This window comes from Scyliorhinus torazame, chromosome 4 (assembly GCF_047496885.1).
Source record: "Scyliorhinus torazame isolate Kashiwa2021f chromosome 4, sScyTor2.1, whole genome shotgun sequence".
NCBI classification, from domain to species: Eukaryota; Metazoa; Chordata; class Chondrichthyes; order Carcharhiniformes; family Scyliorhinidae; genus Scyliorhinus; species Scyliorhinus torazame.
This window is the reverse complement of record NC_092710.1, coordinates 35,609,608-35,680,927: the sequence shown is the minus strand read 5'-3', so window position 1 is coordinate 35,680,927 and position 71,320 is coordinate 35,609,608. Positions and strand designations below refer to the sequence as shown.

Here is a 71,320-nt window from a genome sequence, read left to right as displayed (position 1 = left end):
AGTATGGGTTCGAGTCCCAGTGGAACCTAAGTTAATTTTAGAGCCCAGAAAGCTCAGTCGGTGCAGCATCAGACTATTAATCTGTTATATATCCTATAGCATCCTCTTTTATTTTATGATTCGTTCATGAGATGTGGGGCCAGCTATTTATTGCCCATCACTGAGGGCATTTCAGATTCAACAACATTGCTGTGGATTAAGGACGGCAGATTTCCTTCCCTTCAATGAGGACTTCAATGAACCAGATGAGTTCTTAGCCTTTTAATTCCAGATTTTTGTAGAATTTAAATTTCACCATTTGCCGTGACGGGATTCGAACCTGAATCGCTAGAGATTTGCCCTGGGTCACAATGTAAACGCCCCTCCCTTTATCTGTGCATCAACTTTCACTCAATTAAACGTCCCAGGGGATTTAAAAAATAAATAAATTTAGAGTACCCAATTCATTTTTTCCAATTAAGGAGCAATTTAGCGTGGCCGATCCACCTACGCTGTACATCTTTTTGGGTTGTGGGGGGCGAAACCCACACAGACACGGGGAGAATATGCAAACTCCACAGGGACAGTGACCCAGAGCCGGGGTCGAACCTGGGAACTCGGCGCTTACCATGGGATTTTAAAAGAAAACAAAGTATGAAAGCAAGGCCTAAATGGAGGCACACCGTCAGATCACAAAGCTTGGTAAAAGGTACAATATTTTCCTAAGTGGCTTACAAGAGGAAAGCGTGGTAGAGGTGGAGCACGGAATTGGAAGTGAGGGCGGGAGTTCCTGAGCTTCCGCACCGTCCATTGGAACAGTGATAAAAACCAGGAATGTTCAATGGTCCAGTATTAGATGGAATGCAGATATTTCAGAGGGTTGTGGGGCATAGAGAGATTCTTGGAAGGTTTGGGGGAGGGGGTGATGTTTGGGGGAGGGGGTAGTGTCTGGTGTTTTTCTTTGGGGGCGGTGATATATGGTCGTGCAGGCATTGGAAAGAAGGTTGCTGACTCAATACAATTAATCGGTTCGGCGTTGCCGATGTTGTGCATCTTTCTGTACCGCGCTACTGGGGTCTGCCAGAGACTGTGGGACACGGAATTTCAGGCAGTCTTAGGCCAGACTCGTCCTCAGAAAACGGCGCTACTATTTCCCAATTTGGGCTTAAATATTGCTGAATGTTGACCCTCCGGGTGGCCGAGGTGCGCGGGAAACAGTGCACGAAAGGCTGTCGAGCCACTTGATGTTCTCTACCTGCCTGTGTGTACGAGTGGATGGGATCATAGAATCCCCACAGTGCAGAAGGAGGACATTCGGCCCTTCGATGTTATACCTGCCCTCTGAAAGTGCACTCTACCGAGGCCCACTTCCCCCACCACGCTTCCGTAACTCCACCTGACCTGCACATCTTTGGACTGTGGGAGGAAACCACTGCACCCGGGGGAAACCCACACAGACAGGGGGAGAATGTGCAGACTCTACTGGCACGCCAGGCCAGAATTGGAGCGGGATCTCTGGCTCTGAGGCAGCAGCGATAACCGCTCTTTCTCTCTCTCCACGCTGTTGTTGTTCACAGACCAGGGAATGGCAGCCTTTACACTCAGACAGAGAGGAATCAACCTGGACATGGCTGAGGATTCAGCTTTCAATCTTTACTTGCACTCCAGAGACTGACATGGCGGCCATTGCTCACATCAGAATCGAGGAGGCTGCAAGGGCCGATGTCCCCCACGTGTGGGACGCAGCGAATGCGAGAGTGGGCTGCAATGTCAGGGTGCCGCCCGCCTGCGAAGGGACAGTATTGCAGCCATATTATTTCCATGGCAAGTCCAGTTCAGTTTCTGGTTAATGCTAACTCCAAATGTGTTGCTCGCACGGGAATCAGCGACGGTAATGCCAATGAATGTAAAGGGGTAATTTTTGGATCCTCTCTTGTTGGAGAATGTCACTGCCTGGCAGTTATGCAGTGCCAACCTTCCTCGCCACTTGTCAGCTCAACCATGAATATTGTCCATCTCTTGATGAGTTTGCGATGGGCTGCGTCAGTACCTGGAGAGTGGCGAACGGCGCTGAACATTGCGCCGTCATCAGCGACCATATAATCATATAATCGTAGAACTTAGTGCAGAAGGAGGTAATTTGGTCCATCGTGTCTTCCCTTGGAAAGAGCACCCTACTTCAGCAACGCCACCGACGCTTTTTGGACACAAGGACAATTTAGCGTGGCCAGTCCACCTAATCTGCACATCTTTAGACTATGGGAGGAAACCGGAGCACCCGGATTAGACCCGGGAAGACACGGGGAGAACGTGCAGACTCCGCACAGTCATCATCACTTCCGACCTCATTAAGGAAGTTCATCGATGAAGCAACGGAAGGTGGTTGGGGCGAGGATACCAACGGGAACAACTCGGAATGATAGTCTGGAGCTGAGGTGATTGGGCTTCAACTATCACAACCATCTGCATCATGATCATGGCTTATTATTCAAATCATTAATCTGCTCCCGTTTTCACCTAGATCCTTTGATTCGTTCAGTTCAAAGAGCTATAACTAACTCCTTCTTGCAAACATAAAAAGTTTAGTACTGAACTGATTTTATAAGTAAATAATTCCACAGACTCACCACTACAAAGAACAAAGAAAAGTACAGCACAGGAACAGGCCCTTCGGCCCTCCAAACTTGCACCGACGATGCTGCCCGTCTAAACTAAAATCTTCTACACTTCCTGGATTCGTATCCCTCTATTCCCATCCTGTTCATTGTATTTGTCACGATGTCCCTTAACTGTCACTGTCGTCCCTGCTTCCACCACCTCCTCCAGCAGCGTGTTCCAGGCGCCCACTACCCTCTGTGTAAAAAACCTGCCTCTTAACCTTGCCCCTCGCACCTTAAACCTATGCCCCCTAGTAATTGACCCCGAGCAATTGTCATGTTTGGGCAGCATGGTAGCATTGTGGATAGCACAATTGCTTCACAGCTACAGGGTCCCATGTTCGATTCCCGGCTTGGGTCACTGTCTGTGCGGAGTCTGCACGTTCTCCCCGTGTGTGCGTGGGTTTCCTCCGGGTGCTCCGGTTTCCTCCCACATTCCAAAGATGTGCAGGTTAGGTGGATTGGTCATACTAAATTGCCCATAGTGTCCAAAATTGCCCTTAGTGTTGGGTATGGTTACTGGGTTATGGGGATAGGGTGGAGGTGTTGACCTTGGATAGGGTGCTCTTTCCAAGAGCCGGTGCAGACTCGATGGGCCGAATGGTCTCCTTCTGCACTGTAAATTCTCTGTAACTATTCCCATCCCATTCATGTATTTGTCAAGATGCCCCTTAAATGTCACTATTGTCCCTGCTTCCACCACCTCCTCCGGCAGCGAGTTCCAGGCCCCCACTACCCTCTGTGTAAAAAACTTGCCTCGTACATCTACTCTAAACCTTGCCCCTCGTACCTTAAACCTATGCCCCCTAGTAATTGTCCCCTCTACCCTGGGAAGAAGTCTCTGACTATCCACCCTGTCTATGTCCTGCATAATTTTGTTGACCTAATGTGCTAGACCGAATCCTGAATAATGCATTAGAAATATTCTGTCAATGTTCTAAGATGAAGGAATTGAATACAGAATCGCTGTCGGTGCGGTGAGTGGCACGTTTTGCCAAGGTGACTTTCGAACGACGGCTATTGGATATTTAGAAAAGGCGGTGTGTGAGTGGACGCGTTTAACGCATTGGGTCCACGCAGAACAAAATGTAGAACGGATGTGAAAGTTGGGAAAGGGGCCGGAGGCAAAGGGGGAATTTGAGATTGGGAAGGATCACCAGAAAAAGAGCAATAGTTGGGAAACTTCGAAGAATTTCAGTCTGTAAACTAACAGTGGACTTTTGGGCAAAATATATTTAAAACTCTGAATGGTCATTTGCTTATTTCAGATCTCACTGGTAATGGTCATGGTGCACGCATATTAAATAGTATTGGAAAGAGGTTTCCATTCAGCACCTTGGCTCTGGGAACGCACAGAGAGGGGAAGCTGGTTATATTTCTGTTCACATGGAAATTCAATTGGCAACTATTGTCCAGAAGCAGCAATGATTCAACTGGGGCTCGAATCCAGGACCTGCTCAGGATAAAGCGGAAGTGAAAACCAGTACACCACGGAACCACATGGTTAACATGGGTTCCTGTTTATATGACTGGAGTGTGTGATTGTATCCATAGCTCCAGAAATGTTGCAAAGCGCCCATTTGGTGGGATTAGCTCAGCTGCCAACACCTACATGTTAGCGTTTCCATTTAAGTCGCGTTTCACTGATTGTTCTGAATGTTTTTCCTTTGAGTCAGGCAATTTGCAGGAAAAGAGGCAAAATGAAGCAGCGTTTAAATGTTATGGGCAAACGGGAGGTTTCGCTTCTGTAAAGATTCCGACATGATCGAAATTTGAATTTCATCCCCGACGGGAGCGCAGGAACTAGTGCGGTCAAACGTCCTTGACAAGGGGCAGGCGAGGGAGGAATGATGCTAGAACAGAGGGGAAATGTGAACGAGATAGAGACCTCTTGGACCTTTGACATGTTTGCGCGGCACTGCGCTGCCCCACTCCGGTCACAAGGGCCGGGTCACAGGAATGGGCGAGGATAGGGGAATGGAGGTGAGGGTGAGGCAGAGGCAGCGGTCAGACAACGGGCATAATTTAAGGTTAAGATCAGCCCCGGGAGAGGCGGAGCACCATACGAGCAGGGATAGCTAGCACAGGAAGAAAGACAGCAAGGCGGGACGCGGTGCACCTCCCGGCAGGGTGAGAGCCCCTCTCTGTTGGGGGAGGGGGGGGCAGTATTGCTCTCTTTGGTTGTTTCTAAATATGGCGGTCAATATGGTCGCCTTCCTTAATTCTAATTACGTTTGCTTTAGAGTCTCCAGGTATCTTTCGATACCGCCACAAGGTTCAAACTCGAATGAGTGTGTAGGGGTGAGTGTGTAGGAGTGAGTGTGAGTGAATATGTAAAAGTGAGTGTGTGTTAGCATGTGTGTGTGACAGTGTGTCAGAGTGACAATGTGTCAGAGTGAGAGTGAGTGTGTTCCCTCACCATTTTTTCAGGTAATTCTCCTCCCCAGTTCCCATTCCTCTCCCTGTCTCCCGCTCAATTAGGACGCCATCCCGGCCCTTAGTTTCAAACTGCTTCCCCCAGCGTGGAGAGGAGAGCATGCCAATAGCACTTTGTAATTAGAGAGGAGGGCGACACATTATGGGTGCGGGAGTCGGCGCGGGCCTCAATCTCTGTATTTGTGCTTCCTCCATCGGTGACTGTTACTGACAGGGAAAGGGGCGTCCGGTTTGATCAACCTCTAATCTGGGAATCAGACGATCCTGAAAGATATGTATGTGTTTCACAACAGATGTTTTTCTTTCATTTAGAATGGTAGCATGTTAATATCGTTCCGTTGTGCATTTTGCTTCTTGTATTTCTTTGCATTATCCCCTCATCTGGACGTCAGCTCAAAGGGCCAATCACACCGACCTTGTTTGCCAGTTTATTAGACGATGTATCTGTTTGGAGGCGAGAGTGAACTAGGTCGACCCATCTCCCAAAACAGCACCACGGAAGCTTGTGGCAATCAAGCTTCAACAATTTGATTGTTCTGCCTATTTCGAAGAGGAATGAAGGCAAGTGTTCCATACGTTTCAGGGCCATTTCGTCCAGAACGTCCCTTCTTCAAGTCGCTTAGTTGCCAAGATTTATTTTGTGAAACCGATAGGCAGCGCTCATCAGCTCTTCGCCCATAAAAGGTTGCCTCCATGGGGCAGACTAATGAAGCGCTTGTTACGACCAGCTCCAGCTCTGCAAACTCATCCAGTTCTACCATCCAGCACGGATAACTTCCTTCATTTGTAAACTCCTCCGCCCAAAGTCCCTGCTTGTTTCTGTGAATTATATCAGCCCTACAGTCTACCCTGAATATTTAACATTCCCCGTCAATAAAGTGCCCTATCTATGCAAAGAACTGCATTCACTACAGCCCTCCTTTGATCTCTAGTCTCCTCCAAAGCCATGCAGAAATCTATCGACACGCCTGCCCTAAAACTTTCACAAACTGTGAAACGTTTTCCACCTCCTACAACCTTGCGATAAGTCTGCGTTCCTCCATTTATGGCCGAGTTCTTTGCCGTCCAAATGATTGCAACCTGGCCTCCGTGGTCTCAGCTGCCTGGTTCCCAATACTTGTTCTTGTTCACAAAACATTTCCACCCTTTCTGTAGCTTTAGGAAACAACTTCCGCTTCCATTTGCCCAAATATTTGGTTACCTAGCTAATACCTGATGTCGATGCCCCTGGTGTTAAATTTCCTTCCACAACTTCTGCTATGAACGAAGTAGGGGGTTTATTTTGATAAGTTGCTATTGTCGATTTGCATCCTTGGAAATATTTCGAGAAAATTCTCCTAACAAGGAGATTTTCTCTCAGGTGCGCAGAGGAGATCAATGACCACAAATGCACGATAAAGATTGGCATTGCTCCGATATATCCTGTCCTCAGATTATTCCTAAAAGAACCCCACTTCAGGAACATAAGAATACCCATTCTCTGCCACATTTCCTCCTTCCCAAATTGCTCTAGCTTGTCCTGTGACCCGTAGCGTTGAACTCTTCAACAGGAAGACACTTAATCGCCAACGTAACTCTGTTGAATCCCCAAGAACTGCATACGATTGAAAAAGTGTGCCGTTCAGTGTATATATCAGCGAATACTTGCTCGTTATACTCAATCTCCCTTCATAAGAACATTTCTCATCCTCGTTGTTCGATTCAAAAATGGCTACCGGCTGTGCTTTCTAACGTTTTGAAACTCTCCTCTGACTATCACTCTGGGTGTGGCTGAAAAATGCTTAGTGAATCTGGAGCCAGAGGGAAAGCTCCACGACCCCTCTCCCCGTGTGGTTAAATATGCAGTAAACAGGGATATAATACTAAAACATAATGGTAATAATAATAATGTTTATTAGTGTCACAAGCCGGCTTACATTAACACTGCAATGAAGATACTATAAAACTCCCCTAGTCGCCACACTGCGGCGGCTGTTCAGCACACTGAGGGAGAATTCAGAGTGTCCAATTCACCTAACAAGTACGTCTTTCTGGACTTGTGGGAGGAAATCGGAGCGCCCGGAGGAAATCCACACAGACAAGGGGAGAACCGACGGACTCCGCACACACAGTGACCCAAGCGGGACCAGAACCTGTGGCCCTGCCGCTGCAAAGCAACAGTGCTAAGTTCTGTGCTACCCTGCCGCCCAAATCAGGAGTACCAACTCCTGCGTACCACGCGCTGCATACCCCAAATCTGTACTCTTGCCCTCAGTTCTGTGGCCTCTATGTTCATCATCCACATCTGGGATGATCCATAACACAAAGGTGCAGTGTTAGCATGCGTTTAAAACCACAATTTCCCGGGAAGCTGAGGTAACGTGCAGCCTGGGGTCAGCAGCGTGCGATAGGCGAGAACTTTTCACTGGACAAAATGCAGGCATTCAGATTAAGGTTCCTATTGCCTTCCGATAAGTGGGCACATTCATTTCAACTGAGTTCATATTGCAAATTGGCATTCAGGATTATGTTGCATTTGAATGTAAGTTGAGGGTGAAGGGTGTGGCTTAATTTAGTGCAATCATTGTTTTTTAAATGAAGAGTAGATTTAGATTAGGATTAGAGCTTGGTTTAGAATAGCAGTTATTTTTACATTTCATGGGACCGTCATGTTTCACGTTAAAACTAAGTCACAGTTTGGGCTTCTGTTCCAAGTGGGGTTAGGGCCAATGATATTATTGGGATTTCAGTTGCCATGCAGTTTTAGGATTATCGTGATAGTTCAACGTCCAGCTATCATTCGCAATACATTTTCAGCCACGGTTCGGATAATTGCAAGGCGTTCACTTCAGCTTTGGTTTTCATTCGGGATGACTATATTGCTGATATTCGTCTTGGAGTTACGGCTTGAGCTCAGGTTTTGCTCCTTGTCCGGTTTGGTAGTTACAGTTTTTGCCGTTTGCGTTAGAGTTGCTGTTAGGGTTCGGTTAGTTTTTTGGAAAAAATGTTAGGTCGAGAAAGAGAGTCTGAGAGAGGCATGTCGACAGCAAGAGAGACAATGCGGGGAGGACAAAGGAAACACTTTCTATTTTAACAATGGACTGAACCTAATGATTCCATCCTGAACACTTCACAGAGAATCACAACAGCAACATTGCAGAACTGGACATAAAGGAGATGTCGTCAAATGCACGGTCTGGCTGAGATATTTTAAGGAATGTCTGAAAGGCGGTCAGAAAGTATCACTGTGGTTTTGGGGGGAATCCTAGACCTTCTGACTCAGTGAGATGGAGGAATAAATCCATGGATGATGCAAAACAAAGAAAATGATGGACGTTTGAAGGTCATTGTGTGGCGCCGCTGAGATCCAATGGCGAGCAGCGTGAAAGAGAGTGAGGTGGCTGAGCAGGGGTAGGGCTTTGGACAAGGCAGCAAAGTTTGAATGAGTTCAAGCTTGGACAGGTTTAGTTCTGTGTTGAAAGCGTTGCAAAATGTATTTGTTCTCGAGTGCAATCTGAAATTTTAACCTAAATCATTGCCGTCATTGTGATGCGAAAGGATGGGAATCCGACTGGGGGGATTGAAACATTCGCTACTCCAGACATTGCGATTCACTTTTCCCGCAGGCAAGTCACCACCACCTTCTGATGGGCAACGAGGGATGGACAGTAAATGCTGGCCGAACCAGCGACCCTCATATCCCGTAAATTGAAGAAAGAAAGTCCTGAAATTGGGGTCAAAGAGTCTATCGACCAGTTTGGAAAGAAGGATGAGCCGTTTCAGATCGAACAGCTGCTTGACTGGGGGCAGAATGTACACCAGTACTCAAGGGCGTTGGTTGAACCTGAGAGCCAAACAAAGGCAATATCGTGGATGCAGTTCCCAATCCAGCCCTGCAAGAGGCATTTGGTATCTGGCGCTGTGACGATTAGGATGGCTGCTTCAGCAGTCAATTCTTTCCAGATAAATATTCACTGCTCTTTGTCGTGTGTGGGAGTCTGAGAATGCATGTAAGTCGCATGTGTTGGAAGTACTGGTGCACATTACTGGGCTGCGATTCAGTTGATTCGTTTATTTATACATTGAATAATTGCTGTAACCGGATAGATTACTGTGTTCTTGAGCTGTTTTCTGAAACTGGACTGAGTGGCCCCATAAATAAATGTGTTTGTGCAGCAACTTAAATGTTGCAGGGTGTCTCCGACTTCACTAAATATAAATTCCGATTTGCTATAATCCCTGCTATTTTTGCCCGCAATGCGATTATATAAGAAATGAAAAACATACACCAACCATAGAAGTATAAAGCTGCCGGATATGGTAAAGAGTAAAATCACAGATTTCTTTCTGCTCTCCATCTCTGGGTCACTGTCATTCTCTCTCTTGCTCTGACCCCTTAGTTGTTTACGGACTCGACTTGCCACTAAAATGTGTCTGACTGTCAGGGCGTTGAAGAACAGAATTACAACGAATGGGAGCAATGGGGTTAATACCGCACTAAAACAGTCATATCCTGCCCATGCAGGCTCAGTATAGTAGCTTGTCTTGACATAACAGAACCACGGCACATTGTTGATTATCACTAGAGGTTCAACTGGAAAGTAGAAGGGGATGCTTTTCAAACAAAGCAGAGTGCAAGTTGTTGCGAGAATCACAGACGCCATTTTTTCAGTGCAATATTTTGTTTTCAGCTTCTGGCAACAGATTGCCACGAATCGGTCAAAGGTAAAAGTGACAGTGAACCAGACAGAACAGTCTGTAGCTGCATGACGCAGGACATTCATAACTCTGCACACATGCGTAATGTACAAGAAAGTCCATGGATAATAATAATTAATAATCTTCCACAAAATGATATCAGTGATAATGAACGCTAGATCCCCCATTGCCATTGCCATCATGTAGCGAGTGGTGCAGGTCGAGAGGCCACACTTTCCCCGGGATAGGATCATAATCGCTACTAGATTAACTTGTTGGGAGACAGCGAGCAAGAGAGAGAAGAGAATAAAGAGAGCAACGATTCACCAAATATTCAAAGTATCTGAAGCAAACATTAGATCAGGGTTTTAGCAATAATGTTGGCTGGTTGCAGTACAGTTGTAATAATGTTAACCCAAACCATACCCACCTTCAATCCCACTTCCACGATGAAAGGATTCCAATCGGAATCATGGGAAGGCATCCTCTGCTTGAATTCGGATTGGAAAGTAAATACCTCGTGAGGCTGGAAGTTACTCATTTCATTTGTTTCCCAGTTTTATGTGTGACAGGCCAGATTTGCCCGTTTTACTCAGACTTACCACAAAGGCGCCAGGGGTGGGTGATTCAAACCAGGCGCCCAGCCCCAGCAAAATTCCTGCTGGAGCAGGACAGGCGGAATAAGAAGTAGAAAACCAGATATGCAGAATTCCCTGCAAGAATCAGAACACACGTGCAACAGCAACACCTCGTGATTTTGCTGAATTAACCGACTAAGAAGTAACATTTCAGGTGGAATGTTCATATTTCTCCGATGTCAAGGTTAGGAAATAGAATTCAGCACATAGGAGAAACAGAATTTCATGACAGTGATTTGTAAAGGGGATTAATTTAAATGAAAACAGTTAAATGTCGATTTAATAAATTAATCAATGAAACTATGCTGTTCTCCTCTTTGGTTGTCAATAAAGAGCAAATATCCGTTTCTGCCAGTGCCGTAGAACACGAGATAAAACAAAAACATATTTCGATTGATGCACTTATCACCAACCTTCAGCAAAATGATTCCCCTTCGAAATGAATTACATTCGTAAAACACGGAAGCAGCTTCTTCTAATGAAAGATAATTCAGGCGAAAAATCAAAACTGGACCTTCTTTATTTCCATTCCAATTAGTGACTCGCACCCAATTTGTTCCTACGCTGACACATACCCCAAGTACCTTACCACTGCGATCAGATATCCCCCTCCAGTGAGTGCCCAACACTCGGGACAACTCCACTGTGACAGCTACATCCAGAAATACATTGCCTCCGTTTTCTGCGTTGGTCTCCATGTCACCAGCAGGCAGTTTTCCAGGAAAGTCAATACAACTTGATACCTCAAGGAACCTCTAGATTCATGGGCGCACCGTAGCACAGTGGGTAGCACAGTTGATTCACAGCACCAGGGTTCCAGGTTCGAGTCCCAGCTTGGGTCACTGTCTGTGTGGAGTCTGCATGTTCTTCCTGTGACTGCGTGGATTTGTTTCGGGCGCTCCGGTTTCCTCCGACAAGTCCCGAAAGACTGGCTGTTGTGTGAATTGGACATTTTCCCTCGGTGTGCCAAAACAGGGGACGGCGACTCGGGGCGTTTCACAGCAACTTCATTGCAGTGTCAAAACTTGTGACAATAAAGATTATTATTATTCTCATTGGCGCAATGTTGCAAAAAGTCAACTTTAAATCGGATCAACAAAATCTATACCAAAGCCCCACCCTCTCCATAACTGTCAGTATGCGACATTATAATTCACAGAGTAAAGCACGGGGGCCGCTCGCACACACGTCTGCTCGGGTACAAACACTTACCAGGAACACCGATAGTGGCAAGGGTAATGTTGTATATTTTCAGAATTGTGTCGGTCGGAAAATGCATTTTCTGCATGAAATGATCTATCCCTTTGTACCATAGAAAATGTCTGTGTTGAACACTGATTATATACTTCCCCAGGTCGGATCATTTATACACCGTGGAATCCCGCGGGGGGAGTAGAATTTTGCAACATTTATTTTCTGTTTGGAGAAATCGAAATGACATCACAGAACATAGAACATAGAACATTACAACGCAGTACAGGCCCTTCGGCCCACGATGTTGCGCCGACCTGTGAAACCACTCTAAAGCCCATCTACACTATTCCCTTATCGTCCATATGTCTATCCAATGACCATTTGAATGCCCTTCGTGTTGGTGAGTCCACTACTGTTGCAGGCAGGGCATTCAACGCCCTTACTACTCTCTGAGTATAGAACTTACCTCTGACATCTGTCTTATATCTATCTCCCCTCAATTTAAAGCTATGTCCCCTCGTACTAGACATCACCGTCCGAGGAAAAAGGCTCTCACTGTCCACCCTATCCAATCCTCTGATCATCTTGTGTGCCTCAATTAAGTCACCTCTTAACCTTCTTCTCTCGAACGAAAACAACCAAATTAGGGTAAATCATATCGAGTCTGTTTTGTGACATAACCTATTTATCTCAAAACTTGTCTTGGAAAGCAACAACGATTGGATCATTTCAATCGCTGCCATTTTCTATTCAAAATCGGAAGCTATATCCTCCCGGTAATGTGATAGTTCTATAAAACACCACCATTCCAACACGCAGACGTCCATATTGTTTCAGGGACATCCTTCACTAGACTATAATACATCACCTCAAGCTCACGCACCATGTTTCGGAACCATAGCATTTTACGGAAATGCCAGAGACTAACAAAACAATCCCAGGCGGCCCCTCGTCAAGTCCAGCACATCACGGCCGCCAAACCAGAGTAATTTATCATATCCCCACAACGCAGCGCGTTTGCGCACGCCCATAGCATCCAGAGCATCAAACATTTTAAAGCCGGAGGACGGTGGATTTCTGGGGTGCACTGTCTGAAATGGTGGAAGAGGAAGAATTATGCATCGCATGTTCAGGTAGACTTGGGTCCTGCATACCAAGAGGTGGAACCGCGGAAGTAGGCTGAGTAGACCCTCCTCTGCCAGTGCAAAGATATTGGGGTAAATGGGTTCCTTATGTGTCTTGGCCTTCCGGTGCTGATTGTTGTTCCCGACCAAGTGCTACAAAGTGGCACATGCCAGACCCAAGGATAAGGTGCTTAGGGTCGTTCTACAGCATTGTCGCAGACTCACAATGGGAAGCCTGGCTGGCTCCGACCTTGAACCCAAAATACACCTTGTGACGGGAATCGTGTACACTCTCTCTAACCGTATGGCTCACATTGAATTGATGCATTTAATCATATGTATCACAATTGTATTGAAGCACTTTAAAGCTAAACACGATCTATGTGGGCAAATTAGGTGTCATTGCATTTCCTGTAATGAACAGTTTAATATTTCTTATGTTCCATTTTGGTACAAGAACTCAGATTGCAACGTAATCTATGTAGAAAACATGAATGTCATTGCACTTTGGGCAATGACATTTGAACGTGTTTTTCGAGTTTTGTGAATAAGCATATAATTTGTCACACTGGATCAATTAATAAACCAGCCCTTAAACAAGTCCATGTGCCTGCATTCCTCACGTTTGTCTTAGAAATTTGCAGGGAGCAAACATTGTGCAGGAAGAGGATTCAGATTTCGATTGGCGGGAGCAGAAAGCGAAAAGGTTCTTGTTGATCATTGCCGTGGGTCATTCCCCGGATGTGCCTTCATGCGTGTAAAATTATTTGGTTGGAGGAGGTGAAAGAAACATGGAGAGTCTGATAATGCTTCCTCCAATGAATGTATTAAGCCCCTCACAAATACCATGGACAGAAAGGTTATGAACTCTTTAACGTATAATCCAATTTGTCCAGAGCCATCCGCAGTGCCAAGTTTCAATCAGGTATCATCTACTCCATTTACGGGTCTCCGATAGACCCCGATCCAGCAGAGCAAGAGTTAACAGTTTTGTCTATGCTTCCAAACACCTCAATAGCCTGGCTTTCCCATTTATCCTTCAAAACTTTCCCAACCCCTACAATCTTCATTTATCAGGAAATACCTTCAAAGCCTTTAACCCCCTATCATTCTACCATTCTCAGTCACTGAAACTGCACCGACCGAGGTAACATCCTCAAATCCCGACAACCCTCAATATCGTAAATGTAATGAGACATGACTCCAAGTTCCCCGTTGGGGCCGTACTCTTGCGCACAGCAGAACTCGACTATCAGTTTCTGCTTGGCGTTGTAACGTATCCTAAAGGAAGTCATAGAGAACGCTCTCCCAAAGATCAGAGGCTGAATGTCCTTGACTGCTGAAATGTTCCACGATTGGAAGGGAACATTCCTGCCTTGCAATTTTTGCTTAATGTCCGTTCGTCCGTTGTCGCAGCGTATGCTTGGTCTCGTCAATGTATCACGCCTGCGGACATCATTTCCAGCACCGTATGATGCAGAGGACATTGGCCGAGTCATTAAAGTATGTACCGCATACCTTGATGGATGGTGTTCTCATGCGTAATGGAGGTACCAATTTCGATGATCTGGCAGGTATTACAGAGATTGCCATGGCAGGGTTCTGTGGCGTTGTGGTCGCTGTACTCCTGAAGGCTGGGGAGTTTGCTTCAAACAATGGTCTGTTTGAGGTTGTGCGGTTGTTTGAAGGCAAGGGGTTGTGGGGATGGCCTTGGCAAAATGTTCATCTTCGGCGATGACGAGTTGAAGGCTGTGAAGAAGATGCCGTAGTTTCTCCGCTCCGGGGACGGACTGGACGATGAAGGGTGCTCTGTCGGTTGTGTCCCGTGTTTGTCTTCTGACGAGGTCGCTGCGGTTTTTTGCTGTGGCACGTTGGAACTGTGGATCGATGAGTTGAGCGCCACATCCCATTCGTACAAGGGCGTCTTTCGGTGTTTGTAGATGCCGGTTTTGTTCCTCCTCGCCTGAGCAGATCCTGTGTACACGGAGGGCTTGTCCATAGGGGATAGCTTCTTTGATGTGGTTCGGGTGGAAGTTGTAGAAGTGGAGCATCGTGAGGTTATCCGTGGGCTTGGGGTAAAGCGAGGTGCTGAGGCCACCGTCCTTGATGGAGGTTAGAGTGTCCAAGAAGGCAACCAATTCTGGAGAGTAGACCCTGGTTAGTCTGGTGGTGGCATGGAACGTATTGATGTCATTCTGAGGGCAACTAAAAACATATCTGTGATCAATCGCCTTCCAACTGAAGGTGTGTGTCTCTGCTGTGGAAAGGCGTTGCTGCTTTCCGAATACGGTTGCCCATTGTTAGGTTCGCGTGTCAATGGTTGGGGTTTACAGCACTGCTTATTTTCACCTGTCCAAAGATGAGCATCAAAATGCCAGAGGGCAGGTAATTGGCGAGTGGCAATGAGATAATTCTGAACTTATTTTCTTCCCTGCATGGAAAGGGCTTGCTGAACGCCGGTTTGCTCAGCACGGGGAAGGTGGGAGCACAGTGGTATTGTCTCTTGCTCTACAACTAATCCAAAGACCCAGGTTCATACTGTGAGGATCCGAGTTCCAATCGCAACACTGTGAATTGGATTTGAGTTCAGTTGACAAACCGTAATGTATTTATTAAAAAATCACTTCCTTTGAGGAAGGAACTCTGCCGTCCATACCTGACCTGGCCAACATGTCACTCCAAATCGACAGAGATGTGGTTGGCTCCTTAATCGCCTCAGAAATGGATGAGCAAACCATTAAGTTCAAGGACAATCAGCGATGTGCAGTAAATGTTTAGCCATCTACCGTCACCGATATCCCATGCTTGCAATCAAAATTGGTCAAATGGTCATAAAGATTTGGATTATTTAGTACAAATGTGGGGACTTTACAAGTCATATGTCGATAAGTGGACAGGTATTCGTGGATAATTTGACAGTGATTATAAATTGATAGGAATCCGGGGATATGGGAAAGACAGGAATCGCAGGACATCATGATGTTCCTTTGGAGAGCCGGGGACGAGTCCAAATGGTTTATTTTAGCGCCCTCATTATAATTTGATTCTGTAAATAGTTGAAAAGTTTTCAGCGAAAGTAAAAAAGAGTTTCCCTTGTTACGGATCCCAACTGCACGCAGCCAAGAATATTAGTAAGCACGTAGACTCTGAATGGCTGTTTCAAATAAAGGGGTAAGTCCATTAATGCAGCCGTCACTTCTCCTCTGGTTTCCTTAATTATATTAAAAGCGGCTGCCCACAGGACTCAATAAAGTATTGATAGGCTACAGATCTCACTCCCTCTGCCAGTAGGAGGGTGTGTGCAACAAAATGTATATTTTACTGAGTGTGATAACTCTCTTTGACGGTAAGAGATAATAAAACAACATGTTGTTCAGATTGCTTTTCTATTCTTGTCTTTCATTTTAACACAGTACGAAGTCTTACAACACCAGGTTAAAGTCCAACATGTTTGTTTCGATGTAACTAGCTTTCGGAGCGCTGCTCCTTTCTCAGGTGAATGAAGAGGTATGTTCCAGAAACATATATATAGACAGATTCAAAGATGCCAGACAATGCTTGGAATGCGACAATTAGCAGGTGATTAAATCTTTACAGATCCAGAGATGTGGTAACCCCAGATTAAAGAGGTGTGATTTGTGTCAAGCCAGGACAGCTGGTAGGATTTCGCAGGCCAGATGGTGGGGGATGAATGTAATGCGACATGAATTACAGGTCTCGGTTGAGGCCACACTCATGTAGGAACCTGGCCATAAGTTTCTGCTCGCCGATTCTGCGTTGTCGCGCGTCCTGAAGGCCGCCTTGGATTTCAGGATTCCTGACTCTCTTTGAGCCAGGCAATTCTCGAAAAAGACTCAAAATGAAAGAGCGTTTAATGAAGTGAAAATGAAATGAATATCGCTTATTGTCACGAGTAGGCTTCAATGAAGTTACTGTTAAAAGCCCCTAGTCACCACATTCCGGCGCCTGTTCGAGGAGGCCGGTATGGCGCGGAAGTTGTTAGGCAAAGGGGAGGTTTCGCTTTTGTAAAGAACAGTTTTGAAGCAAGCGTGCTGGGCGCAGCGAACCTTGAGTCAGAATGTTGAGTCATTGAGAGTCAGAAAGTGACTGTCCCGAACCCAACTGGCAATAACCAGTCTCCAGGAACGGGACTCTGTGGGCGGAGTATCGGAGTGAAGCGCCAAAGAGCAGCACAGCTCTGAACTAGCCCTGAATTCAGAGGCGGAGCTGCTGATATGCTGTCCGGATTCAGAGAGTGGCGCAGGGCAAAGGAAGCAGCTGTTTGTTCTGGAGGAGAGGCACAGCCAGAAGAAGAGGAAAGAGGGGCAACAGCGGAGCGCAGGGAGCAACAGCGAAGGGGGAATGCGGTCACTACAGGCGACACCCCTCGCAGCCGGATAGCTTAGTCGATAGAGCATTCGACTTTTAATCTGAGGGTCCAGGGTTCAAGTCCCCATCCGGGCGATTTTTAGATCCCAATGATCGATGCTGACGTGAACCTATCGAGTGAATCCACTGCGATAGAAGCCCATCAGCCCATTGTGCCTCTGCTACCCTTCAAACCCCTGTCTGTTCCAATCCCAGTTTCCAGCCAAGGACCGTCGCCTTTGCATTCCACGGAATTCAAGATTTCACCTATTCTCCTTTGTGTGAATAATACCATCATTGTAAGGAGAAATATTTGCGTTAGATTGATTTATTTTCATTTTTTTGCTGATTTTGAGCATTTTGGCGAGTTGAATCTGAATTCGGACATGATCAGAAATTGAATTTCATCCAGTCCCAATAAAGAATGCTCTTTGGATCTGCCCGTTGCTGCTGTTCAGTTAAACCTCATTGTTATGTTCCAATAAATTCCATCACATTTATATTTAAATACCTTTCACTTTGTTTTCTGAATTCAAAATCATTCTGCACTCTGTCCCCTGGGTTTCTGTGGCCATTAGCACCCGGTTTCCATGGGTTTCTGTGCCTGTACCTCATCTTTCTTTCCTCACTCCACAGTAGAAATATTTCCCACTTTCTCTGTCTGTTCGCTTTGACAATGAGTCATCGGACTCGAAACGTGAGCTCTTTGCTCTCCCGACAGATACTGCCACACCTGCTGAGATTTCGCAGCATTTTCTCTTTCGTGGTTATATTTCAGTTCACATGGAAATTCAATTGGTCACAACTTGTCCAAAAGCAGCAATGTTTCCACTGGAGCTCGAACCCAGGACCTGCTGCGTGTAAAGCAGACATGTTAACCACTACGCCATGGAACCAGCTGGAGGCGGCTGCACTCCTTATATGACTGGACTTTGTGATTGTTCCATCGCTCCGGAACATTTGTAAAGCGTCTATTTGATGTGAATGTATTAGCTGTCAACACCTGACTTGATGTATGCCGTGTTTGCGTGTGCAACAAAATCGTGTTCAGCTGATTGTGCCTAATTCTTTCTATTTGAGTCAGGCAATTCTCGAGAACGACTCAAAATGAAAGACCGTTTAATGAAATGAATATCGCTTATTGTCACAAGTAGGTTTCAATGAAGTTACAGTGAAAAGCCCTTAGTCACCACATTCAGGCGCCTGTTCGGGGAGGCCGATACGGTGCGGAAGTTGTGAGGCAAAGGGGTGGTTTCGCTTTTGTAAAGAACAGTTTTGAAGCAAGCGGGCAGGACGTAGCGAACCTTGAGTCAGGATGTTGAGTCATTGAGAGTCAGGAAGTGACTGTCCCAAACCCAACTGGGAATAACCAGTCTCCAGGAAAGGGACTCGATGGGCGGAGTATGGGAGTGAAGCGTCGAAGAGAAGCACAGCTCTGAACTCGCCCTGAATCAAGAGGCGGAGCTGCTGATATGCCGTCTGGATTCAGAGAGTGGCGCAGGGCAAAAGAAGCAGCTGTTTGTTCTGGAGGAGAGGCACAGAAGAAGCAGAGGAAAGAGGGGCAACAGGGAAGGGGGAATGTGGTCACTACAGGCCGCATCAGTCGCAGTCCGGGTAGCTCTGTCGGTAGAGCATCAGACGTTTAGTCTGAGGGTCCAGGGTTGAAGCCCCTGTTCGGGCGATCATTTTAAATCCCTATGATCGACGCTGACCTGAACTCATCGAGTGAATCCACTGGGAAAGAAGCCCATCGGCCCATTCTGCCTCTGCTACCCCTCAAACCGCTGTCTGTTCCAATCCCAGTTTCAGCCAAGGACCGTCGCCTTTGCATTCCACGGGGTTCAAGATTTCATTTATTCTCTTTTGTGTGAATAATACCATCATTACAAGGAGAAATCTCTGTTCATCGCTTTCAGATTGATCCCTGAAATATTTGCGTTATGCTGATTTATTTTCATTTTTTTGCTGATTTTGAGCTCTTAGGCGAGTTGAATCTGAATTCCGACATGATCAGGAATTGAATTTCATTCAGTCCCAATAAAGGATGCCCTCTGGATCTGTCCGTTGCTGCTGTTCAGTTAAACCTCATTGTTATGTTCCAATAAATTCCAGCACATTTGTATTTAAATACATTTCACTTTGTTTTCTTAATTCAAAGCCATTCTGCACTCTGTCCCCTGGGTTTCTGTGGCCATTACCACCCAGTTTCCCTGGGTTTCTGTGGTTATGGCTCATCTTTCTTTCTCACTCCACAGAATAAATATATCCCACTTTCTCTGTCTGTTCGCATTGCCAAAGAGTCAACGGACTCGAAACGTTAGCTCTTTCCTCTCCCTACAGATGCTGCCAGACTTGCTGTGATTTTCCAGCATTTTCGCTTTGGTGGTTGTATTTCTGTTCACATGGAACAGAAATACAGCTGCTCCTTCCTCAGGTAATTACACTGAAACACGTCGGGAACGATCAAAATACCTGAAGCCGAGAAGTATACTTGTTTGCTAATCTATTGAGAGGCGACGCATGATCTCCGGTTAATGTCCTTAGCTTGTAAATCCCCGAACCATTTACCCTAATTTAAAGTTCAGCTGGCTCATCATCATTTCGTGCTGAAGCAGCAGCCGTCCATTCGGACTAATGTGAGCGCCTGTCCTGCAATTGCAAATAATCTGCATGATGTTGAGATGCTGGCGCTGGATACAGAAAGAAGTGTGACAGCAACAAGAGGTGTGACAGCAACAGGTTTATTTGAAATCACAAGCTTTGTCAGCGCCGTCCCTTCATCAGTTGAAGTGATGAAGGACCATTTTACCTGATGAAGGCACAGCATGATTTCAAATCAACCTGTTGGACTTTAATATGGTGTTGTGAGACTTCTTACTGAATAATCCGCACGCACTTTATTGCGGCACGGTTACATTTCAACTGGATTTTGAATTCACAGTGTCAGCTGCTTTTACTCTTTCAATGACGAAAGCCGTCCAAAGGCTTTTGCTGACAAGTTCTGGAAATGTGAGCCGTAGCACATCCCGTGCTAGAATAATAATAATCTTTACTGTCACAAGTAGGCGTACATTAACACTGCCTATAAGTTACTGTGAAATTTCGATCATAAAGATGAATACATGAGAAATTTGATGAGGAGAAAGTTTGCAGATTGGGCGATGCTCCAGGCACAATGTGTTCAACAATGCGGAAGTCATCGTAAGTGTGAGTGAGAAGTTTGTCAGTTTGAAACGTGCAGAAAGTTCAAGGGGAAAGCAAATCCTTACGGCTTGCTGGCAACCTAAAGGCTGGAATTTACAAAAGGCAAATTCGCCCGATCCAGCTTGTTCGCGATCAGTCAGGAAAGAATACTCAATTCTCCATTCACGACTGGACTAAATTTGGAATCGACATGGTCACACGAGGTGATAATCCGTGCATGGCCGGTTAGCTCAATGGTTGGAGCGTGGTTCCAATAAAGCCAAGGTTGCGGGGACGATCCTCGAACGGGTCAACAAAACAACTCTGTCGCGAAGTGATCTGCGTGTCTCATATGTTTGCAGGCAACCTGCCCAGTGCTACCGTCACGGCATTATTACTGACCTGAGGCAGGGCAGACTCCCTTTTATCTGCTTGACTCCTCTTGGATAATATCTGCCACTTTTTAATTCCTTTACATTTCTGCGCCACAAACGTGTCGGTAACATGTTTCCAAAGTTTCCTAGTCTACAGCGATGACAATTCCCGTCGTTCTGAACAAAGTCTTACCTCCAATTCCTGCAATTTTCAGGCAAATCTGCTCCAGGCAATGTTGGAAATAGCCACGCAACATGTCAGACGAGCCCACCATTCAGGACTGGAGTGAATTTGGAAACGGCATGGTCACTCCAGCCAATAGCACATATATGGCCGGTTAGCTCAGATGGTTAGAGCGTGGTGCTAATAACACCAAGGTACGTGATCGATCCCCGCAGTGGCCAACGAAGTAACCGCATCGTGAAATAATCTCGACTTTTGCAAGCTGGAGCGGCATTATGACTCCGCTGCGGCGGCGCAGAGTCCCCTTTAACTGCTTCGCGCCTCTTGGACAGTATCTGCCACTTTTTCTGAGAAACTATCGTTCTTTTACATTTCTGTGTCACAAATGAATCCAACGTCTCCTAATCAATAGCGAACTCCTGCAGATGACAATTCACGTCGCTCTGAACTGTGTTTTACGTCTCCTTCTTTGCAATATTTCAGGCGAATCTGCTACAGGCAGCGTTGCAAACAGACACGGTACGATGTCACATCAGCCTACCTTGAAATTGCGGCATTGAATAGATCAGCAGCGCTGTGCAGGAATTACTAACCCTCTTGCCAGTAATTTGGCTCAAATGCTGCCACCTTCAACAAACCGATTGCTTAACATGCAGTCGTTTGCTGGCTACGCCAAATACATTTGATGCTTCGAAATGTCTTTTTCAAAAAGCTGCACTACCCATTTATAATGTGGTGCTAATTACACTGATGTGGAGATGCGGGCGTTGGACTCGGGTGAGCACAGTAAGAAGTCTTACAACACCAGGTTAAAGTCCAACAGGTTTGTTCCGATGTCACTAGCTTCCGGAGCGCTGCTCCTTCCTCAGGTAATTACACTGAAACACGTCTGGAACGATCAAAATACCTGAAGCCGAGAAGTATACATGTTTGCTAATCTATTGAGAGGCGACGCATGATCTCCTGGTTAATGTCCTTAACTTGTAAATCCCCGAACCATTTACCCCAATTTAAAATTCAGCTGGCTCATCATCATTTCGTGCTGAAGCAGCAGCCGTCCATTCGGACTAATGTGAGGGCCTGTCCTGCAATTGCAAATAATTTGCATGATGTTGAGATGCTGGCGCTTTGTACAGAAAGAAGTGTGACAGTAACAAGAAGTGTGACAGCAACACGTTTATTTGAAATCACAAGCTTTGGCATCGCCGTCCCTTCATCAGTTGAAGTGGTGAAGGACCACTTTACCTGATGAAGGCGCAGCGCTGCCAAAGCTCACGATTTCAAATCAACCTGTTGGACTTTAATATGGTGTTGTGAGACTTCTTACTGAATAATCCGCACGCACTTTAATGCGGCACGGTTACATTTCGACTGAATTTTGAATTCACAGTGTCAGCTGCGTTTACTCTTTCAATGAAGAAAGCCGTCCAAAGGCTTTTCCGGACAAGTACTGGAAATGTGAGCCGTAGCACATCCCGTGCTAGAATAATAATAATCTTTACTGTCACAAGTAGGCGTACATTAACACTGCCTATAAGTTACTGTGAAATTTCGATCATAAAGATGAATACATGAGAAATTTGATGAGGAGAAAGTTTGCAGATTGGGCGATGCTCCAGGCACAATGTGTTCAACAATGCGGAAGTCATCGTAAGTTTGAGTGAGAAGTTTGTCAGTTTGAAACGTGCAGAAAGTTCAAGGGGAAAGCAAATCCTTACGGCTTGCTGGCAACCTAAAGGCTGGAATTTACAAAAGGCAAATTCGCCCGATCCAGCTTGTTCGCGATCAGTCAGGAAAGAATACTCAATTCTCCATTCACGACTGGACTAAATTTGGAATCGACATGGTCACACGAGGTGATGATCCGTGCATGGCCGGTTAGCTCAATGGTTGGAGCGTGGTTCCAATAAAGCCAAGGTTGCGTGGACGATCCTCGAACGGGTCAACAAAACAACTCTGTCGCGAAGTGATCTGCTTGTCTCATATGTTTGCAGGCAACCTGCCCAGTGCTACCGTCACGGCATTATTACTGACCTGAGGCAGGGCAGGCTCCCTTTTATCTGCTTGACTCCTCTTGGATAATATCTGCCACTTTTTAATTCCTTTACATTTCTGCGCCACAAACGTGTCGGTAACATGTTTCCAAAGTTTCCTAGTCTACAGCGATGACAATTCCCGTCGTTCTGAACAATGTCTTGACTCCAATTACTGCAATTTTCAGGCAAATCTGCTCCAGGCAACGTTGGAAATAGCCACGCAACATGTCAGACGAGCCCACCATTCAGGACTGGAGTGAATTTGGAAATGGCATGGTCACTCCAGCCAATAACACATATATGGCCGGTTAGCTCAGATGGTTAGAGCGTGGTGCTAATAACACCAAGGTACGTGATCGATCCCCGCAGTGGCCAACGAAGTAACCGCATCGTGAAATAATCTCGACTTTTGCAAGCTGGAGCGGCATTATGACTCCGCTGCGGCGGCGCAGAGTCCCCTTTAACTGCTTCGCGCCTCTTGGACAGTATCTGCCACTTTTTCTGAGAAACTATCGTTCTTTTACATTTCTGTGTCACAAATGAATCCAACGTCTCCTAATCAATAGCGAACTCCTGCAGATGACAATTCACGTCGCTCTGAACTGTGTTTTACGTCTCCTTCTTTGCAATATTTCAGGCGAATCTGCTACAGGCAGCGTTGCAAACAGCCACGGTACGATGTCACATCAGCCTACCTTGAAATTGCGGCATTGAATAGATCAGCAGCTGTGCAGGAATTACTAACCCTCTTGCCAGTAATTTGGCTCAAATGGTGCCACCTTCAACAAACCGATTGCTTAACATGCAGTCGTTTGCTGGCTACGCCAAATACATTTGATGCTTCGAAATGTCTTTTTCAAAAAGCTGCACTACCCATTTATAATGTGGTGCTAATTACACTGATGTGGAGATGCGGGCGTTGGACTCGGGTGAGCACAGTAAGAAGTCTTACAACACCAGGTTAAAGTCCAACAGGTTTGTTCCGATGTCACTAGCTTCCGGAGCGCTGCTCCTTCCTCAGGTAATTACACTGAAACACGTCTGGAACGATCAAAATACCTGAAGCCGAGAAGTATACATGTTTGCTAATCTATTGAGAGGCGACGCATGATCTCCTGGTTAATGTCCTTAACTTGTAAATCCCCGAACCATTTACCCCAATTTAAAATTCAGCTGGCTCATCATCATTTCGTGCTGAAGCAGCAGCCGTCCATTCGGACTAATGTGAGGGCCTGTCCTGCAATTGCAAATAATTTGCATGATGTTGAGATGCTGGCGCTTTGTACAGAAAGAAGTGTGACAGTAACAAGACGTGTGACAGCAACACGTTTATTTGAAATCACAAGCTTTGGCATCGCCGTCCCTTCATCAGTTGAAGTGGTGAAGGACCACTTTACCTGATGAAGGCGCAGCGCTGCCAAAGCTCACGATTTCAAATCAACCTGTTGGACTTTAATATGGTGTTGTGAGACTTCTTACTGAATAATCCGCACGCACTTTAATGCGGCACGGTTACATTTCGACTGAATTTTGAATTCACAGTGTCAGCTGCGTTTACTCTTTCAATGAAGAAAGCCGTCCAAAGGCTTTTCCGGACAAGTACTGGAAATGTGAGCCGTAGCACATCCCGTGCTAGAATAATAATAATCTTTACCGTCACAAGTAGGCGTACATTAAAACTAGCTATAAGTTACTGTGAAATTTCGATCATAAAGATGAATACATGAGAAATTTGATGAGGGGAAAGTTTGCAGATTGGGCGATGCTCCAGGCACAATGTGTTCAACAATGCCGAAGCCAGCGTAAGTGTTGGTGAGAAGTTTGTCAGTTGGAAACGTGCAGAAAGTTCAAGGGGAAAGCAAATCCTTACGGCTTGCTGGCAACCTAAAGGGTGGAATTTACAAAAGGCAAGTTCGCCCGATCCAGCTTGTTCGCCATCAGTCAGGAAAGAATACTCAATTCTCCATTCACGACTTCTCCATTCACGACTTGTGATTGTTCCATCGCTCCGGAACCTTTGCAAAGCGACTCTTTGATGGGAATGGATCATCTGGCAACACCTGACTTGCTGTATAACATGTTTGCGTGTCCCACAAAGTCGTGTTCAGCTGATTGTGCCCAATTTTTTCTCTTTGAGTCAGGCAATTCTCGAAAAAGACTCAAAACGAAAGAGCGTTTAATGAAATGAAAATGAAATGAAAATCGCTCATTGTCACAAGTAGGCTTCAATGAAGTTACAGTGAAAAGCCCCTAGTCACCACATTCCGGCGCCTGTTCGAGGAGGCCGGTACGGCGCGGAAGTTGTTCGGCAAAGGGGAGGTTTCGCTTTTGTAAAGAACAGATTTGAAACAAGCGTGCTGGACGCAGCGAACCTTGAGTCAGAATGTTGAGTCATTGAGAGTCAGGAAGTGACTGTCTCAAACCCAACAGGGAATAACCAGTCTCCAGGAAAGGGACTCGGTGGGCGGAGTATCGGAGTGAAGCGTCGAAGAGCAGCACAGCTCTGAACTCGCCCTGAATCCAGAGGCGGAGCTGCTGATATGCTGTCCGGATTCAGAGAGTAGCGCAGGGCAAAGGAAGCAGCTGTTTGTTCTGGAGGAGAGGCACAGCACCAGCAGAGGACAGAGGAGTAACAGCGGAGCGAGAGGAGCAACAGCGAAGGGGGAATGCGGTCACTACCAGCGGGATTATTCACAGCCCGGATAGCTCAGTCGGTAAAGCATCAGACTTTTAATCTGAGGGTCCAGGGTTCAAGTTCCTGTTTGAGCGATCATTTTAGATCCCAATGATCGATGCTGACGTGAAGTCATCGAGTGGATCCACTGGGAAAGAAGCCCACCGGCCCATTTTGCCTCTGCGACCCCTCAAACCCCTGTCTGTTCCAATCCCAGTTTCCTGCCAAGGACCGTCGCCTTTGCATTCCAGGGGGTTCAAGATTTCATCCATTCTCTTTTGTGTGAATAATACCATCATTACAAGGAGAAATCTCTGCCCATCGCTTTAAGATTGATCCCTGAAATATTTGCGTTATGCTGATTTATTATCATTTTTATGCTGATATTGAGCTTTTAGGCGCGTTGAATCTGAATTCCGACATGATCAGGAATTGAATTTCACGCAGTCCCAATAAAGGATGCTCTTTGGATCTGACCGTTGCTGCTGTTTAGTTAAACCTCATTGTTAAGTTCCAATAAATTCCATCACATTTATATTTAAATACATTTCACTTTGTTTTCTGAATTCAAAGCCATTCTGCACACTGTCCCCTGGCTTTCTGCGGCCATTAGCACTCGGTTTCCCTGGGTTTCTGTGGCTATGGCTCATCTTTCTTTCTCACTCCACAGTCGAAATATCTCCCACTTTCTCTGTCTGTTAGCTTTGACAAAGAGTCAACGGACTCTAAACGTTAGCTATTTACTCTCCCGACAGATTCTGCCAAACTTGCTGAGATTTCCCAGCATTTCCTCTTTCGTGGTTGTATTTCTGTTCACATGGAAATTAAATTGGTCACAACTTGTCCAAAAGCAGCAATGGTTCCACAGGGGCTCGAACCAAAGAACTGCTGCGTGTAAAGCAGACGTGATAACCACTACACCATGGAACCAGCTGGCGGCAGCTGCCCTCTTTATATGACTGGATTTTGTGATTGTTCCATCGCTCCGGTACCTTTGTAAAGCGTCGATTTGATGGGAATGGATCAGCTGTCAACATCTGACTTGCTGTATAACATGTTTGCGTGTCCCACAAAGTCGTGTTCAGCTGATTGTGCCCAGTTTTTTCTCTTTGAGCCAGGCAATTCTCGAAAAACATTCAAAACGAAAGAGCGTTTAATGAAATGAAAATTAAATGAAAATCGCTCATTGTCACAAGTAGGCTTCAATGAAGTTACAGTGAAAATCCCCTAGTCACCACATTCCAGCGCCTGTTCGAGGTGGCCGGTACGGCGCGGAAGTGGTTAGGCAAAGGGGATGTTTCGCTTTTGTAAAGAACAGATTTGAAGCAAGCGTGCTGGACGCAGCAAACCTTGAGTCAGAATGTTGAGTCATTGAGAGTCAGGAAGTGACTGTCTCAAACCCAAGAGGGAATAACCAGTCTCCAGGAAAGGGACTCGGTGGGCGGAGTATCGGAGTGAAGCGTCGAAGAGCAGCACAGCTCTGAACTCGCCCTGAATCCAGAGGCAGAGCTGCTGATATGCTGTCCGGATTCAGAGAGTGGCGCAGGGCAAAGGAAGCAGCTGTTTGTTCTGGAGGAGAGGCACAGCACCAGCAGAGGAAAGAGGAGCAACAGCGGAGCGAGAGGAGCAACAGCGAAGGGGGAATGCGATCACTACAAGAGGGATTATTCACAGCCCGGATAGCTCAGTCGGTAGAGCATCAGACTTTTAATCTGAGGCTCCAGGGTTCAAGTCCCTGTTCGGGCTGTCATTTTAGATCCCAATGTTCGATGCTGACGTAAAGGCATCGAGTGAATCCACTGGGAAAGAAGCCCATCGGCCCATTTTGCCTCTGCGACCCCTCAAACCCCTGTCTGTTCCAATCCCAGTTTCCTGCCAAGGACCGTCGCCTTTGCATTTCAGGGGGTTCAAGATTTCATCTATTCTCTTTTGTGTGAATAATACCATCATTACAAGGAGAAATCTCTGCCCATCGCTTTCAGGTTGATACCTGAAATATTTGCGTGATGCTGATTTATTATCATTTTTATGCTGATCTTGAGCTTTTAGGCGCGTTGAATCTGAATTCCGACATGATCAGGAATTGAATTTCACGCAGTCCCAATAAAGGATGCTCTTTGGATCTGACCGTTGCTGCTGTTCAGTTAAACCTCATTGTTAAGTTCCAATAAATTCCATCACATTTATATTTAAATACATTTCACTTTGTTTTTGAATTCAAAGCCATTCTGCACTCTGTGCCCTGGCTTTCTGCGGCCATTAGCACTCGGTTTCCCTGGGTTTCTGTGGCTATGGCTCATCTTTCTTTCTCACTCTACAGTCGAAATATCTCCCACTTTCTCTGTCTGTTAGCTTTGACAAAGAGTCAACGGACTCGAAACGTTAGCTATTTACTCTCCCGACAGATTCTGCCAAACTTGCTGAGGTTTCCCAGCATTTCCTCTTTCGTGGTTGTATTTCTGTTCACATGGAAATTCAATTGGTCACACTTGTCCAAAAGCAGCAATGGTTCCACAGGGGCTCGAACCAAAGACCTGCTGCGTGTAAAGCAGACGTGATAACCACTACACCATGGAAGCAGCTGGTGGCAGCTCCACTCCTTATATGACTGGAGTTTGTGATTGTTCCATCGCTCCGGTACCTTTGTAAAGCGTCGATTTGATGGGAATGGATCAGCTGTCAACATCTGACTTGCTGTATAACATGTTTGCGTGTCCCACAAAGTCGTGTTCAGCTGATTGTGCCCAATTTTTTCTCTTTGAGTCAGGCAATTCTCGAAAAACATTCAAAACGAAAGAGCGTTTAATGAAATCAAAATGAAATGAAAATCGCTCATTGTCACAAGTAGGCTTCAATGAAGTTACAGTGAAAATCCCCGAGTCACCACATTCTGGCGCCTGTTCGGGGAGGCCGGTCCGGCGCGGAAGTTGTTAGGCAAAGGGGAGGTTTCGCATTTGTAAAGAACAGATTTGAAGCAAGCGTGCTGGACGCAGCAAACCTTGAGTCAGAATGTTGAGTCATTGAGAGTCAGGAAGTGACTGTCTCAAACCCAACAGGGAATAACCAGTCTCCAGGAAAGGGACTCGGTGGGCGGAGTATCGGAGTGAAGCGTCGAAGAGCAGCACAGCTCTGAACTCGCCCTGAATCCAGAGGCAGAGCTGCTGATATGCTGTCCGGATTCAGAGAGTGGCGCAGGGCAAAGGAAGCAGCTGTTTGTTCTGGAGGAGAGGCACAGCAGAAGCAGAGGAAAGAGGGGCAACAGCAAAGCGAGAGGAGCAACAGCGAAGGGGGAATGCAGTCAATACAGGTAGGCTCGCTCACAGCCCGGGTAGCTCAGTCGGTAGAGCATCAGACTTTTAATCGGAGGGTCCAGGGTTCAAGTCCCTGTTTGGGCGATCATTTTAGATCCCAATGATCGATGCTGACGTGAAGGCATCGAGTGGATCCACTGGGAAAGAAGCCCATCGGCCCATTTTGCCTCTGCTACCCCTCAAACCCCTGTCTGTTCCAATCCCAGTTTCCAGCCAAGGACCGTCGCCTTTGCATTCCAGGGGGTTCAAGATTTCATCCATTCTCTTTTGTGTGAATAATACCATCATTACAAGGAGAAATCTCTGCCCATCGTTTTCAGGTTGATACCTGAAATATTTGCGTTATGCTGATTTATTATCATTTTTTTGGCTGATCTTGAGCTTATAGGCGCGTTGAGTCTGAATTCCGACATGATCAGGAATTGAATTTCACGCAGTCCCAATAAAGGATGCTCTTTGGATCTGTCCGTTGCTGCTATTCAGTTAAACCTCATTGTTAAGTTCCAATAAATTCCATCACATTTATATTTAAATACATTTCACTTTGTTTCCTGAATTCAAAGCCATTCTGCACTCTGTCCCCTGGGTTTCTGTGGCCATTGGCACTCGGTTTCCCTGGGTTTCTGTGGCTATGGCTCATCTTTCTTTCTCACTCCACAGTCTAAATATTTCCCACTTTCTCTGTCAGCTTTGACAAAGAGTCAACGGACTCGAAACGTTAGCTCTTTACTCTCCCTACAGATACTGCCAAACTTGCTGAGATTTCCCAGCATTTCCTCTTTCGTGGTTGTATTTCTGTTCATATGGAAATTCAATTGGTCACAACTTGTCCAAAAGCAACAATGGTTCCACTGGGGCTCGAACAAACGACCTGCTGCGTGTAAAGCAGACGTGATAATCACTACACCATGGACCCAGCTGGCGGGAGCGACACACCTTATATGACTGGAGTTTGTGATTGTTCCATCGCTCCGGAACCTTTGCAAAGCGTCTCTTTGATGGGAATGGATCATCTGGCAACACCTGACTTGCTGTATAACATGTTTGCGTGTCCCACAAAGTCGTGTTCAGCTGATTGTGCCCAATTTTTTCTCTTTGAGACAGGCAATTCTCGAAAAAGACTCAAAACGAAAGAGCGTTTCATGAAATGAAAATGAAATGAAAATCGCTCATTGTCACAAGTAGGCTTCAATGAAGTTACAGTGAAAAGCCCTTAGTCACCGCATTCCGGCGCCTGTTCGAGGAGGCCGGTACGGCGCGGAAGTTGTTAGGCAAAGGGGAGGTTTCGCTTTTGTAAAGAACAGATTTGAAGCAAGCGTGCTGGACGCAGCGAACCTTGAGTCAGAATGTTGAGTCATTGAGATTCAGGAAGTGACTGTCCCAAACCCAACTGGGAATAACCATCTCCAGGAAAGGGACTCGGTGGGCGGAGTATCGGAGTGAAGCGTCGAAGAGCAGCACAGCTCTGAACTCGCCCTGAATCCAGAGGCGGAGCAGCTGATATGCTGTCCGGATTCAGAGAGTGGCGCAGGGCAAAGGAAGCAGCTGTTTGTTCTGGAGGAGAGGCACAGCATAAGCAGAGGAAAGAGGGGCAACAGCGGAGCGAGATGAGCAACAGCGAAGGGGGAATGCGGTCACTACAAGCAGGATCACTCACAGCCCGGATAGCTCAGTCGGTAGAGTATCAGACTTTTAATCTGATGGTCCAGGGTTCAAGTCCCTGTTCGGGCGATCATTTTAGATCCCAATGATCGATGCTGACATGAACCCATCGAGTAATTTCACTGGGAAAGAATCCCATCGGCCCATTGTGCCTCTGCGACCCCTCAAACCCCTGTCTGTTCCAATCCCAGTTTCCAGCCAAGGAGCGTCGCCTTTGCATTCCAGGGGGTTCAAGATTTCATCTATTCTCTTTTGTGTAAATAATACCATCATTACAAGGAGAAATCTCTGCCCATCGCTTTCAGGTTGATACCTGAAATATTTGCGTTATGCTGATTTATTATCATTTTTTTGCTGATCTTGAGCTTTGAGGCGCGTTGAATCTGACTTCCGACATGATCAGGAATTGAATTTCACGCAGTCCCAATAAAGGATGCTCTTTGGATCTGTCCGTTGCTGCTGTTCAGTTAAACCTCATTGTTAAGTTCCAATAAATTCCATCACATTTATATTTAAATACATTTCACTTTGTTTTCTGAATTCAAAGCCATTCTGCACTCTGTCCCCTGGGTTTCTGTGGCCATTGGCACTCGGTTTCCCTGGGTTTCTGTGGCTATGGCTCATCTTTCTTTCTCCCTCCACAGTCTAAATATTTCCCACTTTCTCTGTCTGTTAGCTTTGACAAAGAGTCAACGGACTCGAAACGTTAGCTCTTTACTCTCCCTACAGATACTGCCAAACTTGCTGAGATTTCCCAGCATTTCCTCTTTCGTGGTTGTATTTCTGTTCACATGGAAATTCAATTGGTCACAACTTGTCCAAAAGCAACAATGGTTCCACTGGGGCTCGAACAAACGACCTGCTGCGTGTAAAGCAGACGTGATAATCACTACACCATGGACCCAGCTGGCGGCAGCGACACTCCTTATATGACTGGAGTTTGTGATTGTTCCATCGCTCCGGAACGATTGTAAAGCGTCTCTTTGATGGGAATGGATCATCTGGCAACACCTGACTTGCTGTATAACATGTTTGCGTGTCCCACAAAGTCGTGTTCAGCTGATTGTGCCCAATTGTTTCTCTTTTAGTCAGGCAATTCTCGAAAAAGACTCAAAACGAAAGAGCGTTTAATGAAATGAAAATGAAATGAAAATCGCTCATTGTCACAAGTAGGCTTCAATGAAGTTACAGTGAAAAGCCCCTAGTCACCACATTCCGGCGCCTGTTCGAGGAGGCCGGTACGGCGCGGAAGTTGTTAGGCAAAGGGGAGGTTTCGCTTTTGTAAAGAACAGATTTGAAACAAGCGTGCTGGACGCAGCAAACGTTGAGTCAGAATGTTGAGTCATTGAGAGTCAGGAAGTGACTGTCTCAAACCCAACAGGGAATAACCAGTCTCCAGGAAAGGGACTCGGTGGGCGGAGTATCGGAGTGAAGCGTCGAAGAGCAGCACAGCTCTGAACTCGCCCTGAATCCAGAGGCGGAGCTGCTGATATGCTGTCCGGATTCAGAGAGTAGCGCAGGGCAAAGGAAGCAGCGTTTGTTCTGGAGGAGAGGCACAGCACCAGCAGAGGAAAGAGGAGCAACAGCGGAGCGAGAGGAGCAACAGCGAAGGGGGAATGCGGTCACTACAAGAGGGATTACTCACAGCCCGGATAGCTCTGTCGGTAGAGCATCAGACTTTTAATCTGAGGGTCCAGGGTTCAAGTCCCTGTTTGGGCGATCATTTTAGATCCCAATGATCGATGCTGACGTGAAGGCATCGAGTGGATCCACTGGGAAAGAAGCCCATCGGCCCATTTTGCCTCTGCTACCCCTCAAACCCCTGTCTGTTCCAATCCCAGTTTCCAGCCAAGGACCGTCGCCTTTGCATTCCAGGGGGTTCAAGATTTCATCCATTCTCTTTTGTGTGAATAATACCATCATTACAAGGAGAAATCTCTGCCCATCGTTTTCAGGTTGATACCTGAAATATTTGCGTTATGCTGATTTATTATCATTTTTTTGGCTGATTTTTAGCTTATAGGCGCGTTGAGTCTGAATTCCGACATGATCAGGAATTGAATTTCACGCAGTCCCAATAAAGGATGCTCTTTGGATCTGTCCGTTGCTGCTATTCAGTTAAACCTCATTGTTAAGTTCCAATAAATTCCATCACATTTATATTTAAATACATTTCACTTTGTTTCCTGAATTCAAAGCCATTCTGCACTCTGTCCCCTGGGTTTCTGTGGCCATTGGCACTCGGTTTCCCTGGGTTTCTGTGGCTATGGCTCATCTTTCTTTCTCACTCCACAGTCTAAATATTTCCCACTTTCTCTGTCAGCTTTGACAAAGAGTCAACGGACTCGAAACGTTAGCTCTTTACTCTCCCTACAGATACTGCCAAACTTGCTGAGATTTCCCAGCATTTCCTCTTTCGTGGTTGTATTTCTGTTCACATGGAAATTCAATTGGTCACAACTTGTCCAAAAGCAACAATGGTTCCACTGGGGCTCGAACAAACGACCTGCTGCGTGTAAAGCAGACGTGATAATCACTACACCATGGACCCAGCTGGCGGGAGCGACACACCTTATATGACTGGAGTTTGTGATTGTTCCATCGCTCCGGAACCTTTGCAAAGCGTCTCTTTGATGGGAATGGATCATCTGGCAACACCTGACTTGCTGTATAACATGTTTGCGTGTCCCACAAAGTCGTGTTCAGCTGATTGTGCCCAATTTTTTCTCTTTGAGACAGGCAATTCTCGAAAAAGACTCAAAACGAAAGAGCGTTTCATGAAATGAAAATGAAATGAAAATCGCTCATTGTCACAAGTAGGCTTCAATGAAGTTACAGTGAAAAGCCCTTAGTCACCGCATTCCGGCGCCTGTTCGAGGAGGCCGGTGCGGCGCAGAAGTTGTTAGGCAAAGGGGAGGTTTCGCTTTTGTAAAGAACAGATTTGAAGCAAGCGTGCTGGACGCAGCGAACCTTGAGTCAGAATGTTGAGTCATTGAGATTCAGGAAGTGACTGTCCCAAACCCAACTGGGAATAACCATCTCCAGGAAAGGGACTCGGTGGGCGGAGTATCGGAGTGAAGCGTCGAAGAGCAGCACAGCTCTGAACTCGCCCTGAATCCAGAGGCGGAGCAGCTGATATGCTGTCCGGATTCAGAGAGTGGCGCAGGGCAAAGGAAGCAGCTGTTTGTTCTGGAGGAGAGGCACAGCATAAGCAGAGGAAAGAGGGGCAACAGCGGAGCGAGATGAGCAACAGCGAAGGGGGAATGCGGTCACTACAAGCAGGATCACTCACAGCCCGGATAGCTCAGTCGGTAGAGTATCAGACTTTTAATCTGATGGTCCAGGGTTCAAGTCCCTGTTCGGGCGATCATTTTAGATCCCAATGATCGATGCTGACATGAACCCATCGAGTAATTTCACTGGGAAAGAATCCCATCGGCCCATTGTGCCTCTGCGACCCCTCAAACCCCTGTCTGATCCAATCCCAGTTTCCAGCCAAGGAGCGTCGCCTTTGCATTCCAGGGGGTTCAAGATTTCATCTATTCTCTTTTGTGTAAATAATACCATCATTACAAGGAGAAATCTCTGCCCATCGCTTTCAGGTTGATACCTGAAATATTTGCGTTATGCTGATTTATTATCATTTTTTTGCTGATCTTGAGCTTTGAGGCGCGTTGAATCTGACTTCCGACATGATCAGGAATTGAATTTCACGCAGTCCCAATAAAGGATGCTCTTTGGATCTGTCCGTTGCTGCTGTTCAGTTAAACCTCATTGTTAAGTTCCAATAAATTCCATCACATTTATATTTAAATACATTTCACTTTGTTTTCTGAATTCAAAGCCATTCTGCACTCTGTCCCCTGGGTTTCTGTGGCCATTGGCACTCGGTTTCCCTGGGTTTCTGTGGCTATGGCTCATCTTTCTTTCTCCCTCCACAGTCTAAATATTTCCCACTTTCTCTGTCTGTTAGCTTTGACAAAGAGTCAACGGACTCGAAACGTTAGCTCTTTACTCTCCCTACAGATACTGCCAAACTTGCTGAGATTTTCCAGCATTTCCTCTTTCGTGGTTGTATTTCTGTTCACATGGAAATTCAATTGGTCACAACTTGTCCAAAAGCAACAATGGTTCCACTGGGGCTCGAACAAACGACCTGCTGCGTGTAAAGCAGACGTGATAATCACTACACCATGGACCCAGCTGGCGGCAGCTACACTCCTTATATGACTGGAGTTTGTGATTGTTCCATCGCTCCGGAACGATTGTAAAGCGTCTCTTTGATGGGAATGGATCATCTGGCAACACCTGACTTGCTGTATAACATGTTTGCGTGTCCCACAAAGTCGTGTTCAGCTGATTGTGCCCAATTTTTTCTCTTTTAGTCAGGCAATTCTCGAAAAAGACTCAAAACGAAAGAGCGTTTAATGAAATGAAAATGAAATGAAAATCGCTCATTGTCACAAGTAGGCTTCAATGAAGTTACAGTGAAAAGCCCCTAGTCACCACATTCCGCCGCCTGTTCGAGGAGGCCGGTACGGCGCGGAAGTTGTTAGGCAAAGGGGAGGTTTCGCTTTTGTAAAGAACAGATTTGAAACAAGCGTGCTGGACGCAGCAAACGTTGAGTCAGAATGTTGAGTCATTGAGAGTCAGGAAGTGACTGTCTCAAACCCAACAGGGAATAACCAGTCTCCAGGAAAGGGACTCGGTGGGCGGAGTATCGGAGTGAAGCGTCGAAGAGCAGCACAGCTCTGAACTCGCCCTGAATCCAGAGGCGGAGCTGCTGATATGCTGTCCGGATTCAGAGAGTAGCGCAGGGCAAAGGAAGCAGCGTTTGTTCTGGAGGAGAGGCACAGCACCAGCAGAGGAAAGAGGAGCAACAGCGGAGCGAGAGGAGCAACAGCGAAGGGGGAATGCGGTCACTACAAGAGGGATTACTCACAGCCCGGATAGCTCTGTCGGTAGAGCATCAGACTTTTAATCTGAGGGTCCAGGGTTCAAGTCCCTGTTTGGGCGATCATTTTAGATCCCAATGATCGATGCTGACGTGAAGGCATCGAGTGGATCCACTGGGAAAGAAGCCCATCGGCCCATTTTGCCTCTGCTACCCCTCAAACCCCTGTCTGTTCCAATCCCAGTTTCCAGCCAAGGACCGTCGCCTTTGCATTCCAGGGGGTTCAAGATTTCATCCATTCTCTTTTGTGTGAATAATACCATCATTACAAGGAGAAATCTCTGCCCATCGTTTTCAGGTTGATACCTGAAATATTTGCGTTATGCTGATTTATTATCATTTTTTTGGCTGATTTTTAGCTTATAGGCGCGTTGAGTCTGAATTCCGACATGATCAGGAATTGAATTTCACGCAGTCCCAATAAAGGATGCTCTTTGGATCTGTCCGTTGCTGCTATTCAGTTAAACCTCATTGTTAAGTTCCAATAAATTCCATCACATTTATATTTAAATACATTTCACTTTGTTTCCTGAATTCAAAGCCATTCTGCACTCTGTCCCCTGGGTTTCTGTGGCCATTGGCACTCGGTTTCCCTGGGTTTCTGTGGCTATGGCTCATCTTTCTTTCTCACTCCACAGTCTAAATATTTCCCACTTTCTCTGTCAGCTTTGACAAAGAGTCAACGGACTCGAAACGTTAGCTCTTTACTCTCCCGACAGATACTGCCAAACGTGCTGAGATTTCCCAGCATTTCCTCTTTCGTGGTTGTATTTCTGTTCACATGGAAATTCAATTGGTCACAACTTGTCCAAAAGCAACAATGGTTCCACTGGGGCTCGAACAAACGACCTGCTGCGTGTAAAGCAGACGTGATAATCACTACACCATGGACCCAGCTGGCGGGAGCGACACACCTTATATGACTGGAGTTTGTGATTGTTCCATCGCTCCGGAACCTTTGCAAAGCGTCTCTTTGATGGGAATGGATCATCTGGCAACACCTGACTTGCTGTATAACATGTTTGCGTGTCCCACAAAGTCGTGTTCAGCTGATTGTGCCCAATTTTTTCTCTTTGAGACAGGCAATTCTCGAAAAAGACTCAAAACGAAAGAGCGTTTCATGAAATGAAAATGAAATGAAAATCGCTCATTGTCACAAGTAGGCTTCAATGAAGTTACAGTGAAAAGCCCTTAGTCACCGCATTCCGGCGCCTGTTCGAGCAGGCCGGTACGGCGCGGAAGTTGTTAGGCAAAGGGGAGGTTTCGCTTTTGTAAAGAACAGATTTGAAGCAAGCGTGCTGGACGCAGCGAACCTTGAGTCAGAATGTTGAGTCATTGAGATTCAGGAAGTGACTGTCCCAAACCCAACTGGGAATAACCATCTCCAGGAAAGGGACTCGGTGGGCGGAGTATCGGAGTGAAGCGTCGAAGAGCAGCACAGCTCTGAACTCGCCCTGAATCCAGAGGCGGAGCAGCTGATATGCTGTCCGGATTCAGAGAGTGGCGCAGGGCAAAGGAAGCAGCTGTTTGTTCTGGAGGAGAGGCACAGCATAAGCAGAGGAAAGAGGGGCAACAGCGGAGCGAGATGAGCAACAGCGAAGGGGGAATGCGGTCACTACAAGCAGGATCACTCACAGCCCGGATAGCTCAGTCGGTAGAGTATCAGACTTTTAATCTGATGGTCCAGGGTTCAAGTCCCTTTTCGGGCGATCATTTTAGATCCCAATGATCGATGCTGACATGAACCCATCGAGTAATTTCACTGGGAAAGAATCCCATCGGCCCATTGTGCCTCTGCGACCCCTCAAACCCCTGTCTGATCCAATCCCAGTTTCCAGCCAAGGAGCGTCGCCTTTGCATTCCAGGGGGTTCAAGATTTCATCTATTCTCTTTTGTGTAAATAATACCATCATTACAAGGAGAAATCTCTGCCCATCGCTTTCAGGTTGATACCTGAAATATTTGCGTTATGCTGATTTATTATCATTTTTTTGCTGATCTTGAGCTTTGAGGCGCGTTGAATCTGACTTCCGACATGATCAGGAATTGAATTTCACGCAGTCCCAATAAAGGATGCTCTTTGGATCTGTCCGTTGCTGCTGTTCAGTTAAACCTCATTGTTAAGTTCCAATAAATTCCATCACATTTATATTTAAATACATTTCACTTTGTTTTCTGAATTCAAAGCCATTCTGCACTCTGTCCCCTGGGTTTCTGTGGCCATTGGCACTCGGTTTCCCTGGGTTTCTGTGGCTATGGCTCATCTTTCTTTCTCCCTCCACAGTCTAAATATTTCCCACTTTCTCTGTCTGTTAGCTTTGACAAAGAGTCAACGGACTCGAAACGTTAGCTCTTTACTCTCCCTACAGATACTGCCAAACTTGCTGAGATTTTCCAGCATTTCCTCTTTCGTGGTTGTATTTCTGTTCACATGGAAATTCAATTGGTCACAACTTGTGCAAAAGCAACAATGGTTCCACTGGGGCTCGAACAAACGACCTGCTGCGTGTAAAGCAGACGTGATAATCACTACACCATGGACCCAGCTGGCGGTAGCTACACTCCTTATATGACTGGAGTTTGTGATTGTTCCATCGCTCCGGAACGATTGTAAAGCGTCTCTTTGACGGGAATGGATCATCTGGCAACACCTGACTTGCTGTATAACATGTTTGCGTGTCCCACAAAGTCGTGTTCAGCTGATTGTGCCCAATTTTTTCTCTTTTAGTCAGGCAATTCTCGAAAAAGACTCAAAACGAAAGAGCGTTTAATGAAATGAAAATGAAATGAAAATCGCTCATTGTCACAAGTAGGCTTCAATGAAGTTACAGTGAAATGCCCCTAGTCACCACATTCCGGCGCCTGTTCGAGGAGGCCGGTACGGCGCGGAAGTTGTTAGGCAAAGGGGAGGTTTCGCTTTTGTAAAGAACAGATTTGAAACAAGCGTGCTGGACGCAGCAAACGTTGAGTCAGAATGTTGAGTCATTGAGAGTCAGGAAGTGACTGTCTCAAACCCAACAGGGAATAACCAGTCTCCAGGAAAGGGACTCGGTGGGCGGAGTATCGGAGTGAAGCGTCGAAGAGCAGCACAGCTCTGAACTCGCCCTGAATCCAGAGGCGGAGCTGCTGATATGCTGTCCGGATTCAGAGAGTAGCGCAGGGCAAAGGAAGCAGCGTTTGTTCTGGAGGAGAGGCACAGCACCAGCAGAGGAAAGAGGAGCAACAGCGGAGCGAGAGGAGCAACAGCGAAGGGGGAATGCGGTCACTACAAGAGGGATTACTCACAGCCCGGATAGCTCTGTCGGTAGAGCATCAGACTTTTAATCTGAGGGTCCAGGGTTCAAGTCCCTGTTCGGTCTGTCATTTTAGATCCCAATGATCGATGCTGACGTAAAGGCATCGAGTGAATCCACTGGGAAAGAAGCCCATCGGCCCATTTTGCCTCTGCGACCCCTCAAACCCCTGCCTGTTCCAATCCCAGTTTCCTGCCAAGGACCGTCGCCTTTGCATTCCAGGGGGTTCAAGATTTCATCTATTCTCTTTTGTGTGAATAATACCATCATTACAAGGAGAAATCTCTGCCCATCGCTTTCAGGTTGATACCTGAAATATTTGCGTTATGCTGATTTATTATCATTTTTATGCTGATCTTGAGCTTTTAGGCGCGTTGAATCTGAATTCCGACATGATCAGGAATTGAATTTCACGCAGTCCCAATAAAGGATGCTCTTTGGATCTGACCGTTGCTGCAGTTCAGTTAACCCTCATTGTTAAGTTCCAATAAATTCCATCACATTTATATTTAAATACGTTTCACTTTGTTTTCTTCATTCAAAGCCATTCTGCACTCTGTCCCCTGGCTTTCTGCGGCCATTAGCACTCGGTTTCCCTGGGTTTCTGTGGCTATGGCTCATCTTTCTTTCTCACTCCACAGTCGAAATATCTCCCACTTTCTCTGTCTGTTAGCTTTGACAAAGAGTCAACGGACTCTAAACGTTAGCTATTTACTCTCCCGACAGATTCTGCCAAACTTGCTGAGATTTCCCAGCATTTCCTCTTTCGTGGTTGTATTTCTGTTCACATGGAAATTCAATTGGTCACACTTGTCCAAAAGGAGCAATGGTTCCACAGGGGCTCGAACCAAAGACCTGCTGCGTGCAAAGCAGACGTGATAACCACTACACCATGGAAGCAGCTGGTGACAGCTCCACTCCTTATATGACTGGAGTTTGTGATTGTTCCATCGCTCCGGTACCTTTGTAAAGCGTCAATTTGATGGGAATGGATCAGCTGTCAACATCTGACTTGCTGTATAACATGTTTGCGTGTCCCACAAAGTCGTGTTCAGCTGATTGTGCCCAATTTTTTCTCTTTGAGTCAGGCAATTCTCGAAAAACATTCAAAACGAAAGAGCGTTTAATGAAATCAAAACGAAATGAAAATCGCTCATTGTCACAAGTAGGCTTCAATGAAGTTACAGTGAAAATCCCCGAGTCACCACATTCTGGCGCCTGTTCGGGGAGGCCGGTACGGCGCGGAAGTTGTTAGGCAAAGGGGAGGTTTCGCATTTGTAAAGAACAGATTTGAAGCAAGCGTGCTGGACGCAGCAAACCTTGAGTCAGAATGTTGAGTCATTGAGAGTCAGGAAGTGACTGTCTCAAACCCAACAGGGAATAACCAGTCTCCAGGAAAGGGACTCGGTGGGCGGAGTATCGGAGTGAAGCGTCGAAGAGCAGCACAGCTCTGAACTCGCCCTGAATCCAGAGGCAGAGCTGCTGATATGCTGTCCGGATTCAGAGAGTGGCGCAGGGCAAAGGAAGCAGCTGTTTGTTCTGGAGGAGAGGCACAGCAGAAGCAGAGGAAAGAGGGGCAACAGCAAAGCGAGAGGAGCAACAGCGAAGGGGGAATGCAGTCAATACAGGTAGGCTCGGTCACAGCCCGGGTAGCTCAGTCGGTAGAGCATCAGACTTTTAATCTGAGGGTCCAGGGTTCAAGTCCCTGTTTGGGCGATCATTTTAGATCCCAATGATCGATGCTGACGTGAAGGCATCGAGTGGATCCACTGGGAAAGAAGCCCATCGGCCCATTTTGCCTCTGCGACCCCTCAAACCCCTGTTCCAATCCCAGTTTCCAGCCAAGGACTGTCGCCTTTGCATTCCAGGGGGTTCAAGATTTCATCTATTCTCTTTTGTGTGAATAATACCATCATTACAAGGAGAAATCTCTGCCCATCGCTTTCAGGTTGATACCTGAAATATTTGCGTTATGCTGATTTATTATCATTTTTTTGGCTGATTTTTAGCTTATAGGCGCGTTGAGTCTGAATTCCGACATGATCAGGAATTGAATTTCACGCAGTCCCAATAAAGGATGCTCTTTGGATCTGTCCGTTGCTGCTATTCAGTTAAACCTCATTGTTAAGTTCCAATAAATTCCATCACATTTATATTCAAATACATTTCACTTTGTTTTCTGAATTCAAAGCCATTCTGCACTCTGTCCCCTGGGTTTCTGTGGCCATTGGCACTCGGTTTCCCTGGGTTTCTGTGGCTTTGGCTCATCTTTCTTTCTCACTCCACAGTCTAAATATTTCCCACTTTCTCTGTCTGTTAGCTTTGACAAAGAGTCAACGGACTCGTAACGTTAGCTCTTTACTCTCCCTACAGATACTGCCAAACTTGCTGAGATTTCCCAGCATTTCCTCTTTCGTGGTTGTATTTCTGTTCACATGGAAATTCAATTGGTCACAACTTGTCCAAAAGCAACAATGGTTCCACTGGGGCTCGAACAAACGACCTGCTGCGTGTAAAGCAGACGTGATAATCACTACACGATGGACCCAGCTGGCGGCAGCGACACACCTTATATGACTGGAGTTTGTGATTGTTCCTTCGCTCCGGAACCTTTGCAAAGCGTCTCATTGATGGGAATGGATCATCTGGCAACACCTGACTTGCTGTATAACATGTTTGCGTGTCCCACAAAGTCGTGCTCAGCTGATTGTGCCCAATTTTTTCTCTTTGAGACAGGCAATTCTCGAAAAAGACTCAAAACGAAAGAGCGTTTAATGAAATGAAAATGAAATGAAAATCGCTCATTGTCACAAGTAGGCTTCAATGAAGTTACAGTGAAAAGCCCCTAGTCACCGCATTCCGGCGCCTGTTCGAGGAGGCCGGTACGGCGCGGAAGTTGTTAGGCAAAGGGGAGGTTTCGCTTTTGTAAAGAACAGATTTGAAGCAAGCGTGCTGGACGCAGCGAACCTTGAGTCAGAATGTTGAGTCATTGAGATTCAGGAAGTGACTGTCCCAAACCCAACTGGGAATAACCATCTCCACGAAAGGGACTCGGTGGGCGGAGTATCGGGGTGAAGCGTCGAAGAGCAGCACAGCTCTGAACTCGCCCTGAATCCAGAGGCGGAGCAGCTGATATGCTGTCCGGATTCAGAGAGTGGCGCAGGGCAAAGGAAGCAGCTGTTTGTTCTGGAGGAGAGGCACACCATAAGCAGAGGAAAGAGGGGCAACAGCGGAGCGAGATGAGCAACAGCGAAGGGGGAATGCGGTCACTACAAGCAGGATCACTCGCAGCCCGGATATCTCAGTCGGTAGAGTATCAGACTTTTAATCTGATGGTCCAGGGTCCAAGTCCCTGTTCGGGCTATCATTTTAGATCCCAATGATCGATGCTGACATGAACCCATCGAGTAAATTCACTGGGAAAGAATCCCATCGGCCCATTGTGCCTCTGCGACCCCTCAAACCCCTGTCTGTTCCAATCCCAGTTTCCAGCCAAGGACCGTCGCCTTTGCATTCCAGGGGGTTCAAGATTTCATCTATTCTCTTTTGTGTAAATAATACCATCATTACAAGGAGAAATCTCTGCCCATCGCTTTCAGGTTGACACCTGAAATATTTGCGTTATGCTGATTTATTATCATTTTTTTGCTGATCTTGAGCTTTGAGGCGCGTTGAATCTGACTTCCGACATGATCAGCAATTGAATTTCACGCAGTCCCAATAAAGGATGCTCTTTGGATCTGTCCGTTGCTGCTGTTCAGTTAAACCTCATTGTTCAGTTCCAATAAATTCCATCACATTTATATTTAAATACATTTCACTTTGTTTTCTGAATTCAAAGCCATTCTGCACTCTGTCCCCTGGGTTTCTGTGGCCATTGGCACTCGGTTTCCCTGGGTTTCTGTGGCTATGGCTCATCTTTCTTTCTCCCTCCACAGTCTAAATATTTCCCACTTTCTCTGTCTGTTAGCTTTGACAAAGAGTCAACGGACTCGAAACGTTAGCTCTTTACTCTCCCTACAGATACTGCCAAACTTGCTGAGATTTCCCAGCATTTCCTCTTTCGTGGTTGTATTTCTGTTCACATGGAAATTCAATTGGTCACAACTTGTCCAAAAGCAACAATGGTTCAGGGGCTCGAACAAACGACCTGCTGCGTGTAAAGCAGACGTGATAATCACTACACCATGGACCCAGCTGGCGGCAGCGACACACCTTATATGACTGGAGTTTGTGATTGTTCCATCGCTCCGGAGCGATTGTAAAGCGTCTCTTTGATGGGAATGGATCATCTGGCAACACCTGACTTGCTGTATAACATGTTTGCGTGTCCCACAAAGTCGTGTTCAGCTGATTGTGCCCAATTTTTTCTCTTTGAGTCAGGCAATTCTCGAAAAAGACTCAAAACGAAAGAGCGTTTAATGAAATGAAAATGAAATGAAAATCGCTCATTGTCACAAGTAGGCTTCAATGGAGTTACAGTGAAAATCCCCTAGTCACCACATTCCGGCGCCTGTTCGAGGAGGCCGGTCCAGCGCGGAAGTTGTTAGGCAAAGGGGAGGTTTCGCTTTTGTAAAGAACAGATTTGAAGCAAGCGTGCTGGACGCAGCGAACCTTGAGTCACGATGTTGAGTCATTGAGATTCAGGAAGTGACTGTCCCAAACCCAACTGGGAATAACCAGTCTCCAGGAAAGGGACTCGGTGGGCGGAGTATCGGAGTGAAGCGTCGAAGAGCAGCACAGCTCTGATCTCGCCCTGAATGCAGAGGCGGAGCAGCTGATATGCTGTCCGGATTCAGAGAGTGGCGCAGGGCAAAGGAAGCAGCTGTTTGTTCTGGAGGAGAGGCACAGCATAAGCAGAGGAAAGAGGGGCAACAGCAGAGCGAGAGGAGCAACAGCGAAGGGGGAATGCGGTCACTACAAGCAGGATCACTCACAGTCTGGGTAGCTCAGTCGGTAGAGTATCAGACTTTTAATCTGATGGTCCAGGGTACAAGTCCCTGTTTGGGCGATCATTTTAGATCCCAATGATCTATGCTGACGTGAACCCATCGAGTAAATCCACTGGGAAAGAATCCCATCGGCCCATTGTGCCCCTGCGACCCCTCAAACCCCTGTCTGTTCCAATCCCAGTTTCCAGCCAAGGACCGTCGCCTTTGCATTACATGGGGTTCTAGATTTCATCTATTCTCTTTTGTGTGAACAATACCATCATTACAAGGAGAAATCTCTGCCCATCGCTTTCAGGTTGATACCTGAAATATTTGCGTTATGCTGATTTATTATCATTTTTTTGCTGATCTTGAGCTTTTAGGCGCGTTGAATCTGACTTCCGACATGAACAGGAATTGAATTTCACGCAGCCCCAATAAAGAATGCTCTTTGGATCTGACCGTTGCTGCTGTTCAGTTAAACCTCATTGTTAAGTTCCAATAAATTCCATCACATTTATATTTAAATACATTTCACTTTGTTTTCTTCATTCAAAGCCATTCTGCACTCTGTCCCCTGGGTTTCTGTGGCCATTCGCACTCGGTTTCCCTGGGTTTCTGTGGCTATGGCTCATCTTTCTTTCTCCCTCCACAGTCTAAATATTTCCCACTTTCTCTGTCTGTTAGCTTTGACAAAGAGTCAACGGACTCGAAACGTTAGCTCTTTACTCTCCCTACAGATACTGCCAAACTTGCTGAGATTTCCCAGCATTTCCTCTTTCCTGGTTGTATTTCTGTTCACATGGAAATTCAATTGGTCACAACTTGTCCAAAAGCAACAATGGTTCCACTGGGGCTCGAACAAACGACCTGCTGCGTGTAAAGCAGACGTGATAATCACTACACCATGGACCCAGCTGGCGGCAGCTATACTCCTTATATGACTGGAGTTTGTGATTGTTCCATCGCTCCGGAACCTTTGCAAAGCGACTCTTTGATGGGAATGGATCATCTGTCAACACCTTACTTGCTGTATAACATGTTTGCGTGTCCCACAAAGTCGTGTTCAGCTGATTGTGCCCAATTTTTTCTCTTTGAGTCAGGCAATTCTCGAAAAAGACTCAAAACGAAAGAGCGTTTAATGAAATGAAAATGAAATGAAAATCGCTCATTGTCACAAGTAGGCTTCAATGAAGTTACAGTGAAAAGCCCCTAGTCACCACATTCCGGCGCCTGTTCGAGGAGGCCGGTACGGCGCGGAAGTTGTTAGGCAAAGGGGAGGTTTCGCTTTTGTAAAGAACAGATTTGAAACAAGCGTGCTGGACGCAGCGAACCTTGAGTCAGAATGTTGAGTCATTGAGAGTCAGGAAGTGACTGTCTCAAACCCAACAGGGAATAACCAGTCTCCAGGAAAGGGACTCGGTGGGCGGAGTATCGGAGTGAAGCGTCGAAGAGCAGCACAGCTCTGAACTCGCCCTGAATCCAGAGGCGGAGCTGCTGATATGCTGTCCGGATTCAGAGAGTAGCGCAGGGCAAAGGAAGCAGCTGTTTGTTCTGGAGGAGAGGCACAGCACCAGCAGAGGACAGAGGAGCAACAGCGGAGCGAGAGGAGCAACAGCGAAGGGGGAATGCGGTCACTACCAGCGGGATTACTCACAGCCCGGATAGCTCAGTCGGTAAAGCATCAGACTTTTAATCTGAGGGTCCAGGGTTCAAGTCCCTGTTTGAGCGATCATTTTAGATCCCAATGATCGATGCTGACGTGAAGGCATCGAGTGGATCCACTGGGAAAGAAGCCCACCGGCCCATTTTGCCTCTGCGACCCCTCAAACCCCTGTCTGTTCCAATCCCAGTTTCCTGCCACGGACCGTCGCCTTTGCATTCCAGGGGGTTCAAGATTTCATCCATTCTCTTTTGTGTGAATAATACCATCATTACAAGGAGAAATCTCTGCCCATCGCTTTAAGATTGATCCCTGAAATATTTGCGTTATGCTGATTTATTATCATTTTTATGCTGATATTGAGCTTTTAGGCGCGTTGAATCTGAATTCCGACATGATCAGGAATTGAATTTCACGCAGTCCCAATAAAGGATGCTCTTTGGATCTGACCGTTGCTGCTGTTTAGTTAAACCTCATTGTTAAGTTCCAATAAATTCCATCACATTTATATTTAAATACATTTCACTTTGTTTTCTGAATTCAAAGCCATTCTGCACACTGTCCCCTGGCTTTCTGCGGTCATTAGCACTCGGTTTCCCTGGGTTTCTGTGGCTATGGCTCATCTTTCTTTCTCACTCCACAGTCGAAATATCTCCCACTTTCTCTGTCTGTTAGCTTTGACAAAGAGTCAACGGACTCTAAACGTTAGCTATTTACTCTCCCGACAGATTCTGCCAAACTTGCTGAGATTTCCCAGCATTTCCTCTTTCGTGGTTGTATTTCTGTTCACATGGAAATTCAATTGGTCACAACTTATCCAAAAGCAGCAATGGTTCCACTGGGGCTCGAACCAACGACCTGCTGCGTGTAAAGCAGACGTGATAACCACTAGACCATAGACCCAGCTGGCCGCCGCTGCACTCCTTATATGACTGGAGTTTGTGATTGTTCCATCGCTCCGGAACCTTTGTCAAGCGTCTCTTTGATGGGAATGGGTCATCTGTCAACACCAGACTTGCTGTATAACATGTTTGCTTGTCCCACAAAGTCGTGTTCAGCTGATTGTGCCCAATTCTTTCTCTTTGAGACAGGCAATTCTCGAAAAAGACTCAAAACGAAAGAGCGTTTAATGAAATGAAAATGAAATGAAAATCGCTCATTGTCACAAGTAGGCTTCAATGAAGTTACAGTGAAAAGCCCCTAGTCACCACATTCCGGCGCCTGTTCGAGGAGGCCGGTACGGCGCGGAAGTTGTTAGGCAAAGGGGAGGTTTCGCTTTTGTAAAGAACAGATTTGAAGCAAGCGTGCTGGACGCAGCGAACCTTGAGTCAGAATGTTGAGTAATTGAGAGTCAGGAAGTGACTGTCCCAAACCCAACTGGGAATAACCATCTCCAGGAAAGGGACTCGGTGGGCGGAGTATCAGAGTGAAGCGTCGAAGAGCAGCACAGCTCTGAACTCGCCCTGAATCCAGAGGCGGAGCAGCTGATATGCTGTCCGGATTCAGAGAGTGGCGCAGGGCAAAGGAAGCAGCTGTTTGTTCTGGAGGAGAGGCACAGCATAAGCAGAGGAAAGAGGGGCAACAGCGGAGCGAGATGAGCAACAGCGAAGGGGGAATGCGGTCACTACAAGCAGGATCACTCACAGCACCGGATAGCTCAGTCGGTAGAGTATCAGACTTTTAATCTGATGGTCCAGGGTTCAAGTCCCTGTTCGGGCGATCATTTTAGATCCCAATGATCGATGCTGACATGAACCCATCGAGTAAATCCACTGGGAAAGAATCCCATCGGCCCATTGTGCCTCTGCGACCCCTCAAACCCCTGTCTGTTCCAATCCCAGTTTCCAGCCAAGGACCGTCGCCTTTGCATTCCATGGGGTTCAAGATTTCATCTATTCTCTTTTGTGTAAATAATACCATCATTACAAGGAGAAATCTCTGCCCATCGCTTTCAGGTTGATACCTGAAATATTTGCGTTATGCTGATTTATTATCATTTTTTTGCTGATCTTGAGCTTTTAGGCGCGTTGAATCTGACTTCCGACATGATCAGGAATTGAATTTCACGTAGTCCCAATAAAGGATGCTCTTTGGATCTGTCCGTTGCTGCTGTTCAGTTAAACCTCATTGTTAAGTTCCAATAAATTCCATCACATTTATATTTAAATACATTTCACTTTGTTTTCTTCATTCAAAGCCATTCTGCACTCTGTCCCCTGGGTTTCTGTGGCTATGGCTCATCTTTCTTTCTCACTCCACAGTCTAAATGTTTCCCACTTTCTCTGTCTGTTAGCTTTGACAATGGGTCAACGGACTCGAAACGTTAGCTCTTTACGCTCCCTACAGATACTGCCAAACTTGCTGAGATTTCCCAGCATTTCCTCTTTCCTGGTTGTATTTCTGTTCACATGGAAATTCAATTGGTCACAACTTGTCCAAAAGCAACTATGGTTCCACTGGGGCTCGAACAAACAACCTGATGCGTGTAAAGCAGACGTGATAATCACTACACCATGGACCCAGCTGGCGGCAGCGACACACCTTTTATGACTGGAGTTTGTGATTGTTCCATCGCTCCGGAACCTTTGGAAAGCGTCTCTTTGATGGGAATGGATCATCTGTCGACACCTGACTGTCAATAACTGGACTTTGTGATTGAGTCGTTCGCTCCAGAAACTTTACAAAACCTCCATTTGGTGCGATTTGCTCGGCTGTCAACACAAACTTGTTGTATACAAACTTGTTGTATACATGTTAGCGATTCCCACAATGTCGCGTTCAGCTGACTGTTCTCGACGTTTCTTCTTTGAGTCAGGTAATTTACCTGAAAAAGAGGCAAAATTAAGGAGCGTTTAAATGTTCCTGCGCGGAGGTTGTGGGCAAAGGGGTGGTTTCGCTTTTGGAAAAAAATGTAAGCAGCGACTGTGTTGGAGGCTGTGAAACGTGCGTCAGAATGTTGAGTAATTGAGAGTCAGGAGTGACCGTCTCAAACCCAACTGGGAATGATTGTCGGATTAGAACATAGAGTGCAGAAGGAGGCCATTCGGCCCATCAAGTCTGCACCGACCCACTTGAACCCTCAATTCCATCCGATCCCCGTTACCCCTCCTCGCCTTTTTGGTCGCTAAGGACAATTTATCATGGCCAATCCACGTAACATGCACGTCTTTGGACTGTGGGAGGAAACCGGAGCACCCGGAGGAAACCCACACAGACACGGGAAGAACGTGCAGACCCCACACAGACAGTTACCCAGCGGGGAATCGAACCTGTGACCCTGGCGCTGTGAAGCCACAATGCTATTCACGTGTGCTGCCCTAAATTGACGAAGGAAATAAAACATTTAAACGATTAAATATTCGCTACCAGCCAGTAATGGTCGCTGTAGGCGACGCTTTTTAGTGCCTGTATCGCTCACCTGGGAGAAAGTCAGGCTTTTAATCTGAGGGTCCACGGTTCAAGTCCCAGTTCGGGAAATACTTTTAAATCTCAATGAGTGATGTTGACGTGCACTCACCGCGTTAATCATTTGGGAAAGAGGCCCCTCGGCCCGTTGTGTCTCTGCTGCCCCTCAAACCCCTGTCTGTTCCAATCTAAGTTTCAGCACAAGGTGCGTCGCCTTGGCATTCCACAGCGGTTCCATGTGTCATCTATATGCTTTTGTCTGAATTATACCATTATTGCAAGGAGAAATTCTTGGTCATCGCTTTAAGATTGATACCTGAAATATTAGCGATATTCTGATTTTGTTTGAATTTTTTACTGATTCTGCGCCTCAAGGCTAGTGGAATGTGATTTCCGGCATGATCAGAAATTGAATTTCCACCAGCCCCTATAAACGAGACTTTGACAAAGTGTCATCGCGACTCGAAACGTTTGCTCTTTTCTCTCCCTGCAGATGCTGACAGACCTGCTGAGAGTTTCCAGCATTTCCTCGTTTGGTTTCAAAAACCAGGCAGTGCCTCTTGGGAACCATGTGCTTCACAAAGGGCATGCGAGACGATTTATTGGGACATGTGAAGAAGAATTGGATGGCATCAGGTTTATGGAGGATTCAGTATGTACAGTGGGCGAGGAGCCCATTGAAATAGTCAAGCCCACGGCCTCACCGCCCCCACACCACCCCTAAGCACCCCCCAGCACCCTCACACCACCCCTCGCCACGCCCTCACTGCCTCCACACCACTGGCTCTCCACTCCCTCACCACCCCCACACCACCAGCCACCCCAAACTGCAATCATGTCTTGTGTCTTGCAGGATCACCTGGTCATGAGTCAGGCCCTTCTGGTGTTTCCTGCCCCGAACCACAACTACAGCGAAAAAGCACAGACAGCGCTGAAAGCCCCCAGACTGTAGCCTGAGAAACCCCGGAGCACCAGTCTGGGCATGTCACCAATATCCCGTCACAGCAGTGGCTGTCCATGCCTGGATACCCCACTGCCGTGTGGGTCCCCTTGACCCCACGGCCCATCCCCTGGTCACACCCCCCTCTCTGGCCCCAGCAGATGTGTGCCACTCCCCCCTCCTCCTTCAGCCCTGCCAGCAGCAAATCCAGAAGCCCATGGTCGCGCCTCTGGGAACTTGTCTGAGCTCCACTCTGTCCCTCAGCAGTCACAGCGCCTGTTTCCCGAAGACTAAAACCACAAGTGAAACTCGCCGGAGGTAATTACTCCTGGCGGGTCCTGAAGGCTGCCTTGGGGAACAGGACGTGTGACAAAGCAGAATCACCGCACAGAAACTTATAGCCAAGTTCCGCACACATGAGTACGGCCTCAACCTGGCATTCATGTCGCATTACATTCATCCCCCACCATCTGGCCTTGGCTTGCAAAATCCTACCAACTGTCCTGGCTTGAGACAATTCACACCTCTTTAACCTGTGGTTACCTCTATCTCTGGATCTGTAAAGACATAATTACCAGCAAATGCTCACATTCAAAGCATTGTCTGGCATCTTTGACTTTGTCTGTTTATATGTTTCTGGAACCTACCTCTTCATTCACCTGAGTGAGGAGCAGTGCTCCGAAAGTTAGTGATCTGAAATGAAACTGTTGGACTTTAACCTGGTGTTGTTAGACTTCTTACTGTGCCCACCCTAGTCCAACGCCAGCATCTCCACATCGTCACATCAGACCTTATTATGTAAAGAAGTTCATCTATGAAGCAGCTGAAGGTGGTTTGGGCTTGGATACGAAAGGGGGCAATCGGAATAATATTCTGCAGCTGAGTAGTGGACTTTTGGGCAAATCATGTTTACGGAAATTAATAATGTTTGTCTAATTTAAAACTCACAGTTAATGATCATGATGTATGCTTCTGTCATGTGAGAGAACCTTTAAGAAATGTGTGTTTATAAATGGGTGTGAATATAAATATCAATAGTGAGAGTACCTTTAAAAAATGGGCGTTTACCACTGCAGTGATGTCAGAGAGTGGGTGGAGCTTTTTGCTTTCGTTTTTGAGCAGGCTGCAGGGTGTGTTTTAGTTTCGTTTTCAGTGTTGGAGCTGAAGCCAGACCAAGCAAGTGTACTGCTGTTCTCTCTGCTATCAAAAGACTATCTCTTGATCATTTGGTGAATTCAGAATTATAAATGTTTTCAGTTGTGAATGTAAACCTGATGTGCTTCTGGTAAAATATGTTTTAAAGTCGTATGGATGTTAAAAGGAATGCTTAAAGGATTACTTAGTGTTGTAGTCTTTTGGGGTTGTATTTGAATCGATGGTTGCTAAGATGTTCACTGTATGTTTTAAGAAGGTTAACTTGAGTTCATAGAATAAACATTGTTTTGCTTTAAAAAGTACTTTTCCATTTCTGCTGTACCACACCTGTACAGTGGGCAGTGTGCTCCCCATGCCACAATCTATTAAAAGTTGGGGTCAGGTGAACTCCATGATACACTTTGGGGTTCTCTGAACCCTGGTCCATAACACTTATTAAGTAATGTTTGTGTGGGGTTCGATATCCACGCAGCACGTTGGTTTTGGGAACGCACAAATAGGGGAAGCTGGTTGTCTTTCTATTCAAATGGAAATTCAATTGGTAACAACTTGTCCAAAAGCAGCAACGACACCCCTGGGGCTCGAACCCACGACCTACTCCGGATCAAGCGGAAGTGAAAACCAGTACACCACGAAACCAAGTGGTTAACGTGGGTTCCTGTTTATATGACTGGAGTGTGTGGTTGTATCCATAGCGCCAGATATGTTGCAAAGTACCCAGTTGGTGGGATTAGCTCAGCTGTCAAGACCTACATGTTAGCGTTTCCATTTAAGTCGCGTTTCGCTGATTGTTCTGAAGGTTTTCCCTTTGAGTCAGGCAATTTGCAGGAAAAGAGGCAAAATGAAGCAGCGTTTAAATGTTATGGGCAAACGGGAGGCTTCGCTTCTGTAAAGATTCCGACATGATCGAAATTTGAATTTAATCCCCGACGGGGGCGCACGAACTAGTGCGGTCAAACGTCCTGGACAAGGGGCAGGCGAGGGAGGAATGAGGCTAGAACAGAGGAGAAAAGTGAACGAGATAGAGACCTCTTGGACCTTTGACATGTTTGCGCGGCACTGCGCTGCCCCACTCCGGTCACAAGGGCCGGGTCACAGGAATGGGCGAGGATAGGGGAATGGAGGTGAGGGTGAGGCAGAGGCAGCGGTCAGACAACGGGCATAATTTAAGGTTAAGATCAGCCCCGGGAGAGGCGGGGCACCATACTAGCAGGGATAGCTAGCACAGGAAGAAAGACAGCAAGGCGGGACGCGGTGCACCTCCCGGCAGGGTGGGAGCCCCTCTCTGTTGGGGGAGGGGGGGGCAGTATTGCTCTCTTTGGTTGTTTCTAAATATGGCGGTCAATATGGTCGCCTTCCTTAATTCTAATTACGTTTGCTTTAGAGTCTCCAGGTATCTTTCGATACCGCCACAAGGTTCAAACACGAATGAGTGTGTAGGAGTGAGTGTGAGTGAATATGTAAGAGTGAGTGTGTGTTAGCATGTGGGTGTGATAGTGTGTTAGAGTGACAATATGTCAGAGTGAGAGTGAGTATGTTCCCTCCCCATTTTTTCAGGTAATTCTCCTCCCCAGTTCCCATTCCTCTCCCTGTCTCTCACTCAATTAGGACGCCACCCCGGCCCTTAGTTTCAAACTGCCTCTCCCAGCGTGGAGAGGAGAGCATGCCAATAGCACTTTGTAATTAGAGAGGAGGGCGACACATTGTGGGTGCGGGAGTCGGCGCGGGCCTCAATCTCTGTATTTGCGCTTCCCCCATCGTTCAACGTTACTGACAGGGAAAGGGGCGTCCGGTTTGAGCAACCTCTAATCTGGGAATCAGACGATCCTGAAAGATATGTATGTGTTTCACAACAGATGTTTTTCTTTCATTTAGAATAATAGCATGTTAATATCGTCCCGTTGTGCATTTTGCTTATTGTATTTCATTGCATTATCCCCTCATCTGGACGTCAGCTCAAAGGGCCAATCACACCGACCTTGTTTGCCGGTTTATTAGACGATGTATCTGTTTGGAGGCGAGAGTTACCTAGGTCGACCCATCTCCCAAAACAGTACCACGGAAGCTTGTGGCAATCAAGCTTCAACAATCTGATTGTTCTGCCTAATTCGAAGAGGAATGAACGCAAAGATTCCACACTTTTCCGGGCCATTTCTTCCAGAACGTCCCTTCTTCAAGTCGCTTAGTTGCCAAGATTCATTTTCTGAAACTGACAGGCAGCGCTCATCAGCTCTTCGCCCATAAAGGTTGCCTGCATGGGGCAGACTAATAAAGCGCTTGTTACGACCAGCTCCAGCTCTGCAAACTCAGCCAGTTCTACCATCCAGCACGGATAACTTCCTTCATTTGTAAACTCCTCCGCCCAAAGTCCCTGCTTGTTTCTGTGAATTATATCAGCCCTACAGTCTACCCTGAATATTTAACATTCCCCGTCATTAAAGTGCCCTATCTATGCAAAGAACTGCATTCACTACAGCCCTCCTTTGATCTCTAGTCTCCTCCAAAGCCATGCAGAAATCTATCGACACGCCTGCCCTAAAACTTTCACAAACTGTGAAACGTTTTCCACCTCCTACAACCTTGCGATACGTCTGCGTTCCTCCATTTATGGCTCAGTTCTTTGCCGTCCAAATGATTGCAACCTGGTCTCCGTGGTCTCAGCTGCCTGGTTCCCAATACTTGTTCTTGTTCACAAAACATTTCCACCCTTTGTGTAGCTTTAGGAAACAACTTCCGCCTTCCATTTGCCCAAATATTTGGTTACCTAGCTATTACCTGCTGTCAATGCCCCTGGTGTTAAAGTTCCTTCCACAACTTCTGCTATGAACGAAGCAGGGGATTTATTTTGATAAGTTGCTATTGTCGATTTGCATCCTTGGAAATATTTCGTGAAAATTCTCCTAACAAGGATATTTTCTCTCAGGTGCGCAGAGGAGATCAATGACCACAAATACACGATAAAGATTGGCATTGCTCCGGTATATCCTGTCCTCAGATTATTCCTAAAAGAACCCCACTTCAGGAACATAAGAATACCCATTCTCTGCCACATTTCCTCCTTCCCAAATTGCTCCAGCTTGTCCTGTGACCCGTAGCGTTTAACTCTTCAACAGGAAGACACGTCATCGCCAACGTAACTCTGTTGAATCCCCAAGAACTGCATACGATTGAAAAAGTGTGCCGTTCAGTGTATATATCAGCGAATACTTGCTCGTTCTCCTCAATCTCCCTTCATAAGAAAATTCTTTCACCGTCGTTGTTCGGTACAAAAATGGCTACCGGCTGTGCTTTCTTACGTTTTGAACTTGTCCTATGACCATCACTCTGGGTGTGGCTGAAAAATACTCAGTGAATCTGGAGCCAGAGGTAAAACTCCACGACCCCTTTCCCTGTGTGGTTAAATATGCAGTAAACAGGGATATAATACTAAAACATAATGGTAGTAATAATAATGTTTATTAGTGTCACAAGCAGGCTTACGTTAACACTACAATGAAGATACTATAAAACTCCCCTAGTCGCCACACTGCGACGGCTGTTCCGCACACTGAGGGAGAATTCAGAGTGTCCAATTCACCTAACATGCACGAATTTCTGGACTTGTGGGAGGAAATCGGAGCGCCTGGCGGAAATCCACACAGACAAGGGGAGAACCGACGGACTCCGCACACAGTGACCCAAGCGGGAACAGAACCTGGGGCCCTGGTGCTGCAAAGCAACAGTGCTAAGTTCTGTGTTACCCTGCTGCCCAAATCAGGAGTACAAACTCCTGCTTACCACGCGCTGCATACCCCAAATCTGTACTCTTGCCCTCAGTTCTGTGGCCTCTATATTCATCATCCCCATCTGGGATGATCCATAACACAAAGGTGCAGTTTTAGCATGCGTTTAAAACCACAATTTCCCGGGAAGCTGAGGTAACGTGCAGTCTGGGGTCAGCAGCGTGCGATAGGCGAGAACTTTTCAATGGACAAAATGCAGGCATTCAGATTAAGGTTCCGATTGCCTTCCGACAAGTGTGCACGTTCTTTTCAACTGAGGTCCTATTGCAAATTGGCATTCAGGATTATGTTGCATTTGAATTCAAGTTGAGGGTTAAGGGTGCGGCTTACCGTGATAGTTCAACGTCCAACTATGATTCGCAATACATTTTCAGCCACGGTTCGGATAATTGCAAGGCGTTCACTTCAGCTTTGGTTTTCATTCGGGATGACAATATTGCTGATATTCGTCTTGGAGTTACGGCTTGAGCTCAGGGTTTGCTCCTTGTCCGGTTTGGTAGTAACAGTTTTTGCCGTTTGCGTTATAGTTTCTGTTAGGGTTCGGTTAGTTTTTTGGAAAAAATGTAAGGTCGAGAAAGAGATTCTGAGAGAGGCATGTCGACAGCAAGAGAGACAATGCGGGGAGGACAAAGGAAACAATTTCTATTTTAATAATGCACTGAACCTCATGATTCCATCCTGAACACTTCACAGAGAATCACAACAGCAACATTGCAGAACTGGACATAAAGGAGATGTCGTCAAATGCACGGTATGGCTGAGATATTTTAAGGAATGTCTGAAAGGCGGTCAGAAAGTATCACTGTGGTTTTGGGGGAAAATCTAGACCTACTGACACAGTGAGATGGAGGAATAAATCCATGGATGATGCAAAAAAATGAAAAGGATGGACGTTTGAAGGTCATTGTGTGGCGTCGCTGAGATCCAATGGCGAGCAGCGTGAAAGAGAGTGAGGTGACTGAGCAGGGGTAGGGCTTTGGACAAGGCAGCAAAGTTTGAATGAGTTCAAGCTTAGACAGGTTTAGGTCTGTGTTGAAAGCGTTGCAAATTTTATTTGTTCTCGAGGGCAATCTGAAATTTTAACCTAAATCATTGCCGTCATTGTGATGCGAAAGGATGGGAATCCGACTGGGGGGATTTAACATTCGATACTCCAGACATTGCGAATCAATTTTCCCGCAGGCAGGTCACCACCACCTTCTGATGGGCAACGAGGGATGGACAATAAATGCTGGCCGAACCAGCGACGCTCATATCCCGTAAATGGAAGAAAGAAAATCTTGAAATTGGGATCAAAGAGTCTATCGACCAGTTTGGAAAGAAGGATGAGCAGTTCCAGATCGAACAGCTGCTTGACTGGGGGCAGAATGTACACCAGCACTCAAGGCCGTTGGTTGAACCTTAGAGCCAAACAAAGGCAATATCGTGGATGCAGTTCCCTATCCAGCCCTGCAAGAGGCATTTGGTAGCTGGCGCTGTGACGATAAGGATGGCTGCTTCAGCAGTCAATTCTTTCCAGATAAATATTCACTGCTTTTTGTCGTGTGTGGGATTCTGAGAATGCATATAAGTCGCATGTGTTGGAAGCACTGGTGCACATTACTGGGCTGCGTTCAGTTGATTCGTTTAGTTATACATTGAATAATTGCTGGTACCGGATAGATTACTGTGCTCTTGAGCTGTTTTCTGAAACTGGACTGAGTGGCCCCATAAATAAATGTGTTTGTGCAGCAACTTAAATGTTGCAGGGTTTCTCCGACTTCCCTAAATATAAATTCCGAGCTGCTATAATCTCTGCTATTTTTGCCCGCAATGCGATTATATAAGAAATGAAAAACATACACCAACCATAGAAGTATGAAGCTGCCGGATATGCTAAAGAGTAAAATCACAGGTTTCTTTCTGCTCTCCATCTCTGGGTCACTGTCATTCTCTCTCTTGCTCTGACCCCTTAGTTGTTTACGGACTCGACTTGCCACTAAAATGTGTCTGACTGTCAGGGCGTTGAAGAACAGAATTAAAACGAATGGGAGCAATGGGTTTAATACAACACTAAAACAGTCATATCCTGCCCATGCAGGCTCAGTATAGTAGCTTGCCTTGACATAACAGAACCACGGCACATTGTTGATTATCACAAGAGGTTCAAGTGGAAAGTAGAAGGGGATGCTTTTCAAACAAATCCGAGTGCAAATTGTTGCTAGAATCACAGACGCCATTTTTTCAGTGCAATATTTTGCTTTCAGCTTCTGGCAACAGATTGCCACGAATCGGTCAAAGGTAAAAGTGACAGTGAACCAAACAGAACAGTCTGTAGCTGCAAGACGCAGGACATTCATAATTCTGCACACATGCGTAATGTACAAGAAAGCCCATGGATAATAATAATTAACAATCTTCCACAAAATGAGATCAGTGATAATGAACGCTAGATCCCCCATTGCCATTGCCATCATGTAGCGAGTGGTGCAGGTCGAGAGGCCACACTTTCCCCGTGATAGGATTATAATCGCCACTAGATTAACTTGTTGGGAGCAAGAGAGAGAAGAGAATAAAGAGAGCAATGATTCACCAAATATTCAAAGTATCTGACGCAAACATTAGATCAGGGTTTTAGCAATAATGTTGGCTGGTTGCAGCCACACCATACAGTACAGTTTTAATAATCTCAACCAAACCAAACCCACCTCCAGTCCCACATCCACGATTAAAGGATTCCAATCGGAATCATGGGAAGGCATCCTCTGCTTGAATTCGGACTGGAAAGTAAATACCTCGTGAGGCTGGAAGTTACTCATTTCATTTGTTTTCCAGTTTTATGTGTGACAGGCCAGATTTGCCCGTTTTACTCAGACTTACCACAAAGACGCCAGGGGTGGGTGATACAAATCAGGCGCCCAGCCCCAGCATAATTCCTGCTGGAGCAGGACAGGCGGGATAAGAAGTAGAAAACCAGATATGCAGAATTCTCTGCAAGAATCAGAACACACGTGCAACAGCAACACCTCGTGATTTTGCTAAATTATCGACTAAGGAGTAACATTTCAGGTCGAATGTTCATATTTATCCGATGTCAACGTTAGGAAATAGAATTCAGCACATAGGAGAAACAGAATTTCATGACAGTGATTTGTGAAGGGGAATTATTTACATGAAAACAGTTAAATGTCGATCTAATAAATTAATCAATGAAACTGTGCTGTTCTCCTCTTTGGTTGTCAATAAATAGCAAATATCCGTTTTTGCCAGTGCCATAGAACACGAGATAAAACAAAAACATATTTCGATTGATGCACTTATCACCAACCTTCAGCAAAATGATTCCCCTTCGAAATGAATTACATTCATAAAACACGGAAGCAGCTTCTTCTGATGAAAGATAATTCAGGCGAAAAATCAAAACTGGACCTTCTTTATTTCCATTCCAATTAGTGACTCGCACCCGATTTGTTCCTACGCTGAGACATACCCCAAGTACCTTACCACTGCGATCAGATATCCCCCTCCAGTGAGTGCCCAACACTCGGGACAACTCCACTGTGACAGCTACATCCAGAAATACATTGCCTCCGTTTTCTGCGTTGGTCTCCATGTCACCAGCAGGCAGTTTTCCAGGAAAGTCAACACAAGTTGATACCTCATGGAACCTCTACATTCATGGGCTCACTGTAGCACAGTGGGTAGCACAGTTGATTCGCAGCACCAGGGTTCCAGGTTCGAGTTCCAGCTTGGGTCACTGTCTGTGTGGGGTCTGCACGTTCTCCCTGTGTCTGCGTGGATTTATTTCGGGCGCCCCGGTTTCCTCCCACAAGTCCCGAAAGACGGGCTGTTGTGTGAATTGGACATTTTCCCACGGTGAGCCAAAACAGGGGACAGAATGTGGCGACTCAGGGCTTTTCACAGTAACTTCATTGCAGTGTTAAAACTTGTGACAATAAAGATTATTATTATTCTCATTGGAACAATGTTGCAAAACGTCAACTTTAAATCGGATCAACAAAACCGATACCAAAGCCCCACCGTCTTCATAACTGTCAGTATGCGACGTTATAATTCACAGAGTAAAGCCCGGGGGCCGCTCGCACACACGTCTGCTCGGGTACAAACACTTACCAGGAACACCGATGGCGGCAAGGGTAATGTTGTATATTTTCAGAATTGTGTCAGTCGGAAAATGCATTTTCAGCAGGAAATGATATATCCCTTTGTACCATGGAAAATGTCTGGGTTGAACACTGATTATATACTTTCCCAGGTCGGATCATTTATACACCGTGGAATCCCGCGGGGGGAGTTGCATGTTGCAACATTTATTTTCTGTTTGTAGAAACCGAAATGACATCATAGAACGTTTGCGCACCCCCATAGCATCCAGAACATCAAACATTTAAAGCCGGAGGACGGTGGATTTCTGGGATGCACTGTCTGAAATGGCGGAAGAGGAAGAATTATGCATCGCATGTTCAGGTAGACTTGCGGTCCTGCATACCAAGAGCTGGAAACGTGGAAGTAGGCTGAGTAGACCCTCCTCTGCCAGTGCAAAGATGTTGGTGTAAATGTGTTCCTTGTGTGTCTTGGCCTTCCGGTGCTGATTGTTGTTCCCGACCAAGTGCTGCAAAGTGGCACTTTCCAGACCCAAGGACAATGTACTTCGGGTCGTTCTAAAGCATGGCCGCAGAGTCACAATGGGAAGCCTGGCTGGCTCCGTCCTTGAACCCAAAATACACCTTGTGACGGGAATCGTGTACACTCTCTCTAACCATATGGCTCACATTGAATTGACGCATTTAATGTCATATGTATCACAATTGTATTGAAGCACCTTAAAGTGCAACACGATCTATGTGGGCAAATTAGGTGTCATTGCATGACCTGTAATGAACAGTTTGATATTTCTTATGTTCCATTTTGGTACAAGAACAACTCAGATTGCAACGTAATCTAGGTAGAAAACATGAATGTCATTGGACTTTGGGCAATGACATTTGAATGTGTTTTTCGAGTTTTGTGAATACGCATATAATTTGTCATACTGGATCAATTAATAAAACAGTCCTTAAACCAGGCCATGTGCCTGTATTCCTCACGTTTGTCTTAGAAATTGGCAGGGAACAAACATTGTGCAGGAAGAGGATTCAGATTTCGATTGGTGGGAGCAGAAAGCGAAAAGGTTCTTGTTGATCATTGCCATGGGTCATTCCCCGGATGTGCCTTCATGCGTGTAAAATTATTTGGTTGGAGGAGGTGAAAGAAACATGGAGAGTCTGATAATGCTTCCTCCAGGGAATGTATTAAGCCGCTCACAAATACCATGGACAGAAAGGTTACGCACTCTTTCACGTATAATCCAATTGTTCCTGAGCCATCCGCAGTTGGGGGGTGATAAATTCTGAATCATAGAATCAGAACATTTACAGCGTAGTGGAATGTCGTGCGGACCATCATGTCAGCACCGGCTCCAGAATGAGCCATTCAACCAGTCATGTCTCTCTACCTTCGCCCATAATTATTTGATTAATTCATGCTTTCCCTTGGTCACTTCTCCAATAGTGATAGCAAGTATTCACTTCCATATCCCCCCCCCCCCGCCCCCCCACGTTACCCCTGCCTTAGTCAGGACTCCTTCATTCAACACTGACCGGTTCCCCTTGAGGAATTGCTAGTTTTCCCATCTAAATGGAGGGAAGTCTCAACGTGATTCAGTGCAGAGGGATCTGGGTGTCCTCGTGCACGATTCTCAGAACAGTATGTACAGCAAGTAATCATGAGGCAAATGGAATTATGGCCCTTTTAGCTAATGGGATGGAGTACAAAGTAGGGACGTGTTACTGGAAAATGTACAATGCGTCGATGAAACCGCATCTGGAGAAATGGGTAAAGTTTTGGCATCCCTTATTTGAGGAGGGATCTAGTTGCTACAGAGGGGCAGGTGAGAGGAGACTCACTGGATTCTAGATGTAAGGAGTTTGTCATGTGAAGTAAGATTGAGCAGTTGAGGCCTATACTCTGTCGAGATTAGAGGAATGAGAGGAGGTCTAACGGAGATATATAAGATGATGAAATGAATTGATAAAGTCGAGGGGAGCGGATGCTTCCCCTTGTGGGATAATCCAGAATGAGGGGTCATAGTTTTAGGATAAGCGGTTCACTAACCCAGAGTGCAGTGCATGCCGGGACTTTGAGTAAATTCAAGGAGGATACAGGCGGGTTTTTATTTGGTAATGGGTTGCGGGGTTATGGAGAATGGGCAGGTGTTAAGTCAGAGTAGAGATCAGCCACCATGGTATCGAATGGCAGAGCGTGTTCGAAGATTTGAAAAGCCTCTTGTTGCAACGAGTTCTTGTGAAATTATGGTGTGGAGGATCCGGCGTTGGATTGGGGTGGGCACAGTAAGAAGTTTTACAACACCATGTTATAGTCCAACAGGTTTGTTTCGAATCACTAGCTTTCGGAGCGCAGATCCTTCATCAGGTGAATGAAGAGGTGGATTCCATAAACAGATATATGGACAAATTCAATGATGCAAGATGATACTTTGAATGCGAGTCTTTGCAGGTAATTAAGTCTTTACAGGTCTAGACGGTGCGTCTGGGGAGAGGCATAATCACAGGTTAAAGAGGTGTGAATTGTCTGAAGCCAGTGCTGTTGGTAGGATTTCGGAAGCTCAGGCCAGATAGTAGGGGGTGAATGTAATGAGACATGACTCCAAGTTCCCCGTTGGAGCCGTACTCTTGCGCACAGCAGAACTCGGCTATCAGTTTCTGCTTGGCGTTGTCACATATCCTAAAGGAAGTCATGGAGAGCGCTCACCCGAAGACCAGAGGCTGAATGTCCTTGACTGCTGAAATGTTCCACGGTTGGAAGGGAACATTCCTGCCTTGCAATTCTTGCTTAATGTCCGTTCGTCCGTTGTCGCAGCGTATGCTTGGTCTCGCCAATGTATCACGCCTCGGACATCATTTCCAGCACTGTATGATGCAGAGGACATTGGCCGAGTCATAAAAGTATGTACCGCATACCTTGATGGATGGTGTTCTCATGCGTAATGGAGGTACAAATTTCGATGATCTGGCAGGTATTACAGAGATTGCCATGGCAGGGTTCTGTGGCGTTGTGGTCGCTGTACTCCTGAAGGCTGGGGTGTTTGCTTCAAACAATGGTCTGTTTGAGGTTGTGCGGTTGTTTGAAGACAAGGGGTTCTGGGGATGGCCTTGGCAAAATGTTCATCTTCGGCGATGACGTGTTGAAGGCTGTGAAGAAGATGTCGTAGTTTTTCCGCTCCGGGGACGTACTGGACGACGAAGGGTGCTCTGTCGGTTGCGTCCCGTGTTTGTCTTCTGACGAGGTCGCTGCGGTTTTTTGCTGTGGCACGTTGGAACTGTGGATCGATGAGTTGAGAGCCACATCCCATTCTTACAAGGGCGGCTTTCGGTGTTTGTAGATGCCGGTTTTGTTCCTCCTCGCCTGAGCAGATCCTTTGTACACGGAGGGCTTGTCCATAGGGGAGAGCTTCTTTGATGTGGTTCGGGTGGAAGTTGTAGAAAGAGCATCGTGTGGTTATCCGTGGGCTTGTGGTAAAGCGACGTGCTGAGGCCACCGTCCTTGATGGAGGTTAGTGTGTCCAAGAAGGCAACCAATTCTGGAGAATAGTCCATGGTTAGTCTGGTGGTGGCATGGAACGTATTGATGTCATTCTGAGGGCAACTAAAAACATATCTGTGATCAATCGCCTTCCAACTGATGGTGTGTGTCTCTGCTGTGGAAAGGCGTTGCTGCTTTCCGAATACGGTTGCCCATTGTTAGGTTCGCGTGTCAATGGTTGGGGTTTACAGCACTGCTTCTTTTCACCGGTGCAAAGATGAGCATCAAAATACCAGAGGGCAGGTAATTGGCGAGTGGCAATGAGATAATTCTGAACTTATTTTCTTCCCTACATGGAAAGGGCTTGCTGAACGCCGGTTTGCTCAGCACGGGGAAGGTGGGAGCACAGTGGTATTGTCTCTTGCTCTACAACTAATCCAAAGACCCAGGTTCATACTGTGAGGATCCGACTTCCAATCGCAACACTGTAAATGGGATTTGAGTTCAGTTGACAAACCGGAATGTATTTATTAAAAAATCACTTCCTTTGAGGAAGGAACTCTGCCGTCCATACCTGACCTGGCCAACATGTCACTCCAAATCGACAGAGATGTGGTTGGCTCCTTAATCGCCTCAGAAATGGAGAAGCAAACCATTCAGTTCAAGGACAATCAGCGATGTGCAGTAAATGTTTAGCCAGCGATCGTCACCGATATCCCATGCTTGCAATCAAAATTGGTCAAATGGTCATAAAGATTTGGATTATTTAGTAAAAATGTGGGGACTTTACAAGTCATATCTCGATAAGTGGACAGGTATTCGTGGATAATTTGACAGTGACTATAAATTGATAGGAATCCGGGGATATGGGCAAGACAGGAATCGCAGGACATCATGATGTTCCTTTGGAGAGCCGGGGACGAGTCCAAACGGTTTGTTTTAGCGCCCTAATTATAATTTGATTCTGTAAATAGTTGAAAAGTACACAGCGAAAGTAAAAAAGAGTTTCCCTTGTTACGGATCCCAACTGCACGCAGCCAAGAATATTAGTAAGCACCTAGACTCTGAATGGCTGTTTCAAATAAAGGGGTAAGTCCATTAATGCAGCCGTCACTTCTCCTCTGGTTCCCTTAATTATATTAAAGGCGGCTGCCCACAGGACTCAATAAAGTATTGATAGGCTACAGATCTCACTACCTCTGCCAGTAGGAGCGTGTGTGCAACAAAATGTATATTTTACTGGGTGTGATAACTCTCTTTGACGGTAAGAGATAATAAAAGAACATGTTGTTCAGATTGCGTTTCTATTCTTGTCTTTCATTTTAACGACCAGTGTGTCCCTGTTTACTGACCTCTATCCCCATCTCTTTGCCAGAACTGAACTCACAGCCCATCCGGCAGAAGCCCAAATGTCCCTCCCGATTTCCGCGGGAGTCACAGAACGTCTCTTGCTCTGTGGCGGGCACGAATTGCGCTGTCATCCACTGGTCCAGACAATATCCAGGGAAGCAGCCGCAGCTGATACATTGCTCCCAAACAATGAGGCACCAAAATCCGGAGGGAAAAGGTGGACAATGTGAAGGCTGAGAGACGGAGTGATTCTGAGTTCAACCTGAAATTCTCCAGCCTGCAGGCTGATGGCACGGCCGCGTACTACTGCGCCTGGAGTCTTCACAGTGACTCAGAAAGAAGCAACCACTCAAGAATCAAAAACACAAAATGCAGCAGCAAAGATTGGTTCTGCACAAAACCCCGCTTTGCCGCGTCCTTTTGGAGAGCACTTTGCAGGACAGCGGTGCTTTGTCCAAGAATACCAGACATATTTGAATAGAAAATGTTTGCCGATTGATGTTCCAAAATGTGATTATCGCACAAAACATTAGGCACGATGAAGCTCCTCGTCTAGCGGTCCTCGGGCCAATCGCACTGATACCAAATGTAAAGAGAACCACAGTCAAAGCTTCATCAGTAGAAATGACGATTGGCTGCCAAATTGATTTTGATTGGTACGGAGACATTGTGGTGGAGTGTGTACGATGTGACTGATGACTGAAAGTGACCTGCCAAGCTTTGTTAACATTCAAATATGGCAGTTTGTAATCTGGAAGCCATTAGTGAGACCAAACTGTTACAGAATTGAGTACTTTCAATAAGACGCCCACCTTACCAAGAGGAATCAGGGGTCAACACAGCAATATGCCCCTCGGACAACTATGCATATGCCGATTATCAAATATCAATTTTTTAAAATCTCATTTAAAAGCTGTTAGCCCATAGCCTACAATGGCTTGGCGATTTATGGGATCCTTCGCTGTTCCGAGAGTACATGCCTTTCACAATCTCAGAAAGCGTGTCCCCTCCCTCCACCACTTGTTGCGTGAACAAAATGTTTCATCACGTCCTCTGTAAATCGTTTAATACTCAACTTAAACCTGTTCCTTCAGGTCTTAGACAACTTTTCTATGGGGAAAATAGGTTTACGAGATACCCTATCTATGCCTCCCACAATATTTATGCCTCCACCAGATGCCCCCTCAACATCCTCTCCTCAGGGGGGCAACAACCCTGCCTATCCAGTAGCCCCGCATAGTTGAAACTTTCTATCCCAGGCAACATCCTGTTGAGTCTCCTCTGTAACGTTGAAATAACGTTGATGATTATGTGGTGACCAGAACATAGAACATAGAACATGCAGTGCAGAGGAGGCTATTCGGCCATCGAGTCTGCACCGACCAACTTAAGTCCTAACTTCCACCCTATCCCCGTCACCCAATAACCCCTCCTAACGTTTTTGGTCACTAAGGGCAATTGATCATGGCCAATCAACCTAACCTGCACATCTTTGGACTGTGGGAGGAAACCGGAGCACCCGGAGGAAACCCACGCAGCCACGGGGTGAACGTGGAGACTCCGCACAGACAGTGACCCAGTGGGGAATCGAACCTGGGACCCTGTGTGAAGCCACAGTGCTCTCCACTTGTGCTGCCCACTAAACTGCACACAGCATACCATCAATGGCCTAAGCAACCTTTCATCAAGTTTTGTCAAGATTTCCCTGCTCCTATAATCAATGCCCCCACAAATGAAGGCACGCATTCAAATGCCTTTTTTCTTACCACCGTATCTACCTGTGCCGCCACCATGTGGTATATATGGACTTGTACATCAAGGTACTTTTGTTCCTCAATAATGCTCAGGGACCCACAGTTATATGTATTGCACCCTTATTAGACCTCCCTATATGCACCACCGCACACTTATCAGCATTCAATTCCATCTGCCCGTACTCTGCCCAACTTACCAGCTGATTAATATTAGTCTATAACCGAAGACTATCCTCCTCACTATCAACTGTTACGCGTTTAGCTGCTATTGTATAAAGAGTCAAAAAATCTGCTCCTTTTCACAAACACCTTTATTTTAATTAATCAAACTGCTCAAAACTCTATCATCACATCACCTGACTTAAAGGCTCTTTACCTATCAGTGTCAATTATAGGACACGTAACATAAATGAGATAACTAATTGGAATGTCTCTAAACCCATTACTTAACAGTATCCCCTTCCTTGGAGAAAAACAATCATTAGGTGAAAACAAAATTCCACGAAACTCAAAAACACACACGTAGTTTCCCTCCTACATTTGTTTCAGTTTTGGAAGGGAAAAAAAACAGTCACAGAAACAGCCGCCCTTCAGATCCAAACATTTCTGTGAACTCGCCCCTCTTTTCGCAAAACAGTCTGACGATTGATTACTACTGTCGAGCCATTTTATTTTTGCTCTTTCCCCTCTGTCCAACATCTGCTTCAAACTTTCGATATCTATCCTCAACGTTATTTCATTGACATGTTTTGTAGAGTGCACATTTTCCCACAGGGAATTATTGTCAATGTGACAATCAATAGGTATGTTACCCAAATCCCCTAATCCCCAAACATCCGTCAATATCTGAGGTATATAAAAGGCCATATCCACCGCCTATACAAGACTTAACGTCTCAGCTTCCAAAATACTTTTGACTACTCTCCTTATTTTATTTGTTTCCCACACAAGATGGGAACATTTACCATTGCTTCCCAAAAGGAAGCAATAAAACCTCCTGGGCTTGAAACCCCATTACATAAATTTGCATAGGATGCATCGCTATAACTATGAGTTCAAGTGCCTAAGGTCACCTAAAACCGGGAACCTCAAAACACACTACTGCATTTTTAGTTTGACCAATGCTTTATTTGCTCCTATTATGTCTTCCACTTTGGGATCATTAATTTTTGTACTCAACTCTCAGACATCAAAACCCACGTCCTGTCTAGTCTGTCTACCTAACCAATTCAGTTGCCCAATTAAACTGCGCAGTTGCTCTTTTTCCATCTTTAAAACCATTGTGTCTTTTTGTGAAACCCGGCCACAACTAATTGCTTTTGGGCTGACGCTTTCCAAATAAGATTGCAGATGTAAATTTGCCCCTAACTTAGAAGTCCGATTTCGAGTCCAATATATTTAAATGCACCGGAAGCCTGACTTCCAACCCCGAATTCTTTCCTCAAACCATAGATTACAATAGCTTCGAAATCACTAGTCACGCCGCACAATAAAGCATCCATATGCATCATAAAGATGCCAGAAAGCTTTCCTTTATAGTGCCAGCAAAACATCGCCGGACCGGCATTCAACTGGCAACAGCCTACCTTTAACAAAACTGATGTTACCGAAAAATACCAGACTCCAGATGCATCATTTAATCCATATACATATTTGTTGAACTTCCAGAGTACCCCTTCTGTGTTAGCTGCCTGTTTAGGAGGACGGAGAAAAATGTATCTCTGGAGCTGATGTCCCTGAAAAAAGGCAGCTTTTATATCTATAGATTTGCATTCCCATGCCTTTGTGGCTAATACACCCAAGAAGATCTTTAAAGTAAACTTTCCTGCCGTAGGTGAATCTACCCTTTAATCCTGATCTTCTAAGTTTTCTTAACATCCCTTGCCACAAGCCTGGTGTTTGCCTCATAAATTCCATCCGGAACAAACTTTTCCCTGCAATCCCCCTGTGGGATAGAGCTCTCTGTCCCCTATCCGGTACTTCAGTGTGTACCCCAAATTCACTCTAACTTTGCAGTTTTTGTTGTTTGACATTTTTGACAACTTTTTCATCTAATTTATTGGAACCACCAAACTCTCACGTGCATGTGGGCTTCTAATCCTATTAGTATTCGTAATCTTACTCATGTTCAGAGACCTTGATAAACTACATCGCCTCTCCTGCCTGGTTCTGCACTGCTACTGCTTGATCTTTCCCTTCTGCTGTGGGGTGTCCTTTCCATAGTTTTCACCTTTTCCTGCGGACCGCTTCACTATCCGATGTAATATCTCAAATGGCACTGCATTTCTGTGCCCTCCATTTTTGAACTTCGTGTTCCCAATCCCAATGTCTTCACTCCCTCCCCTGAATGCTGTACATTGAACCAATGTTTCTCCTCTCCAGTGACCTTCCGCTCTCTGCTAATAACAGTTGCATCCTTCCATTGACTAGACCCTTCAGGCAAGTATGTTACTTTTGTACCAACTTTTGGCAGTTGGCCTTTCGGAAAAGTTGCCTGTTCTAATTCATCAGAAGTGTTGTGTTTCCCTACAGGAACCTTGTCTATATCAGTTTTTAAATAAAATAAAATTTTTTTTTTAAGGTTTTCATAAAATATCAATAACAAAATGAAAAAAGAACCCAACAGGGATAAGTACAAAACACAGTCTGGAAAAGCAACCATCCATACCCCCCTCCCCCCTGTACATAAATAATAAATTAACATTAACACCCCGACTTAACATAACAGGTTTATACACCCCATCAGACTCTTCAGTGTAAATAACCAAAATAAAAATAAAGTAACCCCCCCCCCCAGCTGCTGCTGCCATTGACCAATGTCTACTGCTCTGCCAGGAATTCTAAGAACGGTTGCCACCGCCGAAAGAACCCTTCTACCGACTCTCTCAAGGCGAAGTGCAGCGCACGTACGCCTGCTGAAAGCTTTCACTCGTGCATAAGTATAACATATAAAAGGAGCGGCACGTGGCGCAGTGGAGAGCACTGTGACTGCGGCGCTGAGGACCCGCGTTCGAATCCCGGCCCTGGATTACTGTCCGTGTAGAGTTTGCTTTCACCCCCACAAACCAAAGATGCGCGGGTTCAGTGGATTGTCCACGCTAAGTTGCCACTTAATTGGAAGAATAAATAATTGAGTCTCCTAAACTTTAGGAACAAAAAGCATAAGGATGATAACGGAATGTTGTATCCCAACATAAAATCATAAATAATTCGAGATAAGCAGAGCGAAAGAGCACGTTCCCTGCCGAAACGGATTATTTCCCCTTCCGGGAACGGGCTGCAGGTGGCGCTCTCGGACAATGGGACGGACGTCTGGGTCGGATCACAGCACTGACGTGTTCATACCTCTGTACAGATGGTGTAAAATGCACCAGACCTGGATTGAATGCCTCACGAAAGGCTGCCTCTTCGCAAGTGGAGGCGCCTGTCGAGAGACCATGAGCTTTGTGACACCTGCTTCCGCTCAACTGTTTTTAAACTCTACTGAAAACCGTTTACCAGCTCATTCAGACTTTGATTTTTTTTTTAAATACACTGATCGTGGTGAATATTATATTGCCAGGCAGAACTGAACCCTTGCAGCATAGTAGTCATATTACTGATCTAATAATCCGGAGACCAGGAGAAACGATCCCAGATATTCTTTCAAATGCAGTACGCTGCAATGAAAGTTAAACACATTTACATTAATAAAATATTGCAATGTAAATCTAATTTCATAATCATTGCTACAAAACCCATTTTGCTCGCTGATCTCCTTGCGGGATGAAAATCTATCATCCAATCCTGAGCTCCTCTGACTATTAATCGCCATCGGTTATAGGCCAACATGTCGTTGGGGAAAATGGAAGAAACCAGTTAACCACTATCATCTCCAATGCAATTAGAAACCGTCGTCCACCCACGATGCTAAACGTCGGCTTGAGAGCAAGCTCTGCTTGAACAGTGCCTGCAACACATGACCGAAACGGTTCCCTCTCCCCCTCTCTCTCCCTCCATCCCTCTCTGTCTCACTCTCTCCCTCTCTCTCTCTCTATCCCTCTCTCTCTCTCGATTGCCTCTGCGACACTACGCCAGGCCCTTAACCCACAACCCCAAATGGAATAAGGAAACTAACACATTGGGATAAAGTGCTTAACTGAATTACATAGATACAGAGAACGTACAGTGCAGAAGGAGGCCATTCGGCCCATCAGTCGGCAACGACCCACTTAAGCCCTCACTTCCACTCTATTCCCATAGCCCAATAACCCATCTTAACCTTTTTGGACACTGAGGGCAATTTAGCATGGCCAATCCACCTCACCTGCACGTCTTTGGACGATGCAGTAACTGCGCTGTTAAACTGTCCAGAAACACGACAGTTAGGCCCACCTACTGCGTAATAGACAGTTGAGACCCAGAAAGCCCACTCATCACCAGCATCTGAAGGACAATCAAAGGCGACCTATATATCCTGCCCCAGCGTCTCACACAGAAGTCAGAAAATAAAATATTTTCAATGTCGCTCACTCTACACATTTCTTTCGTGATTCATGTTTTTAGCTGAATGTATCAGTCAGGTTATGTTTTTTGTTATCCTTAGACTTTCACACCCACATGTTCATTCCAGGTTGGTGTTTCTTTATCTTTCAGTTCTTTATCCAATTATTGTTTAAAGGTTGCTTTCTTCTGCTTATACTACACGGTCAGTAATTGTATTCAGATCATAATATCTCGCTGCAAATAAAGATATGGTCTCTGTTGTACAATTGTTTTTCGCGTGAAGTGTCTTAAATTATCATTATTGAGGGAACTCTTTAATTATGGACCAGCCGCTAGAGTAATTTACTCATTTAGAAAATTGAAACGCTTCTGAGACCTACTCACAGTTAGCAAATCCCACCGTATCAGACTGTGCTTTATTATTCTGCAGTGTTGCGCAGAAACTTACCGGGATTGATCGTGGATTCGTAGCAAGTGACATCAGAGTAATAATAAGGACCGGATGCTCCGCCATCAATTAGTTACAACAGAGACACTGCCTTTCCAGGTGCATTGAACGTCGCTCCGTTCACATACCGGGCTGTCCTCGAATGGAAAGATGGTGTTGCACGAAGTTTATTGTCTAATCGTGATGGTTTCAGTTTTCCCAGGTATGTCGAAGTCACAGCATTAGAATGATCATTGTAACTGAGCCTGTATCCCTCTCATCCCTGTATTAGAATCATAGGATTCTGTCTCGTCCCAGCTTCAGGGACTTAATAACAAGGCTAATACTCGCATTCTGAGCGACCTTGCTTTCCTGTACACGAAAATGACCCCATAGCCCTATTCACAGAACAGCAGAATATCCTGCGCTGTGTCCTGTGGCAATGATTCTCTGCTAAACCATCCTTTAAAATGCTACGATAAACTGTTCGCCTTTACTTTGCTGTTTGTTGGACCTTTCTGTCCAATAATTGGTCTCTGCGTTTGGGTATGGCAGCAGTGGCTGCATGGTTCTTTAAAACACGATGTTTGATTGAAACAAGCTTTCAGGATGTCCTGTTGTTGCATCAGGAACTTGTTCCCTGCGATATTATTGCTTTATGTGACAATATTGTTCGAACGCTTTATCGATTGTAATTGGAATCTACCCTCTGTCCCTTTCAACAGAAACGTACGCCACCTATGTGGAACAGTCGCCTTCAGCCCTGTCGGTAGAAACAGGACAATCCAAGACACTCAGATGCAATCTGAAGGATACCAGCTATCCCGCAATGTACTGGTACAGTCAACAAAAAGGCAAAGCAATTGAAGCTCTGTTTTACTCTGCTGGAGTAGGGGCTCTTGCAAGTTACACATCCGAGTCGTTAAAAGCCGAAAGACCCAGCATTGCACAGTTCATTTTGAAACTGAACGACACTAATCCATCTCACACCGCTGTCTACTTCTGCGCATGTAGCGCACAGCCTTTCAGAATTCGGGTGTGAAGCTACAAAAACCTGCATCATGTACGTGCAGTGATCACCTTCCACCATCGGGTGGCAGCAG

General features: G+C 46.0%; 13 non-coding genes across 13 annotated transcripts; all 13 read left to right on the top strand.

Moving 5' to 3' along the window:
• The first annotated feature begins 25,546 nt into the window (after positions 1 to 25,546).
• trnak-uuu (transfer RNA lysine (anticodon UUU)) lies at positions 25,547 to 25,619 on the top strand. Its single transcript has one exon. It is a non-coding gene; the product is annotated as a tRNA-Lys (tRNA).
• A 1,578-nt stretch (positions 25,620 to 27,197) lies between these two features.
• Positions 27,198 to 27,270, top strand: trnak-uuu (transfer RNA lysine (anticodon UUU)). Its single transcript has one exon. It is a non-coding gene; the product is annotated as a tRNA-Lys (tRNA).
• Positions 27,271 to 28,846: 1,576 nt separating this feature from the next.
• trnak-uuu (transfer RNA lysine (anticodon UUU)) lies at positions 28,847 to 28,919 on the top strand. Its single transcript has one exon. It is a non-coding gene; the product is annotated as a tRNA-Lys (tRNA).
• A 1,574-nt stretch (positions 28,920 to 30,493) lies between these two features.
• trnak-uuu (transfer RNA lysine (anticodon UUU)) lies at positions 30,494 to 30,566 on the top strand. Its single transcript has one exon. It is a non-coding gene; the product is annotated as a tRNA-Lys (tRNA).
• A 1,577-nt stretch (positions 30,567 to 32,143) lies between these two features.
• On the top strand, positions 32,144 to 32,216 carry trnak-uuu (transfer RNA lysine (anticodon UUU)). Its single transcript has one exon. It is a non-coding gene; the product is annotated as a tRNA-Lys (tRNA).
• A 1,574-nt stretch (positions 32,217 to 33,790) lies between these two features.
• trnak-uuu (transfer RNA lysine (anticodon UUU)) lies at positions 33,791 to 33,863 on the top strand. Its single transcript has one exon. It is a non-coding gene; the product is annotated as a tRNA-Lys (tRNA).
• A 1,577-nt stretch (positions 33,864 to 35,440) lies between these two features.
• trnak-uuu (transfer RNA lysine (anticodon UUU)) lies at positions 35,441 to 35,513 on the top strand. Its single transcript has one exon. It is a non-coding gene; the product is annotated as a tRNA-Lys (tRNA).
• A 1,574-nt stretch (positions 35,514 to 37,087) lies between these two features.
• trnak-uuu (transfer RNA lysine (anticodon UUU)) lies at positions 37,088 to 37,160 on the top strand. Its single transcript has one exon. It is a non-coding gene; the product is annotated as a tRNA-Lys (tRNA).
• Positions 37,161 to 38,737: 1,577 nt separating this feature from the next.
• Positions 38,738 to 38,810, top strand: trnak-uuu (transfer RNA lysine (anticodon UUU)). The gene has a single exon. It is a non-coding gene; the product is annotated as a tRNA-Lys (tRNA).
• A 1,577-nt stretch (positions 38,811 to 40,387) lies between these two features.
• trnak-uuu (transfer RNA lysine (anticodon UUU)) lies at positions 40,388 to 40,460 on the top strand. The gene has a single exon. It is a non-coding gene; the product is annotated as a tRNA-Lys (tRNA).
• A 1,574-nt stretch (positions 40,461 to 42,034) lies between these two features.
• trnak-uuu (transfer RNA lysine (anticodon UUU)) lies at positions 42,035 to 42,107 on the top strand. Its single transcript has one exon. It is a non-coding gene; the product is annotated as a tRNA-Lys (tRNA).
• A 3,226-nt stretch (positions 42,108 to 45,333) lies between these two features.
• On the top strand, positions 45,334 to 45,406 carry trnak-uuu (transfer RNA lysine (anticodon UUU)). The gene has a single exon. It is a non-coding gene; the product is annotated as a tRNA-Lys (tRNA).
• Positions 45,407 to 46,983: 1,577 nt separating this feature from the next.
• Positions 46,984 to 47,057, top strand: trnak-uuu (transfer RNA lysine (anticodon UUU)). Its single transcript has one exon. It is a non-coding gene; the product is annotated as a tRNA-Lys (tRNA).
• The last annotated feature ends 24,263 nt before the right edge of the window (positions 47,058 to 71,320 follow it).